The sequence below is a fragment of the Podarcis raffonei genome, chromosome 16 (genome assembly GCF_027172205.1).
Source record: "Podarcis raffonei isolate rPodRaf1 chromosome 16, rPodRaf1.pri, whole genome shotgun sequence".
Lineage (NCBI taxonomy): Eukaryota > Metazoa > Chordata > Lepidosauria > Squamata > Lacertidae > Podarcis > Podarcis raffonei.
The window spans coordinates 4,885,513-4,945,221 of NC_070617.1; the positions used below are offsets into that span (position 1 = coordinate 4,885,513).

The 59,709-nt window shown below is 44.4% G+C and overlaps 2 protein-coding genes across 3 annotated transcripts; one reads left to right on the forward strand and one right to left on the reverse strand.

Moving 5' to 3' along the window:
• Window positions 1-839: 839 nt before the first annotated feature.
• APH1A (aph-1 homolog A, gamma-secretase subunit) lies at window positions 840-15,987 on the reverse strand. Its single transcript, XM_053369413.1, has 7 exons — window positions 15,823-15,987; window positions 11,157-11,327; window positions 10,375-10,448; window positions 9,374-9,496; window positions 7,215-7,342; window positions 3,711-3,834; window positions 840-1,736 (listed from the first exon to the last, which is right to left on the reverse strand). Exons 1-7 carry the CDS (start codon window positions 15,933-15,935, stop codon window positions 1,672-1,674), a joined length of 798 nt encoding a protein of 265 aa, XP_053225388.1. The 5' UTR covers window positions 15,936-15,987; the 3' UTR covers window positions 840-1,671.
• A 23,177-nt stretch (window positions 15,988-39,164) lies between these two features.
• Window positions 39,165-49,378, forward strand: LOC128404102 (uncharacterized). Of its 2 annotated transcripts, none has more exons than XM_053369416.1 (3): window positions 39,165-39,501; window positions 47,672-47,980; window positions 48,918-49,378. In XM_053369416.1, exons 1-3 carry the CDS (start codon window positions 39,306-39,308, stop codon window positions 49,028-49,030), a joined length of 618 nt encoding a protein of 205 aa, XP_053225391.1. In that variant the 5' UTR covers window positions 39,165-39,305; the 3' UTR covers window positions 49,031-49,378. The 2 variants fall into 2 exon arrangements, with proteins under 2 accessions (XP_053225391.1, XP_053225390.1); XM_053369415.1 differs by lacking the exon at window positions 39,165-39,501 and adding an exon at window positions 46,846-47,074.
• Window positions 49,379-59,709: the final 10,331 nt, after the last annotated feature.

Consider the following 59,709-nt stretch of genomic DNA (forward strand, 5'->3'; position numbering starts at 1 on the left):
AATTATAGATTGGAATAAGAAAACTTGCGGAAGGACGGAAGTCAACGGCTCTATGGAGCATAAAGTAGGATATATGTAATAAGATTTGATGTTTTTGTTGGTTGGTGTTCTTAAATATCAATAAAAAGCATTTGAAAAGAAAGAAAAGAAAGAAAAGAAAGAAAAGAAAGAAAAGAAAGAAGAAAGAAAGAAAGAAAGAAAGAAAGAAAGAAAGAAAGAAAGAAAGAAAGTTTTTTGTAATGAAAGAAAGAAAGATCAACAACTTTATTGTCTGGATTTTTACTTTTTGAAATATGGCAACCGTACACACTCAACTGGACCTCAATCTTCTTCTTCCCTTCCTCAAATACCCCATGAAGGCCGCTCTCATTGTCTAAGGGGCCTGCTATCTTTCGTGGTCCTTGGGCTTGACCACGGCTAGCATTGAGGGAGGGAGTCCACCTGTCGCCCACCAGATATTGCTGGGAGTCCAGCTCCCTTCAGCCCCTGCCAAGATGGCCCCGGAGCAAGGGAATGCTGGGAGCTGGGAGCCCCCAACAACTTAGGAAGGGCTGCCCTCGCGCATTCGGACACACATATATTAAAAATCCAGGGCTCCAGTGTTTCAACACATCAAGGACAACAGGAAGGCGTTACAGTCCAAAAGCTTTTCATGCGCCACCTCTTCTGTCCTCTCAAAGGAAAAAAAAAGAAACTTCAGTTCAGTTTTTGTCCTTGAAAAAGTACGACAGTAAAATAAAAACAATTGCACACAGAGGAAGGATTCTTTCAGAACAAGGGATCATTCCAGTTTAGGAGTTTTAACAGCAAAAAGAGGGTGACAGACCCATGCTGCTAGATTGATCTAGAGTAACCTGGTCACTTAAGGGGATCGTGCTCTCTTTGCAGATTAGAGCAGAATCAGCGACTCACAGCAGCAGGGCCAAATCCGGGCCTTCTTGAACAGCTCCAACCAGCTTCCAGTTGATATTATGATGGTGATGGGAATTCCTTCATTCGAGGAGGGTGGATTGTGGTCGAGCAGGCCTGCTCTCCTCTCTTGGCCCTCTGGCCAAAGTTGCCAACCAGGAGAAATGGGTGGCTAGCCTAGGCACAGCTAACTTCACACCACTTTTACGTCAACATCACACATCCCAGAAAGAGAACTAGTTAGTTGTATATCCTGAGCTCCCTGACGTTGAAGAAGAGGGAAAAGGGGCTCATTTTGGCTCCAAAAAATTGTGTGTCCCAAGAAAACATCGGACAAATTACGTGGCCTTGTTAGCCTCTACCGGAAAGATGAAACTGCTTAAGAGATTAACCGACGTTCTCCCTCTTGCAGATCAGAGTCAAGAAAATATACCTCCTTACACACACTGGAGGGACGGTAGGGAAACCAACCACATGGAATATTGAATTCCCAACCACATGGAATATTGAATTCCCAACCACATGGAATATGTAATGAGCACTTCTTGGAGTAGTTAACATCCTGCCATCAGAGCTGTCAGTTCGGGCCAAAGGAATCATCCCTTGGGCTAGGAGGGTCGACTCTGGACTTGTGCCTCCCAGACAGTGGGGGAGGGAAGAGAGAGGGTGTGGATTTGATTGGCAGAGGCTGCAGCCAACAGAAGGGCACTTGGGTGGTCCTCAGGAGCATCCTCAGATCCAGGATGCTCAAAAAGGGTGGGCTCAGTCCTCCACAGGAAGCTGCAGTGCAGAGTAGACCATCACTTGGTCAGCTTCCTTCCGCCGGCCTGGAAGAAAAGGGGGCTGTGTCAGTACAGAGAAAGAGAGACGTATAGAGGCAACCACCGGCTGGATTCCATCTAAACCACGTTATCTGGGTGGTCACTGCTGCCACTTGGGCAATCTTTGGCCAGTTGTCTGCTAGTAAGACCCTGGCCCTATCTTAAGCACTTTAAACTGGATCAATTTAGGCAAACATGGCTTCCCCCCAAAGGATCCTGGGAACTGTAGATTTTTTAAAATATATTCTTGTTTCAGAATATTTATCTCTTTAAAAAAAAAAAATTAGTATTTTCCACCCAACAACACGAAAAATAACAATACACAAAACACAATATTCAAAAAACAAAAAAATCCATATCTTACAAGTTAATGATATAAACACTAAAAAGAAAAACAAACATTGACTCCCACCAATCCCACAGCACCTCCTTTATCTCTCATTGCGTCTTCCTGTTTTCCTGATCATCTCTATCCTAACATCTAGATATAAATCCCTCTTTCTTATCCTTTCACTTCACAAGGTTATTCCAGACTCAGCCAGATTTCTGTCCTCAAACCTTGGCTTTTAAGGTATTCATTTAGGCACTTTTTTCACTTCGCTTTTTGGTTTTTGTCTTATTACGTCTGTCAATTTGGCTAATTCTAAATATTCTGAAAGCTTACATAACCACTGGGAACTGTAGATTGTTAAGGGTGCTGCGAGTTGCTAGGAGGAGACCCTCTGTTCCCACCAGAGAAACAACTCCCGGCATTCCCTGGAAAGAAGGAACCGGCTGTTAAACCACTCTGGGAACCATCGCTGTCTCCTGCAGGATCGAGTTCCCAAGTTTAACTCGGCGCTGTGTGGAGAAGCACTCCTTTTATCTGTCCTGAAAACTCCAAAGTCCACGAGTTCCGGAGTGTTATGAGAGAGGGAGGAAAACATTTCTCTCTGCCCTTTCTCCATGCTATGCAGAATTTGATAAGACTCCTCTATCACGTCACCTCTCGCTTCCCTTTTTCTCTAAACCAACAAGGCTCAAACACTTGAAATCCCTGCAGCCATATGGACTAGAAACTTGGGTTTTTAATTTTTTTAAAAAACTAAAGCTACCGTAGTTTTCGCTCTATAGGATGCACCTGACCATAGGACGCACCTTGTTTTTGAAATAAATTCTCCCCCTCTCTGCTCAGCGCCCCTTCAGCGAAGCAGCAGGAGAAATGGAGCCCCTTCCATTTCTCCTCCTGCTTCGCTGAAGGGGCGCTGCGCAGCTCTCCCTCTCTGCTGAAGCCAGGAGAGTCTGGCTCTCCTGGCTTCAGCAAAAGGAACCCTAAGCCTTCGGAGCGCAGCGCAAGTTCCCACTGTGCTCCGGAGGCTTCAGGTGGCTATCCCTGAAGCCCCTCTCGCTCTCCAGGCTTCAGCGAAAGCAACGTGAAGCCAAGGAGCATGGAGGGAGCGCTCCCTCTGCGCTTCGGAGGCTATCGTTGCAGCCAAGGAGCCTGCATTCGCTCCATAGGACACACACACATTTCCCCTTAATTTTTGGAGGGGAAAAAGTGTGTCCTATAGAGCGAAAAATACGGTACAGTGGTGCCTCGCAAGACGAAATTAATCCGTTCCGCGAGTCTCTTCATCTTGCGGTTTTTTCATCTTGCGAAGCACGGCTATTAGCGGCTTAGCGGCTTTAAGAAAACAAGGAAACAAAGGAACAAAGGAAACAAACTCGCAAGAACTCGCAAGACGTTTCGTCTTGCGAAGCAAGCCCATAGGGAAAATCGTCTAGCGAAGCAAAAACTGAAAAACCCTTTCGTCTTGCGCGTTTTTCGTTTTGCGAGGCATTCGTCTTGCGGGGCACCACTGTATGTGCTTAGGTCAAGCAAGCTGTTTCTGCTCCTACCCGTGCCTGTATAAACCCAGGTGGGCTTGGGGGGTGTGTGTGTGTCTGTTTTAGCTATTGCCCTGCACTCATTCCTCTCCCACACAGAAGTGCGACCCTCACATGACAGGCAGGTGACGATGCTCCTCAGGGAACCTCCGGCCGTGAAGAAGGCCCAGACCCCCATGGAGAAAGTGATGATGAAGATGGGGATGAGGCTGGCTTCGTAGCAAGGATTTAGAAACGTCTGTGGAGACGGGAGAGAAAGAGAGGATTTCAGAACAAAGGATTTCAGACCACAATAAATCTGCTCCATATAATAATAATAATAATAATTTATTATTTATACCCTGCCCGTCTGGCTGGGTTTCCTCAGCCGCTGTGGGTGGCTTCCAACAGAATATTAAAATACAGTAATGCATCAAACATTAAAAGCTTCCCTAAAGAGGGCTGCCTTCAGATCTCTTCTAAAAGCCTGGTAGTTGTTTTTCTCTTTGACATCTGGTGGGTGGGCATTCCACAGGGTGGGCGCCACTACCAAGAAGGCCCTCTGCCTGGTTCCCTGTAACTTGGCTTATCGCAGGGAGGGAACCGCCAGAAGGCCCTCAGAGCTGGACCTCAGTGTCTGGGCAGAACGATGGGGGTGGAGACGCTCCTTCAGGTATACTGGACTGAGGCCGTTTAGGGCTTTAAACGTCAACACCAGCACTTTGAATTGTGCTTGGAAACGTACTGGGAGCCAATGTAGGTCTTTCTGGACCGGTGTTATGTGGTCTCGGCGGCCGCCCCCAGTCACCAGTCTAGCTGCCGCATTCTGGATAAGTTGTAGTTTCCTGGTCACCTTCAAAGGTAGCCCCACGTAGAGCGCATTGCGGTAGTCCAAGCAGGAGATAACTAGAGCATGCACCACTCTGGCAAGACGGTCTGTGGGCAGGTAGAGTCTCAGCCTGTGTACCAAATGGAGCTCCATATCCAGTCTTTAGATGTGGTTCCTGCATAGCCAGGGGTTGGCTGGATGACCTAGGGAGGGCCCTTCCAGTTCTATGATCTGATCCTGTATCCTCTCCTTGTGGCTGCTGCCAATCCCCTCCACATCCCATAAACCTCTTCAAAGCAGGCAGCCCAGGCTCGTCTCCACGGCAACTGCGGCTGACCGATGTGGCTTAGGGGATAATTCCCTGCTGTTCTAGAAGGCCAGATGGTTTTCATGTGACTGCAAATCTTGCATTTAACGTCCTCCCACCAGCCTCTTCTCCTCCTACACTGCTAAGGAGAAGAGCGGAGCAGGTAGGGGGTGCAAGGGAAACAAATTAAGAGTCCTGCTCTCAGGCCTCACTCTCCTTTGCGACACCAGGAAAAGCACACAGGAAAGCCTTTGGAAATCTGGGGAGAGGAGTGGTTGTAACTAAGCCTTGATCACATGTCATTTGAGACCTTTAACACCAGAATATTTTTAAAAGGGGCGCAGGAATAAAACTATTCACGTTACTGTGTGAATTCAATATTCACTATTAAATGGAGAAATCCCCACCCCACCAATAAACAACAGGATAAAGGGACAGTATAAAAACAAAGTAAGTGTCCTGCAGGATCAGGCCCATCTTGTCTAGCATCGTGCTCTCACCCAATGCCTGTGGCAAACCCACAAACAGAATTCGGGCACAAGAGAATCTCTCCCCTGCTGCAGTTTCCAGCAATTGGAATTCAGAGACATTGCCGCTTCCGGCCGTGGAGATCGAACGTAACCATTGTGCCTCGTGGCCACTGATAACTTCACTCTATGAATTTGTCCAGTCCTTCTTTAAAGCCACCCAACTTAGTGGCCATTACTGCCTCCTGTGGAAGCGAGTTCCACAGTCTATGCACTGCATGAAGAAGTACTTTATCTGTCCTGAACCTTCCAGTGTTCAACTTCATTGGATATCCCCAGGTTCTAAGGTTACAAGAGAGAGAGAGAGAGAGAAGCTATTCTCTAAACCTTTGGGCCCATCTAGCTCAGTTGGGACACCGGTGGCGCTGTGGGTTAAACCACAGAGCCTAGGACTTGCCGATCAGAAGGTCGGCGGTTTGAATCCCCGCGAAAGTGTGAGCTCCTGTTGCTCGGTCCCTGCTCCTGCCAACCTAGCAGTTCAAAAGCACGTCAAAGTGCAAGTAGTTCAATAGGTACCGCTCCGGCGGGAAGGTAAACGGTGCTTCCGTGCGCTGCTCTGGCTCACCAGGAGCGGCTTAGTCATGCTGGCCACATGACCCGGAAGCTGTACACCGGCTCCCTCGGCCAATAAAGCAAGATGAGCGCCGCAACCCCAGAGTCGGCCATGACTGGACCTAATGGTCAGGGGTCCCTTTACCTTTACCTAGCTCAGTATCATCTACACTGACTGTTTCAATTCTCCAGAGTTTCAGACAAGATGTCTTTCCCAGCCTTACCTGAACATGCCGAAGTTTGAACCTAGGACTTTCTGCATGCAAAGCAGTTGACCCACCACCAAGCTGTGGACCTTCCTTTAAAAATAATAGCTAGATTCCAACCCCCATGGTTCCAGAGAGGTCAATAGGAAGCTGCCCTATAGCAAACCAGACCATTTGACCATCTAGTATTATCTACGCCAACTGGCAGCAGCTCTCCAGAGTTTCAGGTAGGGACATTCCCAGCCTGCTTCTACACAGGAAACCAAGTATGTCCCTTCATGTAGAAAGCTATCACCTTTCACTTTCAGCCATGACATGTTAATTTTCTCTGCACCGGGATTATTGGTTTGTTTACTTTCAGTGGAGGATCACTCTTCATGCTGAAGGAGGGGGTTCATTCATCTGTTTGGATTCTCCTCTAATAAAGAATGTAGGGGAGGAAGGGAGAGGAGATTGTTAGCCGCTTTGAGACTCCTTAAGGTAAAGGGACCCCTGACCATTAGGTCCAGTCGTGACTGACTGGGGTTGCGGCGCTTATCTCACTTTACTGGCCGAGGGAGCCGGCGTATAGCTTCTGGGTCATGTGGCCAGCATGACTAAGCCGCTTCTGGCAAACCAGAGCAGCGCACGGAAACGCTGTTTACATTCCCGCCAGTGCGGTACCTATTTATCTACTTGCACTTTGACGTGCTTTTGAACTGCTAGGTTGGCAGGAGCAGGGACTGAGCAACGGGAGCTCACCCCGTCGTGGGGATTTGAACCGCCGACCTTCTGATCGGCAAGTCCTAGGTTCTGTGGTTTAACGCGACACCCATGTCCCTTGAGACTCCTTAAGGGGAGTGAAAGGCAGCATATCAAGTCCAAACTCCTCTTCTTCTTCTTCCTGCGAGAGGGAGTTCCGTAGTTTAACCCACACGCTGCGTGAAGAAATACGCAGGAGTGTTCCTGCATCCATGTCTTCTCTGCATGTTTCCCTTTTGGGCGTATGCTCGGCCACTGTGAGAATAGGATTCTGGATTAGATGAGCCACTAACCTCACCCAGCTAGAGGGCTCTTCTGACTTTCTTATGGAACCTCCAGCTCCAGTGGCAGCCTATCTCAATTCCTAGGTTCTTGGGGTCATTCAGCCACTGCGAGAACAGGACGCTGGAATAGACTGGGGCCTGATCCAACAGTGCTCTCCTGATGTTCCGATGTAACACGGGTCATTCTACTCACCAAGCCGGACGTGACCAGGTGACTGACGACCACCAACGCCAGAGTCCAGTAGCGGCCCTTCTCGCAGGCGTCGAAGAAGATCGTGCCCCAGAACGTGTGTAGGAAAACCAGTGCCATCGTGAGGAAGGCTGAAAGGAGGAGGGCAGGAGAATGGTCAAGCCATATTGCAGCAAGTACGATTTACGCTGTTTCTCAAAATCGGTGGTTTGGCAGTCTGTTCCATGTGGACAGTGCCAATTTGGAGAAGCGTTTGCCAATCTTTTTTGGACTGTCAAGTAGCCAGCACCTCAGGTAGGGCTGCAATTGCCCCGTTACTGGAGAGGCTTTATTAGTCAGTGTGGAGCAGGGCAGGGGAAAGTTTGGCCATCCAGATAATTTTGGACAACAACTCCCATTAGCCAACAATCAGAGATGATGGATGCGTGTTTTATTTTATCTGTTGTTAAACATATATCCTTCCTCCCAAAGGCAGGAGTGATCGGACTTCTTAACATCAATCCCACTACACACTGAAGACTAGGCAAGATCTCTTCTAGACAAAAAAAAAGGTTATTTATATATGCTACTACTACTGCGGCCTGTGTTTCGTTAGCCCAAAAATGGAAAACGAGCGAGGTCCCAAGCGAAGAAGAATGGGAACTTAAACTGACGGAATACAGTATGCGCAGCTTGCGGACCTAACTCATAGAATAAGAGAACAAGAAGAATGTATGTTTAAAGAAGATTGGAAAACGTTTATTGAATATGTGGGGAGAATTTGTGTACATTTGAAAACGCTGGCAGCAGTAAGATAAATTCGACAGTGTAAATAAGCTTTGATGGGTGAAATAATGGAATACTGAATGGTTTAGTTTCTTTAAAATATGCAGGGATTTATGTTATGGAAAATGAACCATGGAAAGAGGAGGGAAGTCATTGATATTTTAAGGTTGTTTAAATGAATATTTTAAATTGTAAAACAGAACATTTATAAATAAAAGGAAAGATCTGTTCCTGGACAGCTTGCAGGAAGAGGAAGGTACGCAGCATGCGCCAAAAACTCAACGGAGACAGCACCTCTCCAATATTTAGCAGGTCAGAATTCCAAATGAGAGATGCCACAACCTTGAAGCCCCTGTTTCTCTATTCCAGGCACCCCCAAACTTGGCCCTCCAGATGTTTTGGGACTACAACTCCCATCACCCCTAGCTAACAGGACCAGTGGTCAGGGGTGATGGGAATTGTAGTCCTAAAAAACATGTAGAGTGCCGAGTTTGGGGATTTCTGCTCTATTGTATGGAATGGGCCACCTGATAAGCTGGTTATACTCACCTGGGGAGTACAGGTGTCTGTCAGGTATATAAGGGCTGAGACCGTTCTACATGTTCTCCTTTAGGATTCTAGAGGGCCAAAGGTTTTCCCCACCCATAGGAAACACTGAGAACTTAGATGGACCCCAGAGGTCTGGCTCAGTATCGATGGCCTTCCTATGTCCCCGAAAGTATGTCACCTGAAGTGATTTTTTTATTTTTATTTTACCAACAACCAAAACACAAACAGTGAAAACAAACAATGAAACCGCACCCCCCGGCGACTGATACATTGGGTATACATAATCAATGATAACATATTCAAATCAACTATACGTACAATTCTATATACCTTAACACTCCTCTCTCCACAAGGTTTATCTAATTTTTAAAATTTTAATTGCCCCAATTTGTTCAGACCTGCCCAAATAATTCAGTATCTTCTCAAACCAATCCTCCTCCTCCTCACTGACCTTAAACCCTTTCATTTTACGTATCTTCACAGTTAGATATTCTAAGATTATAACATTTTTCAGTTTTTTCCTCCATTGGTTCACCTCTAGCTCTTCTGCATTTTTCCAATTACTCGCTATAACCTGTCTGGCTGCAATTACCATCAATTTTACCCATTTACATTCCTCTTTTGTTTCTAACTCGGTGCTACTCAGGCTAATAAGAACCATTAATTTAGCTATTTCCACCTTCCTACCCACAATTCCCAATATTTCTATACCAATCTGTTTCCGGAATTCATTAACTAACGGACAGTCCCACCACATATGACTGTAGGTTCCCATCACTCCACATTTCCTCCAGCAATTCTTTCTTCCAGATTTTGTAATATGATATAACCTTACAGGTGTGTAATACCTGAAGTGATGAAGTAATGGGGTGAATCCCCATGGATCCCCACGGTGCCTGGCCCAATGGAGTCCGCAAGGATGTTGATGACGGAGAAGACCCCGCTGATTATTCCAAAGGAGAGACCCGAGACTGCGGAAGAGAGTACGAAGGACAAACCCATTTCACAGCACTCTGAGAACGTTTATTGCTATGCCGTGCCTCATCTTACAGGACATCACTTTCCAAACTAGCAACCTCCATTGTGAGAGCAGTTTATAATGGAATTTGCACACACAGGGGAAGGGCAACTCAAGAGGTCTGAAAAAGTCAGCAAAGTTGTTACATTGGTACCTCGGGTTAAGTACTTACAGTGGTACCTCGGGTTAAGTACTTAATTCGTTCCGGAGGTCTGTTCTTAACCTGAAACTTTTTTTAACCTGAAGCACCACTTTAGCTAAAGGGGGCCTCCTGCTGCTGCCACGCCCCCGGAGCCCGATTTCTGTTCTTATCCTGAAGCAAAGTTCTTAACCTGAAGCACTATTTCTGGGTCAGCGGAGTGTGTAACCTGAAGCGTATGTAACCCGAGGTACCACTGTAATTTGTTCCGGAGGTCCGTTCTTAACCTGAAACTGTTCTTAACCTGAAGCACCACTTTAGCTAATGGGGCCTCCTGCTGCGCCGCCGGAGCACGATTTCTGCTCTCATCCTGAAGCAAAGTTCTTAACCTGAAGCACCATTTCTGGGTTAGCGGAGTCTGTAACCTGAAGCGTGTGTAACCTGAAGCGTATGTAACCTGAGGTACCACTGTATTTCACTTGGGAGGGGCCGCTCTGAAAACGGAGCTTTAAAGGAAACCGAATTCTGAAGTGTGAAGGGCTTCTGCTTTAGCTTTGTCGGTTACAGGTGGCTGCTTTTTAAGGCCAGAATAGGACATCTGGATTCTACAAGGAGGAACTGTTTCAGCGACAGTTGTGACGCACGTAGGGAGACAGACACGCAGGAAAGGGAACAGCCAGCAATTCGCTCACCATATGCCATCTGCTTGATCGAGATGGGAGACCGGCCGTCTTCGCTGATGGTCACCAGCCCTTCGTCAGCTTTCCTGAAGGCAGGATGCAAAAAGAAAGCAGGAAATTGGTCGGCGGTTTGTGAGGCAGAGACAGTCACGAGATTTTTATAGCATAGCGTTGGAAGAGGCATCAAAGGTTGGGTAGTCTGGCAATGCAGGAATCACAACTAAATAATCCCCGAATGCTCTTTGAAAACTTCCATGTTTACCCAAGAGCTCCTAGGTTCCGACTCTTTAATTTTGTTTTCCTTTTGAACCATACTCCATTTTATTTGCGATGCACTGCTGCATTTCCCCCCACCCCCATCTTTTATTTAGGAAATTTCAGTGAACAATTGTTTTCCATTGGTTTATTAGTTTTATCTCAAAGTATCTCCTTTTATGAACAGACTCCAGTTTTATGTTTTGATTTTTGGTATCCTTTGTATGCATATAAAGGAGATGGATGGATCAATTTACTTTTATTTATTCAACAAGGTTTATACACACCACTTGATTGCAATAAAAAAACCTTTGAGTGGTTTCTTTTTTTTAAAAAAAGGACGCCGCATTAAATTTATCAATAAAAGACCATTATAAAAATGGACCACAGAAAGAGGGAGAAGGAAGTCAAATTTCAAAATGTTAAATTGATTGTAAAACTAATGGAATGCATAAATTTGAAAAGTATAAATAAAAAACTAAAATAAAAATTGGCACAGAAGTGGGAATATTTGCCACAGCTTAGCAAGGCACTCTTACTTGAGGAGCTTGAAGTACGCGAAGCGAAAGGCTTCCTGGAGCAAGACTGAGACAGCTGCCCCGAACATCAGAAGGCCGTACTGTAGACGCCCATCTTCCCGGTCGCTCAGATGCACCGAAATAAACCAGATCAAAGAGGCCAGGAGCAGGGAGACCAGCCAGAAAAAGGCCCTGCATAGACAGCAAGAGAAATAAAAGGACATTAACCATTATCAACAGGTGTGCACACACAGTGGTACCTTGGTTCTCAAACTTAATCCGTTCCGGAAGTCCGTTCCAAAACCAAAGTGTTCCAAAACCAAGGCGGGCTTTCCCATAGAAAGCAATGCAAAACGGATTAATCCGTTCCAGACTTTTAAAAACAACCCCTAAAACAGCAATTTAACATGCATTTTACAATCTAACGAGACCATTGATCCATAAAATAAAAGCAATAATCAATGTACTGTACTATAAAATAAAGAAGACAGTATTGCAGGTGATAAAAATTAAATTTAACTTTTTTTCTTAACTGCATTCACTGATGATAGTCATTGTTTGGTTGGGGGGCTTTTATCCATTTCCACAGTCACACAATCAATCAATCAATCAATCAATCAATCGCTGAACTGGGTTCCACACAAAAACAAAAACAAATTAACTGAAAAAGCCTCTAAATAAATAAATAGCAAAAACAAAAGCGCCAAACTTAATCAGTTCCGGAAATGTCTGTTAGACTTCCAAAATGTTCAAAAACCAAGGCGCAGCTTCTGATTGGTGCAGGTGCCCTGGAAACAATAACCAACAGCTGCGTCGGACGTTCGGCTTCTGAAAAATGTTCGAAAACCGGAACACTTACTTTTGGGTTTTTGGCGTTTGAGAACCAAGGTACCACTTTACTCTGAACTTGGGGAGAAGAGATTCACACCAGGATAACCCACTTTCTGCAACCTGTTTAAATAATGAGCTACTACACAGAATTTTTTCTGCTTCGCGGGAAGAAGCTAAGGCCAACCGTCATCAAAATTAGGGCTCCTCCAGATGTTCCAGACTACCGCTGGGGCTGATGGGAGTTGTAGTTCAAAACAGCTGCAGGGACTCAGACTGACAACAGCTGAGTTGAACAGCCCCTCTCCCATGCCTTTTGGGGGGCAGGAATACTTCTGAGTACCACTTGCCAGAAACCCCCACCCTGTCAAGCCTTATCCCAGTTATTTAAATCAGGGTGGATTTGATTTAAAATCAAATCAAATTAAATCACGATTTAAATCACTAGTCAGTAAGATTTAAGATTTAAATCTTTTTTTTCTTTTCAGAAAGACTCATTCTTGCTGGTATAATCTGAACATTTACAACCAGATGAAGTTTTCATTTTTTGAATAATAAATTTTCAGAGTAGTTTTTACAGTCATATCCAAAATTACTGATTTGGTTTATACTATGATTAGAAATACATAGACAGATAATTATGAAATTATTGTGAGGTTTAATAAGTGAACTGTTTATATTTGGACAATTTTTCTGATGTACTTTATTGGAAGGAGAAAAATTCTTTAAGGCTGTCATGCGCCGATGATGTATCTAACTTCTCTCCTCTGAGCTATCTAAGGGAAGTTTGGTCAGATGCAAACCTTTGTCATGTGCTCCATTGCAGGATGGAAGGAAGGAATGCAATGCAGGCTTTGGGTTTTTTTTTTTTGTAAATAAACAGCAGAACTGGAAAATCTAGATTTGCAGAGGAGACACACAATGCCCCCTTTTGTCAACCAAAGGTGCTTTCTCACAGTTTCCAAAGGGACGTTTGGGCACCTTTGGGGCTGTGATTTTCTCAGTGGGAATAAATGCTGCAGGCGCATTTTACAAGTACAGGCTTCAAGTGCAAGGAAGAGGAAGGCATCGACCCCACCTTGCTTGCTTTCAATACATCTCCAAAACTCATCATATCAAGCTCCCGCCATCTGTAACAGAGCCTAGCATGTCATCACCAGCAAAATGTGCTCCAGACCCGGCTTCCTACACTCTGGAGGCAATAATAAACAAGGAAAGGACATGGATTGTAACTTCTGCAAAAAAAATAAATCACAGCCAACAGGACCTGGCTCAGCAGTAGGGATACTGCCTTGCACGCAGAAGGTCTGGGGTTAAATCTGCAACATCATTGACAAAGCAGTAAATCAATCCCTTTATTTGGAATCACGAGGACAAGGCTGCAGCTCAGTGATAAGAGCACATACCGTATTTTTTGCTCTATAAGACGCACCAGACCACAAGACGCACCTAGTTTTTGGAGGCAGAAAACAAGAAAAAAATTATCTGAATCTCAGAAGCCAGAACAGCAAGAGGGATCGCTGTGCAGTGAAAGCAGCAATCCCTCTTGCTGTTCTGGCTTCTGGGATAGCTGCGCATCCTGCATTCGCTCCATAAGACGCACACACATTTCCACTTACTTGTTAGGAGGGAAAAAGTGAGTCTTATAGAGCAAAAAATACGGTACTTTGCACGCAGGAGATCCCAGAGTGCAATCCTCAAAATCTTCAGGTCAGGCTGGGAATGTCCCACTGCCTGAAACCCCAAAGAGCTGCTGCCAGTCCGAGTGGATAATACTGAGCTAGATGGATCCAAGGGTCTGACTCTGTTTAAATCCCACTGGTCCTAAAATATGGGTTTTAAGGGAAGAGGACCCAGAGAAGACTGTGTGACTTCCAGGAGCTCTTAAGACCGACAAGCTCCTTAGAAAAACCACAAGAAAAATGGTTTCTGATTTTTTTTTTAAAAGATGATTATTTCCATGCTGGGGTAGCAGCACTGATGCTAAGATAGTACAGTATTTAAACAGGATGCTTTATCAGAAATTTAGTATTAAATACAGTATTTAAACAGGATGCTTTATCAAAGAAAGGAAGAGGAAGTGCCTGAAAAGTTAGTTAATGTCTTGGTGGGAAGGGGCGCAGGTGGGCAGAATTGGCCAATAAACTGCAAATGGGCCAGTTTATGCCCACCCACTTTGCACTGTGTTGTTGGTTATAATAAGAGGGAGAGAGAAATATGCTTTTCTTCTCTTTTAAAAGGGACCGTTTATTTATTTATTTGCATTTATGAGCTGCTTCCTACGATAGCATATCAAAGCAATTTTGAGAATCGCCTTGTGCTTTCTATGTAAGCCGCTTAAGCGATTTCACATCATTGCGCGGTTATGTGCAAATAAATAAATAATCATCAAGAACTAAAATGACACAGATTACAATGGGACTTCACTCCCCGGAAAGAGTATGGATATAGAGATGGTTACCTAAGCAAACATAAATGAAAAACCAAAATATAATTAAGCTGCCTTAAAATGGAAAGGTGAGATAATAATTTCGCAACCCATCAGTTATAACCTCTCGTTGCTACACTGGGACCTTTAAAGGGGGGGCTCTGTGCATGGAGCCCCCTCCTCACCCTCATAAGTGTGTTTTCATATCACCCTCATAACCTCAAGAAGCCCCTCCCCGACCCTAGAAAAAGAGGTCTCCACCCACCAGCCCTATTGCTCTTGCCCCCTCCCCCACTCCAGGCCCCACAACCCTCTACAGGTCTACTCAAACTGAGCTTACTCCATCAATGGAAGTGGGTGGAAGTTTGCACCTTATATGAACAAAACAAAACCAAGCAAAACACTGTGACCTCCGATTTAAAATGAAAGAAAGTGGGAGTAACAATTTTGCAATCTGTCATTAATTCCCTGCCCCCTGGGGCCTGCAAAGGAAGTGCTTTGCACATGCCCCAGATTCCTCTCTCCCCTCCACAAGAATCTGTGAGCAAGACTATGATCTCTGCCTTAAAAGGAAAAGGTGGGCCTAGTAATTTTGCAAAAAAAAAGCTTCCCGCTAAACATCAGGAAGAACTTTCCGACAGGAAGAAGCTGCCAGCTCTTTTCCTTGCAGGTTTTAAAGCAGAGGTTGGGTGGTCACCTTTCGTGGATGCTTTAGTTGAGATTCCTGCATGGAGGGGGTCCCTTCATTCTATGTTCTGTGATTCTGAGGAAAGTCCCCCCCCCTTCTTTTTGAGAGCCTGGGGCCAGAGCCTTCTCCCCTCCCCAAGAACAAAAAATACACGTGAACAAAACAAGGCTATGATCTCTCTGCCTGCAAACAGGAAATGTGGGGATAATCCTGTTTTTTTCTGTTTTTTGTTTTGCAATTTATCGTTCAATCATGACCTTCCTCCCTTGTTAGGCAGAGACCTACCACGGAAGGTCTTTCTGCACATGCCCCGGAGCCCCCTCTCCACGTCACCCACCCCCAACCGGGACCCACTTTCCTCCCCCCAGAAAGAAGAGGGGATTCCCCCCCAGCAGCCCCCTTCCCCCCAAACCAAGAGGCTGGGGCCAGAGCCTTCTCCCCTCCCCAAGAACAAAAAATACACGTGAACAAAACAAGGCTATGATCTCTCTGTCTGCAAACAGGAAATGTGGGAATAATCCTGTTTTTTTTCTGTTTTTTGTTTTGCAATTTACCGTTCAATCACAACCTTCCTCTCTTTGCTAGGCAGAGACCTACCACAGAAGGTCTTTCTGCACATGCCCCGGAGTCCCCTCGCCACGTCACCCTCCCCCAACCGGGACCCGCTTTCCTCCCCCCAAAAAGAAGAGGGGATTCCCCCCCCAGCAGCCCCCTCCCCCCCAAAAAAACAGCCCCCTGCTGACCCAGCCACCAGGATGATGACGCGCAGGGGGTCCCCGGCCACGGTGAGCAGGCAGAGGGCCAAGGCCGGCCCGAAGGCGATGAAGGTGCAGCCGAAGAACACCGCCGCCCCCATCGCCCCGAGAAGCAGCGCCGGAGGCAGCAGGAACCAGGCAGGGAGGGAAGCTCCGGCAGAGAGCCCGGGCGGGGCCACAGGCGGCCAATGGGAGCCGGCGGGGAGGGGAAGCCACGCCCATAGGGAGGTGCCGGTCCCGCAAGGCCTCATGGGAATTGTAGTCTCTCAGGTGAGAGGTGGGGGAAGGGCGGGTGCGCGCCACTCGCCCCGCCCTCAGCTCCATAGATGTGCGAATAGGGTAGAGGGGACCTCCTCTAAAGCTAGGTAGATATTATTTAGAGCTAGAATGATATATAATGAAATGAAAAAGATGTTGAAATATACATTTTTTTAAAAAAAACCAGAAGCATTTTTACTTGGTATTATAGGTCAGGACATTAATAGGCAAGATGTTAAATTGGTTTTATATGCAACAACTGAGGCAAGAGTATTGTTAGCCCAGAAATGGAAACAAGAAGAATTTCCGACGAAAGAAGAATGGCAGAGGAAATTAATGGACTATGCAGAATTGGACAAAATGACAGGAACATAGCTGTCAACTTACAGATTTGAAAATAAGGGACCAGCAGCCTTGAAAATAAGGGACCAGTAGCCAAAATAAGGGACCAGCAGCCAAAATAAGGGACCTGCAGCCTCACCTGTTCCAGGCACTCCAGTCTTCCTGTCCTCCTGCAGTCTGGTCAAACTCATGCTGGTAGCTCCGAGAACACTGTCCAACCAACTTTGTAACCAGAGGTTCAACTGAATAGAATCTGAATCACATGCACCACAAGGCCTATGCAGCCTCAACTTAAGATGGCTCCCAGGCCTGGCTTTGCACTGCAAAGTTTGCAGCAGCACGTGCAACAAAATGGCGTCCAGCATTCAAACCCCCCCTCAGCTTGCATTAACTAGCCACACATAAGGCATGCAAGCTCCACCACCCAGTCGTTCTTAGACTCCTTATTGGGTGAGCAACACAGCCAAGCAACACAGTTGGAGCCTCCTTCCTCCCTGGCCGGCAGGCAGGGAGGGCGAGGAGCTGCTTCCTTTGAAATTTAAGGGACATCATTTAAGGGACATCCATCAATAAGGGACTGTCCCTTCAAATAAGGGACACTTGACCGCTATGGACAGGAAGGATTCGAAACCTGCGGGACCAGAGATTTACACAAGATTGGAAGAAGTCTATGAATTATTTGAAGAGCAACTGTAATCAACAAACTACGCTAGTAGGACTACAAGAAGTTTTGTAAGGAGAAATATACGAAGTGTTACAAAGTCGAAAAAGATAGAGATATTGGTTATGAGTTTGAAATGTAATAGAGAAGATAAGAAATGCATACTGAGAATTAGTATTAGATTGGAAAATTTTCAGACAGGATTGATGGAAGTCAAAAATTTGAATAGGATGTAAAAGTATGTTTAATTACTGTTGAAAATGATATGTTAAAAAAACTAATAAAAATTATATATAAAAAAAGATATTCTTTATAGATAGAATCAATAGATATTGATATGCACACTTAATAAATGATGATGATGATTATTTGCTTTTGAGTGCTTTATTGATTGAAAACTTTATAACAGAAGTGTACAATAGATATTACAGGCGAAATGAGAAATAAAAAACTAAACGGTTATTCATTCTTTAACTAATGCTTGCTATGTACTGTACATCCATTTGTGATTTAATTTGTCAAGACCTCTGATCTTGCATTCCGAATTAAATTCCTTAAATACGTGCTTAAACTTTACTTTCTCCATATTATTTGGCTTACTATAAATTTTATTTTATACAATTATCCTGTTTACACACCGAAGCTCAATCAAAACCTGCCAACGGCACACTTAATAAATAGATATAGGTAGATATTGATAGATAGCTTCTGATAGATAAATAAATAGATATCGACAGATACTGTTAATCATAGAATCATAGCGTTGGAAGGGACCCCGAGGGTCATTTAGTCCAACCCACCCTGCCATGCAGAAATCTTTCGCCCCATGTGGGACTCGAACCCACGACGCCTGAGATTAAGAGCTTCGTGGCTCTACGAATAAATGATACATATTAACAGGATACTCTTAGTAGGTTGGTAAATACCGATAGAAAGTTGCTCTTCAGAGGTTGATAGAAATGGACAGATAAAACAATATTGATACATTTTTAATAGATTAGAAGATGCTGGTATTCTTTGCAGATGGAGATTGATAGATAGCAATGTATAAGAGAGATAGAGATGGACAGAGCCAGGGTGCTGTAGCGTCAGACCAGGGCCCGGGTTCGAATTCTCCCGCCTGGCCACCATGAAGCTTACTGGTTGCAATAATAATAATTTTATTATGGTTAGAGAAGTACCGTATTTTTTGCTCGATAACACGCACCAGACCATAACACGCACGTAGTTTTTAGAGGAGGAAAACAAGAAAAAAAATATTCTAAACGAAATAGTGGATATATGATTTTTGTGGTTCATGCTGTGGCCACAGACATGTGATCTGACAGTGAGTTTGGAGTAGCCCAATGCAAAAATCCTGAGGATCCATGTGGATCCATGCTTTGTAACCACGGAGGAGGGAAGGAAGGGGAACCATGGATCCTCTGCTCACGACTGCAGCAGATCCCCCCCGCCACCCGCAGACATTCGCTCCATAACACGCACAGACATTTCCCCTTACTTTCTAGGAGGAAAAAAGTGAGTGTTATGGTGCAAAAAATACGGTATCTGCTCCCTTGTAGGCAGATAAATGTTTATAGGTAACCTCTTTGGGTGGCGCCCTGTGCCAGTCCTACTCAGAGTAGACCCATTTAAGTCGATTAGGCCTGGATAACTTGGCTTCGTTCGTTCTGAACGGAAATTGGCGGCAAAGAAAATCAGGGTGAAAATAACCTAAGGGCAAATCCGATAAGAGCAGAACCGCTTTTTAAAATGGATTTACGTCTCGTTCTTCCTCCAAGGAGCTCATATTTGTCACGTTTTACCAGTGACAAAGGCAGAAAGAAACACACAAATAAACAATGTCGTGAAAGGCAGAAATCTAGGAACAGCCCAGCAATAAATGCAAAATTATTCACATACCAAAAGACTTTTTTTTTAAAAAAAATAAAAGGTAGTAAGTGCATAAACAGGGATTTATTTATTTTTTAATGTCAAGTTTTAATGTATTGACTAGCTATTTTGTTATGTCCTGCTGTGTTCTCTGGACAAGGTCAAGCAAGTTAAACTCAAAATCGTATATAAATATTACTGATAAATAAATATATGAAACCGTAAATAAATGTCAAAAGTTGGTGAGGGAAATAAATAAACAACCTCCCATGTCAAAATTCTTTGGTTTACATTTAAATATATAGCTAATGTCTCATTTTAAAAGACACCGTTGATTGTCCTTTTTTCTTTCTTTCTTTCTTTCTTTCTTTCTTTCTTTCTTTCTTTCTTTCTTTCTTTTTTTTTGCTGTGGTTGCTTTGAAAACTCCGTAGCCCAAATTAAACTGAAACTGAAAAGATTATTATGTTTTGGCCTATTATGAATTTATAATTTTAAGTACTTGTTTGTCTGGTATGGCCAGAGAGAAAACCAAATAAGATGTTTTGTGCGACAGACTGAGGTAACTGAGGGAGCTAAGATGGCCGACACAAAGCCAAAAAAGGCGGGAAAATGAAAAATAGTGGGGTTTTTTTTGCAAATAACAGAGTCAGACTCAAACAGAAGACACACTTTGAAGCAAATCAAGTTTATTAAAAAAGCAATACCCCAAAGCTGAAAATATGCATGTAAACCAAACAAAAATTAAATGTTTTTTTTTAACAAAGACACACTCGCAAAACTCAGAGGCATCGCTGGGTTTAGCAATATTTTGGGCAAAGGTTGTTTCTTGCCAGCTCATGGATTTGTTGATGAAACACTGTTGGCACTTACAAATTTCTTAAAACAGTTAAATTGAAAATTAAAGCAGATTCTGTCTGCAGTCCAATAATTTAAATTCAAGACAAAACGCCTTAAGGAAGAAAGGGGAGGAGGGTCTATTGCGTGCATTGCTGGATTTGACACAATTAATTTGCTTATTTTAACAGCATCTTTATTCTTATTCTTATTAATAATAATAATAATAATAGTGTAGCTTTGGGTGCTCTGAGCTCAGTATGGAGGGCTCTGAGTAAAGTTTCTTTTTATTCAGAGATTTGGGGAAGGGCTCCTTTCCGAGAAATGTCAATACCCCACGTGAACAAGCCTCCCTCTTCGCTTGTGTGATTTGTGCAGTGCAAAACTTTCTCAGAAAGGTAGAAACTTCTTGAACAACTTCCTCCCCGTGTAGAATTTCGCTATCTGGTGTCAAGAAGCCACAAATGCACAGCAAATGTGGCTCAGAGTTAGGCACAGCAAATGCTTTTTGACACAATTGCCCCCATGGCATCGTCACACCTCAAATTCCTGCACTTGCAAAAAGCCACAGTCTCCCCCAGCCCGCGAAATGCAAAATTGCCCCGTTGTGGTCCTTGAGAGTGATAAGATCTCCATGTCTCAAAAGCTCCTGCGTTGGTCACAGCAGGTTTGCCACAGAGAGCAGCAAAAGGCAAAAGACGTTACATCTTAACTTTCGCCGCTTTTTATTTTTATTTGTGGCCACCTGCAGAGTGCCTGCATTTTGCAAGAGGGATTCAGCTGCGTGATGGAAATGAAGTTTTGCACGACTGAGAGAGATTAAGGTGTTCTGGGGCAACAAATCTATTACAATACACCCCCCCCCCGTATTTTTCGCTCCATAAGACGCACCTAGTTTTTAGAGGAGGAAAGGGGGAAAGCCCCGTTTTTGGGAGATCGTCTCACAGTTGTGCAGCTTCTTTTGCAAAGGGGGAAAGCCCCTTTTTTGAGGATCAGCTCAAAGTTGTTGAGCTTGCTTTGCAAAGGGAAAAAATCCTGTTTTTATGGGGTTCAACTCAGAGTTCTGCAGCTTCTTTAGGAAAGGAAAGGGAGCCGTTTCTACAGTTTCCAGACAGATAATCAGCCAGTCAGCCTCCGTCTGCAGAACATTCAACAATGGAGGGCTGGGCAAGGGGCAGAAAGGGAGCCAGCGATCGACCACACATTCGCTCCATAAGACGCCCAGACATTCCCCCTTACTTTTTAGGAGGAAAAAAGTGCATCTTATGGAGCGAAAAATATGGTGCAGTGATACCTCAGGTTACATATGCTTCAGGTTACATCTGCTTCAGGTTACAGACTCCGCTAACCCAGAAATAGTGCTTCAGGTTAAGAACTTTGCTTCAGAATGAGAACAGGAATTGTGCTCCAGCGGCGCAGCAGCAGCAGGAGGCCCCACTAGCTAAAGTGGTGCTTCAGGTTAAGAACAGTTTCAGGTTAAGTACGGACCTCCAGAACGAATTAAGTACTTAACCTGAGGTACCACGGTATATCCTCCCAAATCAGAGTCTAGCAACTGATGCTTCTCAGACGTCCTTCAAAATTTTGGATTTCTTCCCTTGCACTGTTGGTCTTCTCTTCCTCTCACCTTAGGTCTTGCCTGAAAGTCCAGCTGGCCATAGCAAATTCCATCCTGTTATAAAATTTGGAGGAGAGGACTGTTAGTTGCTTGATGGCTTAAATTCAACACCTTTTTGGGCATGTGAGAAGCATCCAGACCTTTCTGTCTCCGTTTCCCGTTTTTCCAGTTTTATATACAGTTCTCCACATCTAGGGAAGCTTTTAATGTCTGGTGTTTTATCACTTTATTAATATTATTATCATTAATTCTTTTGGGAGCTGCCCAGAGCGACTGGGGAAACCCAGCCAGCTGGCTGGGGTATAAATAATAAATTATCATCATCATCATCATCATTTCTGCAGTGATTTGTGATTTTTTATTTAAAAAAGCTTCATGAAAACCATACAACATTTTAGTGCAGATTTCATTTTGTATGCACTTCTGTCTCATGAACAGATTTTCTCAGGTAATTGTCCCTAATGGGATGCATTTTTGTACATTATTTTCACAAATATATTCATTTTTGTGAACATTGTTTGGATGGAGAACCACATCGCAAAATTTGGGCAAGTGCAAACTTCAAAGGTTGGCTGTGTTTCGGTTCTCCTAGTGTTTCAGAAAGTGCAAATTTGATAGTTCTGAATTTAATGCAAACGGAATCAAACGTATTCCCCATTCCTATCACCCATCTATATTTTAAAAAGAGCCCTTACCTGTATTTCCTCTGAAGGAGGAGGTTCAGAGATCTTGGTGTGACACCCTTCGGGAGCAAAACAGTTTTATTATATTTGATTATTAAACAAATTTAACACACAAACAGACGTATGTGCTATCATTAACAACACATGACACACTTTTAAAAAAGGCTTTAAGATGTTTTCCCCCCTTGAATGTTGTCGAGGGCTGCCAAAAAGTGATTGGACCACCCTGATACACACACACACACACAAATTTAATATTTGATTTTTACAGTATTTTCTTATGCACATTTTGCACTGTTTTATATAACTGATTTTTGTTGATTAAGTGATATATATCTTGCTAATTAAAACATAAAACAAATAGTGGGAAGCCCCGGCTGCCTTGTGCACTACCGGCAGCAAAATTTCCTTTTGCCCTCTCACTGACATAGGGCATATTGTCATGGTTCTTTCCCAGGGTGTACCTCCTCATATTACCTGGGCCAATTCGGATCCAAATTAAACTCAGGAAGATGAGCAGTGATGCCAACACACCAACGACAGCAAACGACACTCTGTAGACTTGGCAGTTCCCGTTATCGTCTATGGAAGAAGCTTTCAAAAAAGGAGAGAGAGAAAGAATATTTTAAAAACAACCCAGCATTGCTTACTCAGGAGTTTCTGCCTTCGACAGAAGAAAACAACGCATCACTCACATGCATTTAACATGACGGTCCTTTTTACGCTGGTGCTGGAGGAGTTGAACTTGACTTTGCAGGTGATATTTCCCCCACTGCTGTGTAATTCCATGGGGAAGCGAAGGAGACTGACGAAGGTTAAGGATCCACTGTTGTTTTTTGCTAAAAGGGTCCAGGCCTCATGAGGGAGATCTCCTGGGACGTCCCAGGAAACCTGGACGAAGTTGCGCACTCCATGGACCACGCAAGCGAGCTGGTTTTCCAGCTGGGAAGATGGCCCTTGCTCAGAGGGTTTTAAAAGCATCACCCAGGTGCTTGGGGTATAACTGTCTGATGAGGAAAAAATAGGGAGAGGAGAGATTCATCATTGCATAATTTCATCCACCTCTATCCTGCCCCCTCTTATTCACTCTTTCTAAAAACTAAAAAAGCACCAAACTCTCCTCCCCATCATCTTCTGAACCTTTACTGGCTCTACAATATCCCTTTTCAGGTGAGGCAACCGGAACTGTACACAGTATCTCAATTGTGGCTTGCATGAGATATTTGTGTCATGCAATTATGATGCGGGCGGTTTTAATTTTGATCCATTCCTAAGGATCCCTAGGATGGACCTGCCTTTCTCAATTGTATCTTCGCCAGGAGGTTTGGGGTGAGGCCCCCTTAAATGCTATGTGGAAGGGCTGGGTTAATGTTTTGCTCCTGCAAAGGCCAGAGCAGTTTCTTAGAATTGTAGGAAACAGCTGAGCAGTTGAGGGATGTGGCAGACCCTCCGTGAGATTCTTGGTGCCAATGGAGGCCAAACTATGCTGGTTTCTGGTATTTTGGTACAGGATGAAATATGTAAGAGCAGGGCTAGAATTCAACAACAGCCTTGCCTGCAACGTATGAGATGATCTTGAGAACGGATGCTAATTTAACTGCCCCACTCAGTGGTTCTAGTGCAAATCTCAGACCTAATCTCTTACCTCCAACAACCAGTAGGCATAATCCTTTGCTGACATTATAATTTGTTGTGACACAGAAATATATGCCAGAATCCGACCTCTGGACATTTAAGATCTCCAGCACTGAGTTTTGACTGTAAGCTTTAGCTCTGCAGACAAATCTGTCCCTGGTTTCTCCATCGTTACAACGTTTGACTAAAACTGGAAATCTGCTTTCTCTTCTTTTATACCAACTGAATGATAATCCGCCGTCCTCAATTTTTTCGGCAGAAGTGCATGCAATCTGTGCCGACTCTCCAATACCCACAAACTGGAACCTCTGCGTTGGATACAGGAATGAAAGGTAGACTGGAAACGCTGGGGAGGGAAAACGCCACAAGGACCGTTAACGGCTGCAGTTTTGCACCCCAGTCTTTTCCCGCAAAAAGATAAAACACCGCTCAAGGATCTCTACATTGCCCTGTGACTGAAACATTAGAAATCAGATGCACATTTAAGGAAAAAGTGGGAAATGTTTTACCAAAACTACAGAAAGTTTCAGAGTCTATAAAAAATATTCAACTCAATCGCTTTCTCAGGTTTTAAGAGTTGGGCAAAAATAGCAGAATAAATCTTACCTGCGGAGGACAAAACAAGGTATGTGGTCAACAACATTGCTGAAAGTAGCGGCAGCAGCCAGAAGTCCAGAGCCCACATCAAATGTGCAGCAGCTTCAGTGGAAAAGGTTTAATGTGACACCAGCTTCTTGCTAGGGAACCACCTCGATGTGGGCGTTGCAATGGGGTGATGGGGACCTTTGAGAAAGGTCAGCAGGGCTTGTGATAAAGTAAAAGCATTCTGGGAATTGATCTATAACGAGCTAAAAAAGATGTTTAGATATACCTTCCCCAAAAAGCCAGAAGCATTTTTGCTGGGTTTGATGGGAGAGGAAATTGCTAAGACTATTTCTGTACGCCACGACGGCAGCAAGAACTTTATTAGCTCAAAAGTGGAAAGTGCAGGAATTGCCAATGATTGAGGAACGGCAGACGAAGATGATGGACTATGCGGAATTAGCCAAGCTGACTGGTAGAATCTGGAACCAAGACGACCAAAAGTTTCAAAGAGGCTGGAGTAAATTTATTGGGTATATGAATAATTGTTGCAAAAATGTGAAGACGCTAGTGGGATTGAAATAAATCCTGCAACGAAACCTAAAACATTTTATAACTTTCTAGACCAAAGAGACAGAGTTGACTTTAAGGATATAATGGTCAGAAGTGGAGGTTTTAAAGTGCGACATAAAGACTTGAAAACAAAAAACCAGTTGAAGGGGTGGAGGGAAGTTATGAGCTCGGCAGAGCAAAGAGTATTTTTATTTGCTGTTGTAATGTTGGAAATAATTGTGTTAAAAAAGAAATTAATAAAAATTATATGTAAAAAAATAAATGAGAAAGATCAACAAGGAGGAATCACTCCCAGAAAGCCCCCAAACAGCACTCCCTGCTTTATTCAATGCCCTGTTATTGCCTAAATGTATAGTTAAAGGTAAAGGGACCCCTGACCATTAGGTCCAGTCGTGACCGACTCTGGGGTTGCGGCGCTCATCTCGCTTTAGTAGCCGAGGGAGCCGGCGTACAGCTTCCGGGTCATGCGGCCAGCATGACTAAGCCGCTTATGGCGAACCAGAGCAGCGCACGGAAACGCCGTTTACCTTCCCGCCGGAGTGGTACCTATTTATCTACTTGCACTTTTGATGTGCTTTCGAACTGCTAGGTTGAGAGGAGCTGGGACCGAGCAACGGGAGCTCACCCCGTCGCGGGGATTCGAACCACCGACCTTCTGATCGGCAAGTCACTGGTTTAACCCACAGCGCCACCCGCGTCCCTGCCTAAATGTATATGCAATGGCAAAATGTCTGCATAAATGAATGAATGACAAATCTTACCCTTTAAAAAAATGGACACGCTGCCTTCAGGTCCGGGCTAAAACTCTAGCAGCGGATTTCCATCCTGATCTATAGGAAGCACAGGAGCTTGCTTTCTGCTAAGCCAGACCTATCTAGCGCAGTGCTGTATACACTGACTGGCAGCATCTCTCCAGGGTTTCGGGCACAGGACATTACCAGGCCTGCCTGGAGGATGCCAAAGATTGAACCCGACACACCTTTTCTCTTGCAAAACATGTGTATGGCATTTATTTCCCTTTTGGCAGAAGTGAATGAAATCTGCTGGCAGAGTAGCCCATTCCTGAGTTGACAAAACTTTTCACGTTACAGTCAGATAGATCCAGGAGTTTTTATGCTTGGTACCTGTAAAAGTAACGTTATTTTTGTTATTGTTATTTTTTCTTTGGTGCCAGAAGCTGCAAGTTTAACCAGCTCAGTTAAATCCTAGTCTGGGCTCTACAAAAGGCCAAGAGCTTTAACTTTTGGTTAGGCTTCCCTGGAGATACCCAAGGGCACATTTATCCTCAGTACCCCTCTCCATAGATCAAGAAAGACAGGAGGAAATCAAACTAAAAGCTTGCTCTTTGAGAACTATATTTAGGCAGTAGCTGGCTGGCCACCTCTGCAGCTTCAACAGACCACAGACACACAAAACCCCTGGGTGTGGATCTCAGAGGTAACTCTGGTTAAGAAAAAAGCACCCAGCACCTTCCTGACTCAATCTTTCTGCTCTTGTTGGTTTTGACACCCCTGAGCCTATTTTCTTCATTTGCAAAATCGATAAAAACAGGAAATTTTTGCAGAAGTTTGTGTGGCTTTGGCTTCAATGCTGTTTGTAACGGTAATGAAATGTTGGTAGTCTGACTGGGCAGGAAGGACCCCTCGTAGCGCACAATGGCCTGCTAAGTCAACTTGAATTGTTGCATTGTTTTCCCTGCTCCTCCAGGGGGGAAAACATTCTGCCTCTCTCATAAACAATACCTAGGAGAGAGAAACGGGGGATAAACTTGATCCAGTTTGCATTTAAAGTGGAACCGAACTGATTTGCGCTTCCCAAAGCAATCTGCAAACTGCACCTAGCCATCGTTTGAAATTTGCATTTGCACCCCAATTTTGCAATGCGGTTCTCCTCTCATGTAACGTGTGCAAAATAAAAACAAACAAACATACATGTATTAGGGTAACCTGTGCAGGAAAATAATTCTGAAATAGTGTTCCAGGGTAGAGGGGGAGTTAATTTATATTTATACTTAGTATTAATTTTGCAATGCAGTTTCTTATGGAGATAAAATAATATTCATTTGGTCTGAAAATTAAAAAGATAAAAAATACGCATAAAAATGAAGCTATTACTGAAAGGTTTGTTTTATTTATTGATTTCATAAAACTTCTGTGCCTGTTTGTAAAGAACCTCAAAGCAGTTTACAAAAAGAATAAAACAATAAAATAAAACAAAAAAGTGTGAATAAAAACAGGAAAAACATTACTTGAAACATTCAAAAAGATTAAAATCCAATTGAAACACACATTCCCTGTTTAGGGAAGTTTTTAATGTTTAATGCTGTCCAGTATTGTGTTTTTAATATTTGGTTGGGAGCTGCCCAGAGTGGCTGGGGAAACCCAGCCAGATGGGTGGGCTATAAATAATAAATCATCATCATTCTACAAATTCAGAATGAGTATTCTGTAGCAAACATATTCCAATATATTGCTTTGTAAAAAAAAAAAAAAAGTGCATATTAGGCAAAATTGCATTCTAACCTATGTATATTAGGAGAAATTTGCACCAAAATGCTGATTTATTTTCAAGACTCGCAATCTGATGTGGAAATTTAGAGAAGTGGGAACTGAAGAATGAGAAAGGGATAAACTGAGAGAAACACAAATTAAAGGAGTCTCCCTTCCGCAATGGCATGTAAAACTGGGCCATAGGAATATGCTGCAGCCCTTAAAAAAATTCCCCTGGGTGTCCATCATTCAGAATGATTCCTTTTTTTTACAATCAATTTTATTAAAGGTTTTCCAACATATTATACAATTAAAAACAAACTGATCAAGAAAGAAATAATAGAGAACAATGCATAAAAAAGGAAAGGAAAAAGAGAAAAATAATAAAATAAAATAGTAAAAACCACCATAATAGTAAGGATCCTAATAAAACACATTTTATATTTTTTACAATCAATTTTATTAAAGGTTTTCCAACATGTTATACAATAAGAAGCAAACTAATCTAGAAAGAAATAATAGAGAACAGGTTAGCAAAGGGTGTTAAATTCAGGAGTCTCCTTTTCTACTTCTCCACATTCCTCCTGTAGACTCCATGTTTCTTCTTAGCTGCTGTGACCTATTCAGCTTGGAACAGAAAACAGAAAGGTCAAAAGCCAGATTCCAGAGATGCTTTGTTAGGAACGAAGGATGAGAAATCACCTGGAGAGGTTTAGAGTGGTTCTTGAGATCCCATGTTGGGTGACCTGGACCGCTTTGGACCTACAGCGGTACCTTGGTTGTTGAACTTAATCCATTCTGGGAGTCCGTTTGACTCCCGAAACCGTTCGAAAACCAAGGCGCAGCTTCCAATTGGCTGCAGGAGCTTCCTGCACTCAACCGGAAGCTGCGTCGGACATTCCAAAAAACGTTCGCAAACCGGAACACTCACTTCCGGGTTTGTGGCGTTCGGGAACCGATTTGTTCGACAACTACCGTATCTTTCGCTCTATAAGATGCACCTGACCACAAGATGCACCTAGTTTTCAGAGGGGGAATGCAAGAAAAAAATATTCTTTAAATATAGCACTGAGCAGAGCCTGTATGCATCCCAGGCTCTGCTCAGCGCTCCCTTTCACGAGCCGCGTGGAGTGTGTGTGCGGCACTTGCACACACTTGTTCTAGCTTCTGGCTCTGTCCCTTCCCCCATCTCCCGCAAAAGCCCCCAAGAGCCGCACTCCCTCCTCAGGGAAAAGCCCCCAAGACCCGCACACACGCTCCGCGCAGCTCTTGCGGGCTTTTGCAGGAGGCGGGGGAAGGGACAGAGCGCGGCTAAGCCAGAAGCTAGAACAGTGAGAGGGAGCGCAGTGCTCCCTCTTGCTGTTCTGGCTTCTGGGATAGCTGCAGAGCCTGCATGCGCTCCATAAGACGCACAAACATTTCCCCTTACTTTTTAGGAGGGGAAAAGTGTGTCTTATAGAGTGAAAAATACGGTAAGCCATTCAGGAACCAAGGTACCGCGTACTTCAGATCCAAGTTGTTTCTTTGTTTGCAACCCCCCCTTCTGCAAAACCCCCCCCCCAAACTCCGTTTTAGCCTGACTGACATCAAATCTCTGACCGGGACAGAGAGTTGGAAGTTCCTGCAACAGTAGGAAGGGGGGCGGGTCAGATCTGGGACCCTCTTTGCTAATGCTGCACATTTGGGACCAGAGTATTGCAACCTTAGTTGATTTCCCCCCTCCTTTCCCACGTCAGCCAGTGAAGAGAAAAGAACCCATTGAATTCTATGGGGTTCACCTGCCCTTCTCCCCACCAGCAGTTTCCTATAGGGTCTCCCTCTTTGATCCTTGTTTGCTGGTGGTTCTGGGTTCCCAAGGAGGCATAAAAGGCTTTGATTGGCTGGGTTCAATGCAGTCCCGCTTTTTCTTTTTTAAATTAAATTTTTTTTTACCAACAACCAAAACACAAACAGTGAAACCGCACCAGGCGGCTGATACATTGGGTATACATAATCAATAATAACATATTCAAATCAACCATATGTACAATTCTATATACATTAACACTCCTCCCGCCACAAGGTTTATTTAACTTTTAACATTTTAATTGCCCCGAATTGTTCAAACCTGCCCAAATAATTCATTATCTTCTCAGACCAATCCTCCTCCTTCTCACTGACCTCATACCCTTTTGTTTTGTGTATCTTCACAGTTAGATATTCTAAAATTATAATATTTTTCGGGGGTTTTTCTCCATTGGTTCACCCCAGCTCTTCTGCATTTTTCCAATTACTCGCTATTCCGCTTGCAAACACATAATTACCTCTGCCCAAACGCTTTCTGAAGCAGAGGACCAACGGCGGAATCCACAGGATGATGGCCAAGCAGGGGACTCTATAATAGAATGTAAGGAAGCAGGTTCCTGCTAAAAGAAGAACACAGAGAAACAGCAGTGCTAAGCTGACTAACCCATGGACCCAGGTTCTCACTGAGACTGGTAGGGCAGAAGGCAGGGAGGCCACCAGCAGGTGGCGCCAGAGCCAGTGACAATCAGAGCCAACTAATCCCAGTATTGCCTCCACCTTCCTCTTCCCTACTGAGTTCCATAATGGCAACCCCAAGTCCACTTGTAGTCCCTGCCACAATTTGCGGCGAGGGAACACCTAGAAGGGCTCTCTTTGTGGCCCTGACTCTGGTACAGTCTCCCCGTAGACTTTCGCCTTTCTCGCACCTTGCTGGTCTTCAGATGTCAGCATAAACAACATTTTTAACACGTCCAAACACAGTTTGAGATTATGAGATGTGTAGCAATGTGGATCAGGGACGCGGGTGGCGCTGTGGGTTAAAGCCTCAGCGCCTAGGACTTGCCGATTGAAAGGTCGGCGGTTCGAATCCCCGTGGCGGGGTGCGCTCCTGTCGCTCGGTCCCAGCGCCTGCCAACCTAGCAGTTCGAAAGCACCTTCAGGTGCAAGTAGATAAATAGGGACCGCTTACTAGCGGGAAGGTAAACGGCGTTCCGTGTGCTGCGCTGGCTCACCAGATGCAGCTTGTCACGCTGGCCACGTGACTCGGAAGTGTCTGCGGACAGCGCTGGCTCCCGGCCTATAGAGTGAGATGAGCGCACAACCCTAGAGTCTGGCAAGACTGACCCGTACGGGCAGGGGTACCTTTACCTTTACCTTTAGCAATGTGGATCGGTGGTTTCCTTTTTTAAAGACATTAGTCTGAATACGTGTTTTTTAAAAAAATAAATATTGTAAAGTATTTTGTTTTTCATATCTTGTTGTACAACACCCCAAGCTATTCTGGAGGAAGGGTGATTTGTAAGGAACATAAATATAATAAAGATATGGGTTGGTGCCTCTTAGCAGCTTGAGATGGAGGGTAGCGCTTGGGTCTTAGGGGGATTGTGGATTACTTAATTTCCTTTAAAATGGTGTGTGTGTGTAAGCCATCTGTCTTGTATTTGGGGACCCCCGCATAGACTGCTGAGGCGCCTAGACTTATGCCTCAGATTCTTGCCCTGACGGCACTGCTAGAAGCTCTATGCTTTCTTCAAATTCAAACCATAAAAGGGTGTGCTTGTGTAGCACAAAATGCCCTGGAAAATTGGTCTGGAAGAGCGATATTACATCGTAACACACCTGCATCCACAGATGATGGTGTGCTTCCAGGTACTGCAACGCTTGCACTTTCCTACTCTTGCAGTAATATTTATTTCTGTTTGAATAGTATTTTTGTGCTCTGTATGACGGATAGATTGAATTACCCCTTATATCATACTGTTGCATGCCACCCCAATCTCTGAGAGGTGAAAGGGCACTTAACCAGAGTTCGGTTTCCTTGGGATGAAGGTCAGTGGAGACTGTGGTGTCGTCAGGATATCTGGTTATATTTGCACATATATACAATACAATACAATCTTTATTACGGTCCAGAGACCCAACAAATCATTACAAAGCAATACACAATTCATACACCTACCTCCAGGTTAAACAAGCATTTTGTTCAGAATATAGGAATCATTTGTTCTTGCAACCACCGATAAAAACTTTGCCACTGCTAATGTTCTAGCATTTGTCCGGTCTTCCAGTAGGAACATTTGCACATATATGCAAACTGAGCATGGCAACATTAACACCCCAAAATATATTGCTGCTCCGTTATTCACCACTCTGGATCCAGCGCAGAGCAGGCAGGTCGCTGTATCTCCAGCTTCCAGCCTGATTTCTGCTCAGCTTTACAAACCACTCTCTTTCTTGCAATGGAAACAAACAAAAAAATTTCCTTCCAGTAGCACCTTAGAGACCAACTAAGTTTGTTATTGGTATGAGCTTTCATGTGCATGCACACTTCTTCAGATACCAACATTTCTTGCAATGGTTCACCTACCTAGGAGCCAGGTGAGGGGATGGGAAGGCACATTCACTCATTCTATGGCACAGATCAAATTATTTGGTTACGCTAATCGTGGTGTGAGCCACAACCACTGCCCAGGCAAAGGGACTGGTTTGACAAACTTGCTCTCATCACTTCTATGCCCCAAAGTGCAGGAACCTAAGAACTGGAAGGGACTCAGGGCATCATACGGCCTCGGTCCTGTATACCTGAAGGAGCGTCTCCACCCCCATCGTTCAGCCCGGACACTGAGGTCCAACTCCGAGGGCCTTCTGGCAGTTCCCTCGCTGTGAGAAGTGAGGTTGCAGGGAACCAGGCAGAGGGCCTTCTCGGTAGTGGCTCCCGCCCTGTGGAACACCCTCCCAACAGATATCAAGGCAATAAGCAACTATCTTACTTTTAAAAGACATCTGAAGGCAGCCCTGTTTCGGGAAGTTTTTAATATTTAATGCTGTATTGTGTTTTTAATGTTCAGTTGGGAGCTGCCCAGAGTGGCTGAGGAAACCCAGCCAGATGGGCGGGGCATAAATAACAAACAAACAACAACAATTATCATCATCATCATCATACAGTCTGACCCCACAAACTCATATCACTCTACCTGCCGACACTGTGTTCGAAGGGACCACTGCACTGATGTTTCTTTTCTCCTGGTCTGAACAGGAATAAGCCATCCCTTGGCTCCATCTCTCTGGAGGAATCAGTTTCAGACTCCAAACGGTGAAGGCTCCTTCCCCATTGATCACCTCACCATCCTTCCGGTCCTGAGAGGTTTCCCCACCAATATCCCAGGAGAAAGTATCCTCATCAGGGTTTGCGTCGATCAGGAGGCAGAGGAGGGGAAGGTGGTGGAAGAGCTCCGTGTCTTTTGCAGCGGAAGGAGCAAGGAGGGAAAGTCTTGGCCCAGAAGAACCTAGGAGAGAAGGAGAATCGCATGAGAATAGCTCATCAGATCATTATCTTAATCCCTTTTACAGGTTTCATGGGGGTGACATGGCTCCTCAAAGAACTAGACCCAATAAACAGCCATCCCAATGACCGTTGCAGGAGTTAGAGTGTTGGACTAGGGCCTGGAAGAGACCTGGGTTCAAATCCCCATTCAGGAAGCTCGCTTTGGGCCGGTCTCAGCCTAGCCTCCCTCACAGGTTGCTGTGGGGATCAGTGAGGAGCAGCTGAACCAAGTGCAATACCTGGAGCTCCTTGGAGAAAAAAGTGTGAATGCAATAATAAATAAATAAAACAAATGCTACAGACCCTAAATTAAATCTAAGCCATAGTTGCTTAAGACTTGCCCTACCAATATCTACTAGTAGTATAGTTGTACCTTGGATTTCAAACTGCTTAGTTCTCAAATGTTTTGGCTCCAGAATGCCGCAAGCCCGGAAGTGACTGTTCCGGTTTTCAAACATTCTTCGGAACCCGAATGTCCGACCGGTGTTCCACGGCTTCCGATTGGCTGCAGGAGCCAATTAAAGCATTTAAACTGGGGGGTGGAACAGACACAGTGAGGGGTGTTGACCTGAAGGAGGGAGGGCATGGTCGATGTGGGAACATGTCCTGTGGAGGTCTGCCCAGGCCCTGAGAGTGAGGAGCCTAGAGGCCACATTCACACACCTTGGGCCTGACATTTCCCATCCCTGCCACTGAAGATGCCAGTGTGGTTAAACAGCAGCGTCACAAAAGCTAAAAACAAAAAAGGCAAGAGAGCTTGTTTAAAGAAGTGGAAGCTTCGTCCAGACATGGACTGGAGCAGGGTGGAGAGAGACCCACAAAGCAAATTAACAGAAGATAATGTTTGGGGAGCAGATTGCTTAAGCCAGTGTAGTGTAGTGGTTAAGAGCTGTGGACTTGTAATCTGGTGAACCGGGTTCGCGTCTCCGCTCCTCCACATGCAGCTACTGGGTGACCTTGGGCCAGTCACACTTCTGTGAAGTCTCTCAGCCCCACTCACCTCACAGAGTGTTTGTTGTGGGGCAGGAAGGGAAAGGAGAATGTTAGCCGCTTTGAGACCCCTTAAAGGGAGTGAAAGGCAGGATATCAAATCCAAACTCTTCTTCTTCTTCTTCTAACAGATTAGGACAAACAAATAAAAATGTCTTTAAATATATATGTGGCAGGAAACCAGGCAGGCAGGCAGGTGCTGCAGATAACAAAGCTGTGAAAGGATTAACTAAAAGGTGTTGGGGAGATTGCAGAGAAACTCAATTCTTTCGTGGGTCTTCACTTGAGGAGATATTGGGCAGTTATTTGTGTGCTGTTGTTTGAAACTTGCTAGGGGCCTATGGCAGGGACGCGGGTGGCGCTGTGGGTTAAACAACAGAGCCTAGGACTTGCCGATCAGAAGGTCGGCGGTTCGAATCCCCGCAACGGGGTGAGCTCCCGTTGCTTGGTCCCTGCTCCTGCCCACCTAGCAGTTCGAAAGCACGTCAAAGTGCAAGTAGATAAATAGGTACCGCTTTGGCGGGAAGGTAAATGGCATTTCTGTGCACTGCTCTGGTTCGCCAGAAGCGGCTTAGTCCTGCTGGCCACATGACCCGGAAGTTGTACACCGGCTCCCTCGGCCAATAAAGCAAGATGAGCGCTGCAACCCCAGAGTCAGACACAACTGGACCTAATGGTCAGGGGTCCCTTTACCTTTAGGGGCCTATGGCAGGTTTGCAAGTGGACTGGGTGTATATTAAATGAACAAGAGCATTTTACATCTGCTGAGCCACTCACCTAAGACGATCAGCCTCATCCCACTCAGGAAGGTGAATTTCTGAGCCATAGCTCCAGCACAGTAATACACCCCAGAATCTCTTCCCTGGACGTTGTGTCGGGTCAGATTCACTTGGCTTGGGGGTTTTGGTCCTGGTTTTTGAGTGGTATAAATGTCTGCAATCTTATGCAGTCCCCCTTCCTGTTCCTCTTTGTACCAGCTCACTACCGACACAAAAGTCCCTTCTGAAATGTTGCAGCTGATGTTGACAGTGGTGCCAGGAGATGCCAGCGTCTGTGGGATTTTGGTGATCCCCTGTGATCCAGCAGCTGCAACAGGGAAGCAAAGGGATGTGTGGTTGGTCCTATTTGGTTGGTCCCACTAAATAGAAAACCAAGATGACCACCCCATGACTATAAAACATTTATTTTAAAATAGGGTGCATATGACAGACCTTTGCTGCTTCCCCCTTTACCTGCCCCTGTCTGGATTGTCACTTGATGGGGTAAGATACAGGATTACTAAACCTCAATAAAAGGATGCACACAAAAAAAATGATTTATCAGATGTGTTGAATTTTTCAATTTCCAAAAGTGAGGGGTGCTGAAAAGTTGTAACATAACTTGAGAATGCAAAAGATATTTAGGCGAAATTAATATAATTTAGCTTTGCTTGATAAGTAAAATAATTGCCAAGCTCTTGCAGTTATATTTATTATTATTAATTATTTCCTGCTGCTGCAGCAGCTAATTCAGCATTACTTGAGATTTTCAGAAGGAAAAATTAATATTATCTGGTTTTCCGTAAGCAGTTTATGTGCTTCTTCATCAGATGTAGCCTTACCAAGCTAAATGTTGTCCGGTCACAAAAATAATGGCAGATTTGAATTCCCCACACACCAAAACATAGTTTGCAAAATTAAAATTCTACCCCGTAAAATGAGATGCACTGCGAGTGTTCCCAAGCATCACAAATTTTGTGTTAAGCAATTAGCAACTAATTCCAAGCAGATTTCTTGTGGGGAGCAATTGCCCTGCCAAAGAAATGTGCTTAAGAAACTTTATAAACTGAGAGCAGCAAAAAGAAAACCAACCTCCTTTTTGCTCCTTAGGGAAGGAGACATGTCAGTCAAGTTCCTAAACCAGGTTCCAAATAAGAAACTTCAAATGTTTATTCAATGTGTGCAGAGATAAATATGCTTTACTGATTACTGAAACTGAATCAGTAGATTGTACTATATAGAATTAAATATATGTTTCTTTTTGCCAAGTTAAAAGAAATGGCATCATGAAAATAAGAAACACTCATCGTTTAATTGAAGTGCATCTTGCTATTTGTCAAGACTGCTGAAGGTTTCGGATGGGAGAGAAGTTTGTTCAGCTTTCATTTCAATGGGAACCAACCTAATTTGTGCTTCCTGAAAACATAAGCAGATTGAAACACAGCATTCCTACAAAATTCACATTACTCTGAATATTTCAGGGTAGCTGTCCAACCCAAAAGTGTGCAGCTATTAGTGAAAACAATGTGAAAACAAAGCTACGTTATATTATGGGAAATTGCTTGCAAAAATGCACTTTTTTTTGCAAAATTGTTCACAAATACGCATGTGTTATACAACCGGCATTGGTATTATTAATTCACATCACAAATTTTGGACCGTGGTTCTTTGGCGACTGTCAATTTCATGCATTTTAACGGCAGGCACGCCTATTCTTTAACCATTACTTGAGGCATCCAAGCAAAGCTTTACTTAATGCCCTAGGTAAGGTGGAATGTTTGTAGCACACTTTTCTTTTTTTCCTTTAAAAATGGGAATGTAAGAACACAAATATTCTGATTTTAATAAGCTATAAAAATTAAGCTATAATGATTTGGACTGCAGGTATTCAAGGGTTTTGCAAACTGTCCTTATTGAAAAAAAATTCAGAAAGTGAAAATATCTAAACCAGCAGAGTTCGAATGATCTATCTATCATCTATCTATCTATCTATCTATCTATCTATCTATCTATCTATCATCTATCTCTTGGGCTTTATTTTAATTATTACACAAATACTGAGGCACATGGTCGCTCGGTACTGTATATGTAAATATCTGGCTCATGTAAGCCTATGCAGAACATTTATTCTTAAACAATGAAAGAATGCACAGGTGGATAATACTTTTATTTTTATATATCTTTATTATTTGCAAAGGGAATCTTTGCATTGTACTTTTGTCCTCCCAGGCTTTGTGGTTTACATTTTTTATTATTTGTTTTCTCTTTTTTTGTTATCTTTGCACTTTTTTGTTAATCAATAACATATCATGATAGACAGATCGATAGATGATAGATAGATAGATAGATAGATAGATAGATAGATGATAGAAAGATATAACATGTTCAAAAAATATACATTTACTGAAGCTGTATTAGATATAACAAACTATGAATATTTAAATGATTTTTCTGAAAACTATTGAAGACATTTTTGTTTTTACAAGTTTTCCTGCCTGGGCGAAAGCCTCTCCCTGCCTTAGGGGTTATTCTGTATTGTTTTTAAACCTAACTTTATTGTGTGTACTGTTTTAAAAACTAATTCAACTTGGTTTTATGTAAATCACATAAAACGCCTGCTGTTTCTTGAGGTTTTCCTGAACATAAGCAACTGATGTGAGAAGAAACCTTTAAAGAGATCCTATTTAAAAAGCAAAAATTGTACATACTATGCAGAAGGGACAGAATCATCGCTGCAAAATGCAAGAGCATCTCAGAGGCTCCTTCAGCTTCTGAACTGTGAAGCAGATCTGGTCATTATCGGGGTGGGTTCCTGGTTCCTGGTGCTTCTGATGCCTTTTTCATTTCCTGCTGACAGAGGCTCTGCAGAAGCTTCTTTTCAAAAACACACACAAGCAGAGGTTGCTTATAAAGGCACAAAGAACTCCCACCAGCTGCTTTCCTTTAAGAATAATAATAAATTTTTATTTATACACCACCCTCCCCGGTTCAAAAACTGGGCTCAAGGCGGCTAACAACAAATTTAAAACACTTATTTATAAAAGCAGCATAAAATACGATATAAAAACATAACAATAAAATTCAAAAATCAAAAATCAATTAGATAATCCCCAGGGCTAGCTGGCTGAATTGGTCCTACTTGGGCCAGTGAGGAGACCAGGGGAGAATTAGCTGTGGGGTCTCAGAGCAGGTGATCTTCATAAAAGGGGAGGGGGAAGGAAGAGAAGGGAAATGAAAGATCAGGCTGAATTCAAATTAAAGGCCAGGCGAAATAGCTCTGACTTACAGGCCCGATGGAAGGAGGTTAAATCCTGCAGGGCCCTAGTCTCATGGGACAGAGCATTCCACCAGGTTGGGGCCATCACTGAAAAGGCCCTGGCCCTGGTGGAAGATAGTCTGACTTCCTTAGGGCCCGGGACCTCTAAACTATGGTTATTCATGGACTTTAAGGTCCTCTGAGAGGCATACCAGGAGAGGCGGTCCCGTAGGTATGAGGGCTCTAAGCCACAAAGGGCTTTAAAGATCAAGACCAGCACCTTGAACCTGACCCTATACTCCACCAGGAACTTTGCAAGTTCTGGGACTCAGAGACACAGCGAATGCCATGCAGGATGTGCATTTGCCCAGGAATCAATAGGTGGGAAACCAGATCCCTTGCCAACTCATTGTGAAAATATGGCAATCAATCGCTAATGAACTGGCATCCCCAAACAGCTGACAGGCAATCTTCCCTCCAGACTAGGCACCCAAATTCTGAAACCAGCAGGGTGACTTGACTTGACTGCTGAACAAACTTGGAGCAGAACACACACATGCACACACAAATATCTAGAAAGCAGCAGAGAAGCAAGAGATTTGGAAAACCTAAAACTGTCCTGGAATAAGGCCAGTGATCTGTTGACCAGCAAAGGATTCAAAGGTGAATTAGTGAGACAGCCCCCACCACTGACTTTTCTCTGTGCTGCCCATCAAGATATTTCAACGCCCACATGGAAGTGGTTTCTCTACAAGAAGCCAGCGCCACATTAGATTTTATTCCACTAAAGCTGCTGCACATTCGATGTGGGCTTTGGGCTTCCGGCTGCTGCAATGCCGCTGACCACGTACCTCTTTTTATTCTCCGCAGGTAAAATTTCTTCTGGTGCTTTTATCTGACTCTTAACTCTTGGGGTGCTTCCAGAGAAACCCTGTTTGTTGAGCATTCATCCCGATTTGTTTGCACAAAAGGGAGGTTAGACTACGTTGTCTATTTCTTGCGTTTCAGTTCTGATTTGTCTGCAACATCACTCCAGGCAATAGTTTCCCTACGCTTCTCATCACTTTCCTTACTGTAATATGTTTTATGGGTCTGGGGGGGGGGCAGTGTTGTTGTGCAATAATGCAAAATCTGCTCTAATTGTAACCTAGATTTGCCAGGATGGGACTGAATCCCACCCACAAATCAAGGAGATTCTGGAAGCGGTCTGAGCACCTGAGAAACTTGGTGGGTTGAATATTTAGGCGCTCTGAAGCTTTCTGCAGATTAGGTAAAATATTTTCCACCTTCTCCTTTAGCAAGTGTCTTGTTCCAGGGCTTCAGTTGCAGGACAGTGTAGGGATCCTCAAACAGCGTGATGTCTCCTTCAATGTCTTCTTGCAGGAAAGGCCAGTGAGAAACAGCAACTGTTAATGGCCCTTGTGGTCTGTCTCCTCCACAGTTTTTCCAGCACACTTACAGATCCTGTATCCGACCCGGCGGTTCCTGTTCGTGGATATTGGTGAGACGGCACAGATCTCGTGTACTTCTACAGAAAATATTGAAGACAATGCATTATCATTCAGCTGGTACAAAAGAAGAGAACACGGAATGCCAATTTTAATCAAGAGCTGCGATGTTAGAAAACCCGGAGACAGATTTGCTTGCAAAGTTAATCCTAACCGTCGAAATGCCATACTGGAGATCCTTGATGTGCAGAGGTCTGATTCTGGCCGTTATTTCTGTACCCAAGCAATTTCTAGTGGCTTGCATTTCAGCAATGCAACATCTTCACTGATTGTTGGAGGTAAGAGATCAGGGCAGACTGAGGTTTGCAGTGGCACTACTCATGTCAATGGCAGATTTCAGTTTGTTAATTTTAAAGCCAGTGGGGCAAACAATAAGCCCTTTGTTCGTTCCCTGGATAGGCAGAGCCCAATTTCCTACCAAGAGATGGAGTCAGGAAGAACGAGAATGGTGCAATTGCATTTTATTATGCCGCAAACCCGGAAGTGAGTGTTCTGGTTTTCAAACATTCTTTGGAACCTGAACGTCTGACAGGGCTTCCGTGTCTTCTGATTAGCTGCAGGAGCTTCCTGCAGCCAATCGGAAGCCGCGCCTTGGTTTCCGAATGTTTTAGAAGTTGAACAGACTTCCGGAACAGATTCCATTCAGCTTCCAAGGTATACTAACCCCAAGATCAGAGGCAGCCTGTATGTAAATCAGCTCCTCTTCCCAGACTTCTCCCTCTGGCCACCCATCACTGTCCCACCACCAGTCCCTGAGCTCTGAGCTTTTTTCCCACTTGGGGGTTCCCCAGTTGCGCCCCCCCATTCATCTGCCTCCAACCAGTCTATGACATCCAGAAACATTACTGACCATGGAGGCAGATCATCGCCATTCATGCTGAACTAGACCTTTCGGTTGATCTTTGTAATTTTCAAAAGCGCAGTGCCAGGGCAGAAATCTGAAACGCGCCTCTTCCTCCGAGATTGTTCTTACTGTGCCCCTTGCTTTGTTTTCTTCATCAGACAGTTATACTCCAAGCACCCGGGTGATGCTTTTGCAGCCCTCTAACCAAGACCCAGATTCTCAGCTCAAGAACCAACTTGTTTGTGTGGTCCATGGTGTGTCCAACTTAGTCCAGGTGTCCTGGGACATCCCGGGATATTGGGCAGATATTGAGCAGGTTTTTGTGTGCTGTTGTTTGAAACTTGCTAGGGGCCTATGGAAGGTTTGCAAGTGGACTGGGTGTATATTAAATAAGCAAGAAGCGCATTTGACATCTGCTGAGCCACTCACCTAAGTCGTCAAAGTGCAAGTAGATAAATAGGTACCGCTCCGGCAGGAAGGTAAACGGCGTTTCCGTGCGCTGCTCTGGTTCACCAGAAGCGGCTCAGTCCTGCTGGCCACATGACCCAGAAGCTGTACGCCGGCTCCCTCGGCCAATAAAGCGAGATGAGCGCTGCAACCCCAGAGTCAGACACAACTGGACCTAATGGTCAGGGGTCCCTTTACCTTTAGGGGCCTATGGCAGGTTTGCAAGTGGACTGGGTGTATATTAAATGAACAAGAGCATTTGACATCTGCTGAGCCACTCACCTAAGACGATCAGCCTCATCCCACTCAGGAAGGTGAATTTCTGAGCCTTAGCTCCAACACAGTAATACACCCCAGAATCTCTTCCCTGGATGTTGTGTCGGGTCAGATTCACTTGGCTTGAGGTTTTTGTTCCTGGTTTTTGAGTGGTATAAATGTCTGCAATCTTATGCAGTCTCCCTTCCTGTTCCTCTTTGTACCAGCTCACTACCGACACAAAAGTCCCTTCTGGAATGTTGCAGCTGATGTTGACAGTGGCTCCAGGAGGTGCTGAGATCCTTGCCAGGTGATCCTCTGTGATTTCAGTGATCCTCCGTGATCCAGCAGCTGCAACAGGGAAGCAAAGGGATGTGTGGTTGGTCCTATTTGGTTGGTCCCACTAAACTGAAAACCAAGATGACCACCCCATGACTATAAAATGTTTCTTTTAAAATAGGGTGCATATGACAGACCTGTTTGCTGCTTCTCCCTTTACCTGCCCCTGTCTAGGTTGTCACTTGAGGGAGGGTAAGTTACAGAAGGATTACTAAATCTTAAGAAAAATATGCACACACACAAAAAATGACATGTTGAATTTTTCAACTTTCAACTTCAAAAAGAGTGGTGCTGAAAAGTTGTAACATAACTTGAGAATACAAAAGATATTTAGGTTAAATTAATATAATTTAGTTTTGCTTGATAAGTAAAATAATCGCCAAGCACTTGCAGTTATATTTATTATTATGAATTATTTTCTGCTGCTGCTGCTAATTCAGCATTACTTGACATTTTCAGAAGGAAAAATTAATATTATCTGGTTTTCCGAAAGCAGTTTATATGCTTCTTCATCAGATGTAGCCTTACCAAGATAAATGTTGTCCGGTCACAAAAATAATGGCAGATTTGAATTCCCCACACACCAAAACATAGTTTGCAAAATTTAAGTTTTACCCCCTAAAATGAGATGCACTGCTAAAACGTAAAATTTTTACGTTAAATAATTAGCAACTACTGTAATTCCAAGCAGATTTCTTGTGGGGAGCAATTGCCCTGCCAAAGAAATGTGCTTAAGAAACTTTATAAACTGAAAGCTGCAAAAAGAAAACCAACCTCCTTTTTGCTCCTCTGGGAAGGAGACATGTCAATCAAGTTCCTAAACCAGGTTCCAAATAAGAAACTTCAAATATTTATTCAATGTGCGCAGAGATAAATATGCTTTACTGATTACTGAAACTGAATCAGTAGATTGTACTATATAGAATTAAAGATGTGGTTCTTTTTGCCAAATTAAAAAAAATGGCATCATGAAAATAAGAAACACTCATCGTTTAATTGAAGCGCATCTTGCTATTTGTCAAGACTGCTGAAGGTTTCGGATGGGAGAGAAGTTTGTTCAGCTTTCATTTCAATGGGAACCAACCTAATTTGCGCTTCCTGAAAACATAAGCAGATTGAAACACAGCATTCCTACAAAATTCACATTACTCTGAATATTTCAGGGTAGCTGTCCAACCCAAAAGTGTGCAGCTATTAGTGAAAACAATGTGAAAACAAAGCTACGTTATGTTATGGGAAATTGCTTGCAAAAAGGCACTTTTTTTTGCAAAATTGTTCACAAATACGCATGTGTTATACAACTGGCATTGGTATTATTAATTCACATCACAAATTTTGGACCGTGGTTCTTTGGCGACTGTCAATTTCATGCATTTTAACGGCAGGCACGCCTATTCTTTAACCATTACTTGAGGCATCCAAGCAAAGCTTTACTTAATGCCCTAGGTAAGGTGGAATGTTTGTAGCACACTTTTCTTTTTTTCCTTTAAAAATGGGAATGTAAGAACACAAATATTCTGATTTTAATAAGCTATAAAAATTAAGCTATAATGATTTGGACTGCAGGTATTCAAGGGTTTTGCAAACTGTCCTTATTGAAAAAAAATTCAGAAAGTGAAAATATCTAAACCAGCAGAGTTCGAATGATCTATCTATCATCTATCTATCTATCTATCTATCATCTATCTATATCTATCTATCTATCTATCTATCATCTATCTCTTGGGCTTTATTTTAATTATTACACAAATACTGAGGCACATGGTCGCTCGGTACTGTATATGTAAATATCTGGCTCATGTAAGCCTATGCAGAACATTTATTCTTAAACAATGAAAGAATGCACAGGTGGATAATACTTTTATTTTTATATATCTTTATTATTTGCAAAGGGAATCTTTGCATTGTACTTTTGTCCTCCCAGGCTTTGTGGTTTACATTTTTTATTCTTTGTTTTCGCTTTTTTTGTTATCTTTGCACTTTTTTGTTAATCAATAACATATCATGATAGATAGATAGATAGATAGAAAGAAAGATAGATGATAGAAAGATATAACATGTTCAAAAAATATACATTTACTGAAGCTGTATTAGATATAACAAACTATGAATATTTAAATGATTTTTCTGAAAACTATTGAAGACATTTTTGTTTTTACAAGTTTTCCTGCCTGGGCGAAAGCCTCTCCCTGCCTTAGGGGTTATTCTGTATTGTTTTTAAACCTAACTTTATTGTGTGTACTGTTTTAAAAACTAATTCAACTTGGTTTTATGTAAATCACATAAAACGCCTGCTGTTTCTTGAGGTTTTCCTGAACATAAGCAACTGATGTGAGAAGAAACCTTTAAAGAGATCCTATTTAAAAAGCAAAAATTGTACATACTATGCAGAAGGGACAGAATCATCGCTGCAAAATGCAAGAGCATCTCAGAGGCTCCTTCAGCTTCTGAACTGTGAAGCAGATCTGGTCATTATCGGGGTGGGTTCCTGGTTCCTGGTGCTTCTGATGCCTTTTTCATTTCCTGCTGACAGAGGCTCTGCAGAAGCTTCTTTTCAAAAACACACACAAGCAGAGGTTGCTTATAAAGGCACAAAGAACTCCCACCAGCTGCTTTCCTTTAAGAATAATAATAAATTTTTATTTATACCTCACCCTCCCCGGTTCAAAAACTGGGCTCAAGGCGGCTAACAACAAATTTAAAACACTTATTTATAAAAGCAGCATAAAATACGATATAAAAACATAACAATAAAATTCAAAAATCAAAAATCAATTAGATAATCCCCAGGGCTAGCTGGCTGAATTGGTCCTACTTGGGCCAGCGAGGAGACCAGGGGAGAATTAGCTGTGGGGTCTCAGAGCAGGTGATCTTCATAAAAGGGGAGGGGGAAGGAAGAGAAGGGAAATGAAAGATCAGGCTGAATTCAAATTAAAGGCCAGGCGAAATAGCTCTGACTTACAGGCCCGATGGAAGGAGGTTAAATCCTGCAGGGCCCTAGTCTCATGGGACAGAGCATTCCACCAGGTTGGGGCCATCACTGAAAAGGCCCTGGCCCTGGTGGAAGATAGTCTGACTTCCTTAGGGCCCGGGACCTCTAAACTATGGTTATTCATGGACTTTAAGGTCCTCTGAGAGGCATACCAGGAGAGGCGGTCCCGTAGGTACGAGGGCTCTAAGCCACAAAGGGCTTTAAAGATCAAGACCAGCACCTTGAACCTGACCCTATACTCCACCAGGAACTTTGCAAGTTCTGGGACTCAGAGACACAGCGAATGCCATGCAGGATGTGCATTTGCCCAGGAATCAATAGGTGGGAAACCAGATCCCTTGCCAACTCATTGTGAAAATATGGCGATCAGTCGCTAACAAACTGGCGTCCCCAAATAGCTGACAGGCAATCTTCTCTCCAGACTAGGCACCCAAATTCTGAAACCAGCAGGGTGACTTGACTTGACTGCTGAACAAACTTGGAGCAGAACACACACATGCACACACAAATATCTGGAAAGCAGCAGAGAAGCAAGAGATTTGGAAAACCTAAAACTGTCCTGGAATAAGGCCAGTGATCTGTTGACCAGCAAAGGATTCAAAGGTGAATTAGTGAGACAGCCCCCACCACTGACTTTTCTCTGTGCTGCCCATCAAGATATTTCAACGCCCACATGGAAGTGGTTTCTCTGCAAGAAGCCAGCGCCACATTAGATTTTATTCCACTAAAGCTGCTGCACATTCGATGTGGGCTTTGGGCTTCCGGCTGCTGCAATGCCGCTGACCGCGTACCTCTTTTTATTCTCCGCAGGTAAAATTTCTTCTGATGCTTTTATCTGATTCTTAACTCTTGGGGTGTTTCCAGACAAACCCTGTTTGTTGAGCATTCATCCCGATTTGTTTGCACAAAAGGGAGGTTAGACTACGTTGTCTATTTCTTGCGTTTCAGTTCTGATTTGTCTGCAACATCACTCCAAGCAATAGTTTCCCTACGCTTCTCATCACTTTCCTTACTGTAATATGTTTTATGGGTCTTGGGGGGGCAGTGTTGTTGTGCAATAATGCAAAATCTGCTCTAATTGTAACCTAGATTTGCCAGGATAGGACTGAATCCCACCCACAAATCAAGGAGATCCTGGAAGCGGTCTGAGCATCTGAGAAACTTGGTGGGTTGAATATTTATGCGCTCTGAAACTTTCTACAGATTACCGTATTTTTCGCTCTATAGGGCGCACCGGCCCATAGGGCGCACCTAGTTTTTTTGGGGGGAAATAAAGAAAAAAAATTATTTCCCCCCCCCCAGGCGCAGGGCTGGGGCGGGGGAAGCCCGAGCTTCCCCAGACCACAGCCCCCAGAACAGGCTGCTATCCACAAGTCTTGGGAGCCCGGCGGGAACTCCCGCCGTGCTCCGAAGGCTTGCGGATAGCTTCCTGAAGCCTGGAGAGCGGGAGGGGTCGGTGCGCACTGACCCCTCTCGCTCTCCAGGCTACAGCGAAAGCCTGCATTCGCTCCATAGGACGCACACACATTTCCCCTTCATTTTTGGAGGGGGAAAAGTGCGTCATATAGAGCGAAAAATACGGTAGTTAAAATATTTTCCACCTTCTCCTTTAGCATGTATCTTGTTTCCAGGGCTTCAATTGCAGGACAGTGTAGGGATCCCATTCCTTATTTGTATTCGTCCTTTAAAAAAGGGGTTCTATGCTCTGTGCATCTAAATGATAAAATAATAATTTAAAAACTTTCATAGCCTTGCTAGTGCTTAGAAGTCTCCAATACTGAGAGGGACATGTAGGGGCTGCCCAGGACTGATTCTGCCCCAGTCCGCTCCCTCGATGGCACGCCCACAAGGAGGTGGGTCCTCTGCAAGAAGCTGGCATCAAGTTAGACCTTCTCACTGTAGCTGCTGCACATCCGATGTGGGTTTTGAGCTTCTGGCAGCTGCGTCTTTCAACAATGCTGTGGGCTGCGTACATCGTTCTGGCCTCCACAGGTAACCTTTATTCTGCTCCTTCTACCAGACTCTTAACACTTAAAGCATGAGAAAGTCAGTGGGTTGTATATTTATGTGCTCTGAGAGTTCCTCCACACTCAGTTCAGGCAAAATACTTTCTCCTTCAGCATGTGTCTTATTTCTAGGGCTTCAGTTGCAGGACAGTGTTGTTGTTGTTTAGTTGTTTAGTCGTGTCCAACTCTTCGTGACCCCATGGACCAGAGCACGCCAGGCACTCCTGTCTTCTACTGCCTCCCGCAGTTTGGTCAGACTCATGTTGGTAGCTTCGAGAACACTGTCCCACCATCTCGTCCTCCGTCGTCCCCTTCTCCTTGTGCCCTCCATCTTTCCCAACATCAGGGTCTTTTCCAGGGAGTCTTCTCTTCTCATGAGGTGGCCAAAGTCTTGGAGCCTCAGCTTCAGGATCTGTCCTTCCAGTGAGCACTCAGGGCTGATTTCCTTCAGAATGGAGAGGTTTGATCTTCTTGCAGTCCATGGGACTCTCAAGAGTCTCCTCCAGCAGGACAGTGTAGGGATCCTCAAACAGCGTGATGTCTCCTTCAACGTCTTCTTGCAAGAAAAGCCAGAGCGAGAAACGGCAACCGTAAACGGTCCTTGTGGTCTTTCTCCTCCACAGTGTTTCCAGCACAATTGCAGATCCTGCATCCGACCCGGCGGTTCCTGTTCGTGGATATTGGGGTGACGGCACAGATCTCGTGTACTTCTACAGAAAATATTGACGACAATGCATTATCATTCAGCTGGTACAAAAGAAGAGAACATGGAATGCCGATTTTAATCAAGAGCTGCGATGTTAGAAAACCCGGAGACAGATTTGCTTGCAAAGATAATCCTAACCGTCGAAATGCCATACTGGAGATCCTTCATGTGCAGAGGTCTGATTCTGGCCAATATTTCTGTGCCCAAGCATCTTCTCGTGGCTTGCATTTCAGCAACGCAACATCTTCACTGATTGTTGGAGGTAAGAGATCAGGGCTGAGTGAGCTTTGCAGTGGCACTACTCATGTCAATGGCAGATTTCAGTTTGTTAATTTTAAAGCCACTGGGGCAAAAACTAAGCCCTTTGTTCGTTCCCCGGATAGGCAGAGCCCAATTTCCGACCAAGAGATGGAGTCCGGAAGAACGAGAAAGGTGCAATTGCATTTTATTATGCCGCAAACCTGGAAGTGAGTGTTCCGGTTTTCAAACGTTCTTTGGAACCTGAATGTATACTACCCCCAAGATCAGAGGCAGCCTGTATGTAAATCAGCTCCTCTTCCCAGACTTCTCCCTCTGGCCACCCATCCCTGTCCCACCACCAGTCCCTGAGCTCTGAGCTTTTTCCCCCCTTGGGGGGGTTCCCCAGCTGCCCCCCCCACCATTCCTCTGCCTCCAACCAGTCCATGACATCCAGAAACATTACTGACCATGGAGGCAGATCATAGCCACTGATGCTGAGCTAGACCTTTCCGTTGATCTTTGTAATTTTCAAAAGCGCAGTGCCAGGGCAGAAATCTGAAATGCGCCTCTTCCTCCGAGATTGTTCTTACTGTGCCCCTTGCTTTGTTTTCCTCACCAGACAGTTATACTCCGAGCACCCGGGTGATGCTTTTGCAGCCCTCTAACCAAGACCCAGCTCCCCGGTTCAAGAACCAACTTGTCTGTGTGGTCCTTGGCGTGTCCAACTTAGTCCAGGTGTCCTGGGACGTGCCGGGAGGTCTCCAGCAAGAGGGCCAGACCTTTTTGGCGAAAAACAGCAGTGGGTTGTTAACCTTCGTCAGTGTCCTTCACCTCCCCATGGAGTCACAATACATTGGGAGAACCATCACCTGCGAAGTCATGTTCTCATCCAGAACCATTGTGAAGAAGAGTTCCGTGTTCAATGCATGTGAGTGATTCTGCAAGCCACTGACTTTGCTACCATAAGACATAGGAACAGAGGATCTTGCCTTGTTCTGAATCAGACCCTTGGTCCATCTAGTTCAGCTAAGGAGTGGGAGAAAGACATCTGAAGGGGAAAACGTGATTTCATAGGCTTGGCCCCGATCTGGTGGAACGCTCTGTCCCAAGAGACCAGGGCCCTGCGGGACTTGACATCTTTCTGCAGGGCCTGCAAGATGGAGCTGTTCCGCCAGGCCTTTGGCCAAGGCACAATCTGACCCCTTCCTTTGGTAATCCTCACAGAACTCTAGGCCAATGGTTGCCATTACGGTAATTTGATTCTGAATTGATTTTAGAATGAATTGATTTTAGAATACTGTGTTACTCTTATTGTTGTTAGCTGCTCTGAGCCCAGCTTCGGCTGGGGAGGGCGGGATATAATTTTTTTAAAAAAATTATTATTATTATTATTATTATTATTACTATGGTAGAGTTGGAAGGGACCCTGTGGATCATCTATCCCAACCCTCTGCAATGTAGGAATATTCTGCTGTCTCATACAGGGATTGAACCCGAAACCTTGGCATTATCAACACCGTGCTCTAGCCAGCTGAGCTATGAGCTTAGTGGCAGAATGGGGTGAGACGGGGAAGCTCTAGGGAGTTAATATGGGGGAATGGTGGGGGACTGGCAAGCAGGGTGGACAAGGGTGCAGCGCCTATTAGTACAATATAAATAAATATAGAGAACGGCATCGTGCCACAGCTGTGTCAAACACCACCGGTGCCAGAGCTGCAGAAAAATGTTTGTGTATCAGTCACTGTCTCCGAGGCTGGTGGTATAAACAAGGAGCTAGAGAAACTGTTAAGACTTCTCTGTCCAGAGAAGGAAGTCCTAAGACAACTGATATGATGTTTCTTATCTTTGTAAAATTTCCCCTGTAGATGCAGAGATTCCTCAGTGCCTCTTCAGATATACGTGGGTCCTGGATACACTGGCGTTGCTGCTGCTTCCCCTAAACTTCCTTTGGATTCGATTCTACCCTTCCAACTCCTAAACGGCATCAGGAATCACATCCGAGGAAAAACTTAAAGGAGGACAACATGGCGCTTTATGCAGAAGGAAATCCACAGAATGATTAGGAGGGTTTATATAATATCCTAGGAGGTGGGCAGAAGTTAGACCGCCGTATAACTGAATATATTTACATGTTGTCTGTATCTTGATTGCCCAGGCTGCAAGGTGCAATGCTGGAAGTTGAAGCAAACAAATAAGCGTCATTTTCACATGTTGCAGGACGGGTATGGAATCGTTCCCCCTGTCAGGAATTTTAGCCGTGTGTGTCCAGGGTTGCAGCAAGAGAGGCTTGGCATTACAAGGATTCCTCAGGTGGTGTTATAGGAATTCTAAGGTTATATATATATATATATATATATATATATATATATATATATACACACACACACATTTATAAATGTACAAGGCAAACACATATGTAAATATATAAACCACATGTCTGAAATAGTACAGGAGAGCAACCCTGAAGCCATTTTGACTCTTCTCTGCAGTTGAGGAAGGAAATGGGAAAACCTCCCCATTGTCTCTTTGCTCACAAATCCTGTCTTAAAGGGTGCATTGGTGTATGAATAGGGTGAGCCTGTGACCTGGATTCACGAACTGAGTATTTGCTCTTTGCATTTAAGTTCCTCAGGAAAGCTGCGTTTTCACAATAAAATAAAGAATTTTATCATTCATTGTTTTTACTTTATTATATTTTTTATCCCACCTTTTCCTCCAACGAGCCCAAGGTGGTGTGCCTGTCAGGGATGATTTTGCTGTGTTTCCTACTTTGGAGGGGTCCTTTTCGAACCCTACGGCTCTGTGATTCTATCAACATCCCAATTTGTGCTTCATCGTGCAGTTCACCTGCTGCGCCTTTAAACCTTGCCCCGCTCATTTATCGCTCGGATTTTGGCATTCAAAAGTCTGGCGGAAACGGAGACCCGAGTTCGAGTCCTCCCTCCGGAAGTTTAGGCCAAGGCAGCCTCCTTCTTGGGGCCTGCCTCCTCAACCCAGGGGCCCTGCTGGGTTGTGGGCTCTCGGCAAATACCCAACCCTGGTCACCCTTGGCGCTGGAACTACTCCCAGATTTGGCCATACAAATCGTCAGGGCAGAGCAGTTCCCAGGCAGAGAGGACCAGAAGGAGGCAAAAGCAAACTGACAAAGCGTGTTCTCCTTCATGGAGAGCACGTGTTGCAGTGGGGGCCGCCAGGACACTCCAAAGTTGGGGGCGGGCTAATTGATCGTTGGCCACTGATGCGATTGGGGCTTCCCTTCTTGTTGGGATGAAGTTAATGTTGCCATTTGTTGCTTGACAGCCAGAAACTTCTTGCCCGAGGCTAGGGCTTCCTCTTTTCACCCGTGCATCGGATTGCCCATCCACCCCCCCTATAGAATTAGAGTTATTTGCTTTGACCTTGCTATGCCTGTCATGGGGTCGTCTGCTCTTGGGGCAGGGGCCCGGGAGGATTTTCGTCCATCTGGCTGATTGGCTGGGGCCATTTGGTTTTTGCCTACTGCGTGGCAAATCGTCACAACTTGTAAGGTTGCAGTTAGGCATTGGTTTATGGTTTGGTTGGTTGAGGGGCATGGATTGGCTGTGCCTGCCCCTCTAATGCTGCTGCTGCGAGGGATTCCGTTAAAGGAATCGGGGGCTAACTATTGCTTGTCCACTCTGTCAAGGGGGCTCGGGCCATAGCAATGAGCTCCTGGTTGCATTTGGGGAGGGCTGAGGACAGCTTCCCTGCTCCGTTGCTAGCCCCAAGTGTATTCCCCTATTCTGACTTTTGCATCGTGCGGAATGTCAGTCTGTCCCCCATGGTGGGGGCAGATAGTTGGAACCAATGCCTAAGCAACCACTCACATTTTTGTATTTTAATAAAGCTGTGGCCAAAATTATGCCAAAAACCTTAAACAAAAATTCTGTGCGATGTGTGAGTTATTGGGGTGGCCCTGGGGACTTCAACACGCAACAGTTTTCTACCTCTCAGCAGCCTGTGACCAAGATGAGTAAACAAGAGATGCTATCACTTACACAGCGGGTATCAGAAGAAGCCACAAGAATTGCCTTAACGCATGTCAGAGGGTGAAGGGGCCCGAGGCTGTTTGACCACATTTGTTACGGTCAGGGTCCAAGCACCGTTTGTGGTCTTTGGGTCTGAACCAGTCTTGCTGCACTTGGGGATTTTTTGCTCACAGGAAAGGGTGTGGAGTCGCTGTCTGTGCTGCTAAATTCTGGCTTAGGCTCACAAGAAGCGGCCTTAAACTATGGCTACCAGATTTTTTCCAGTGAATCCAGGGACACTTGTTTATTTTTTTAAGCTGAGTAGCAACAGGGAGTCAGTAGTGGGGATGGTGAGGCAAAAGACCCTGGGCCCAAGCACACATGCATATGGTATAAAGGTGCAAAGCCCTTCTTTCGAACCCTGTGAAACATAAATGCGCGGAGTTTTTTAAAAAAAACTAAGCAATGGCCGCCTGCCAGAAACTCCCGAGCCTCCCCCAATCAGTCAAAACAAAGGGAGACAGTGGCAGGAGATTGGGGGAGGCTTGGGAGTCATAGGCGCACTGTGCGCCGTTGCCCAGTTTTTAAAAAACTCTGCGCATTTACCGTATGTTTCACAGGGTGCTTTGCACCTTGCCTGGCAGAGAAACCGCGTGCCTTGCACCCCTCCTGGACAATGGCGTGCCACCCGCCCGCGACTCACGAGCCTTCCCCGATCTCCTGTCCCCTTCCCCCTTTGATCTGTACCGCCGGACGTCCCCGGTTCCCTTTTGGCAGTGGCGGTGGCAGCAGCAGTCAGCAGCCCGGAGCCAGGCTGGTTGCGCAGTTGGCTCTGGCTGGCATCAGGAGCTGCTCGCTGCTCGCTGCTGTGGCGCCCGCCATTTTTCCTCGCAGGAACTTCCCACATGATTTATCTTGTGCGCAACACATCATATGGGGACTGTGGGTGCCATGGCAGTGAGCAGCTGCTGAAGCCAGCCAGAGACAACTGCGCTACCAGCCTGGCTCCGGGCTGCTGAGACTGCCGCTGCCACGTTTCCCGGGACAGATTTGCAAATCTTGGGACTGTCCCCGGGAACCGGGGACATCTGGTAACTCTACCTTAGACAACTATTTTACTTTTAAAAGATGACTGAAGGCGGCCCTGTTTAGGGAAGTTTTTAATGTCTGATGCTGTATTGTTTTTAATATTCAGTTGGAAGCCGCCCAGAGTAGGGCGGGGTATAAATAATAAATTATTATTATTATTATTATTATTATTATTATTATTATTATTATTATTATTGAGATGCTTAAAATGAGGGTCTGGACATAAGCAATATAGCTAATATTGTACTGCCAACTTTACTGTATGCTTGTGAAACATGGACCACTTATAAACGCCATCTCCATCTCCTCAAAAGATTCCATCAACGGTCTCTCTGGAAAATTTTACACATCACTTGGGAAGACAGGTGAACTAATACCAGTGTACTGGAAGAAGCAAAGACCACCAGTGTTGAAGCAATGATTCTTCAACATCAACTTCCTTGGACTGGTCATGTTGTGTGGGTGCCTGATGATCGTCTTCCAAAGCAACTACTTCTATTCTGAACTTAAAAATGGAAAGCGTAATGCTGGTGGTCAACAAAAGAGGTTTAAAGACTGTCTCAAGGCAGATCTTAAAAAAATGTAAGATAAACACTGACAAATGGGAAACACTGGCTTGCGAGTGCTCCAGTTGGAGTATAGCCTTTACCAAAGGTGTCATGGGCTTTGAAGACACTCAAACTCAGGACGCAAGGGAGAAATGTGCTCAGAGGAAGGCACGCTTGACAAATCCACACCGAGATCGACTCCCGCCTGGAAACCAATGTCCTCACTGTGGAAGGACGTGTGGATCCAGAATTGGCCTCCACAGTCACTTACGGACTCATTGTTAAAACCGTGTTTATGGAAGGCAATCTTACTCAGCTATGAGTGATCGCCAGAGAAGGGGCAAAATATTTAATACAAGCATCTATGTTCAGCAAGTTGAAAGATATCAAAGTTGGGTTGGACTAGGCGGCCCTTTGGGATTGCAACACTACAACTCTACGAAAGTCTCAGTTTTGCTTTTCTTTCTTCATCGCTCCAGTTTGATCCGGATTTCATTTGTTGCAACGTAGCTCTGCGTACTCTGTCTGGAAGGGGAAGGAAGCAGAGCAGTTATAGGCTGCTCACACGTTGTAAAAGTTGATTTCCCACATCTGTAAAATCAAACAAACTTTTGTTGTTTTTACTAGAATGTTTATCTCTTTTGCATGAATGGGTGTTGGGGAAAAATGGTAATTTTTTTTTGGGGGGGGACAAAAAACTTCTTAGTTACCTTGGGTAGTTTCTACCAGAAAGTTACTTACAGAGAAGGATATATTCAAAGTAGAGTATTAGAGCCTAGTAAAAGTGTTTATGGTCACTGGAGGACTATAAGCATTTTTGCCAGCTTACCTGTCCTGTTCCTCACTTTAGCATTTGTTGAATATCAAAGGCCTAATAATAATGATGATTATGTTAATTAATAATAATTTGTATCCAAGAGAATTCTACTCCAAGTAGTCTCAAACACCACCACCCTTAATCACTACCCATCATCAATAAACATTTCCTGGGCAGCTTGCAAACCACATTTAAACTCTCTTTCAGTTCAGGAAAGCTTCAATGCCTGGTCACCTGGATACCATTTTCCCTCACCATAGGTGATCATTCACAAGCCTTTTCACATCAAAAAATCATCATTCAAATGCAACCCACACTTCTGTACTACCTTGTTGTTGTTGTTTAGTCGTTTAGTCGTGTCCGACTCTTCGTGACCCCATGGACCAGAGCACGCCAGGCACCTCTGTCCTCCACTACCTCCCGCATTTTGGTCAAAATCATGCTGGTAACCTCGAAAACACTATCCAACCATCTCGTCCTCTGTCGTCGCCTTCTCCTTGTGCCCTCCATCTTTCCCATCATCAGTGTCTTCTCCAGGGAGTCTTCTCTTCTCATGAGGTGGCCAAAGTACTGGAGCCTCAGCTTCACGATCTGTCCTTCCAGTGAGCACTCAGGGCTGATTTCATTAAGAATGGATGCGTTTGATCTTCTTGCAGTCCATGGGACTCTCAAGAGTCTTCTCCAGCACCATAATTCAAAAGCATCAATTCTTCTTTAGGGTCCAGCTCTCACTTCCATACATCACTACTGGGAAAACCATGGCTTTAACTATACGGACCTTTGTTGGCAAAGTGACGTCTCTACTTCTCAAGATGCTGTCTAGGCCTGTCATTGCCCTTCTCAAAAAGAAGCAGGCGTCTTTTAATTTCGTGGCTGCTGTCACCATCTGCAGTGATCATGGAGCCCAAGAAAGTAAAATCTCTCACTGCCTCCATTTCTTCCCCTTCTATTTGCCAGGAGGTGATGGGACCAGTGGCCATGATCTTCGTTTTTTTGATGTTGAGCCTCAGACCATATTTTGCGCTCTCCTCTTTCACCCTCATTAAAAGGTTCTTTAATTCGGGTTGCCATATTTCAGAAAATCTGGACAGAAGAGTTCACTTTTTTTTTGCAAAATAATAAAAGAGGTTTTAGAGCTATTTTTTCCAGAAATCCCCAGAGTTGCCACTACCGGTATGCTCTCTCTGTGTGTGTGTCTGCCTATCTGCCTCCTGGGTTCCTGGGTTGTCCAAAATTAGGACTGGTTACTTCCAAACCCTCCTGCAGAATACAGGAACACACATCTTTCTGAAATTTCAGTATGCAAAGCCAGAGTTTACCTGTGGGATCTCCCTCATGGGTATTTGATTTCCTGGTTTCTCTGCAGTCCCTGTGAGGAAGGAAAAAAGAAGGGACATTTTATTGGTCTACTCAGAAGCTGCTCCCAGCTCCCAGTGTGCCTCACGCACTTCACGGCCCCTTGAATAACGACCACAGTTTATCTTCCAAAAGGATTACCTGTGTGAAGACGTTTTCTGAAGAATAGGGCCGAGAGTGGGATCAGGAGGACGACGGCGACAACGCAGGGTACCCCAAAATATAGTATGGAGACACAGTTCTCTGTCAATGAGAAGGAGAGGGAAACAGGGGTCAGCAACTAGACTGGCCACTGGCAGAGAACAGTGGGACGTCGATGGTGGTCAAAGGGAGAAGAGGGAGAAGACTGGCAGAGAGCAGTCCAGAATCAGAACCTGGGAGGCCAAGAGATGAGGCAGGCTGGTGAAGAAATCTCCCTCTCCTGCTGCAACAAGCTCCCCTCCCCGCTAGTCTCCCAGGACCAGGAGAGGTATGAAGCGGGAAGAGCAAAGGCAGGCACACCGGCATAGTCTCAGATTGCTTGGGGAGGACTTGGAGGAGGAGGAAGCTTAGGCAACCGTGGGAAGGCAGGGACCTTCAGTCTCGGCAACTGCCTCATAGGGGCAAGACCTGCAGAGAAGCGTTGCTGTGCTCATTAGGATTGGCGCTCCTGAGGAGACCTTGTCTCTTCTACTAAAGAGTTAACTTCACTTAACGCCGTGTGATTTATTGCTGGCCCACTTCTACTAAAGAGTTAACTTCACTCAACGCCGTGTGATTTATTGCTGGCCCACTTCTACTAAAGAGTTAACTTCACTTAACGCCGTGTGATTTATTGCTGGCCCACTTCTACTAAAGAGTTAACTTCACTCAACGCCGTGTGATTTATTGCTGGCCCACTTCTACTAAAGAGTTAACTTCACTCAACGCCGTGTGATTTATTGCTGGCCCACTTCTACTAAAGAGTTAACTTCACTCAACGCCGTGTGATTTATTGCTGGCCCACTTCTACTAAAGAGTTAACTTCACTCAGCGCCGTGTGATTTATTGCTGGCCCACTTCTACTAAAGAGTTCACTCAACGCTGTGTGATTTATTGCTGGCCCACTTCTACTAAAGAGTTAACTTCACTCAATGTCGTGTGATTTATTGCTGGCCCACTTCTACTAAAGAGTTAACTTCACTCAACGCCGTGTGATTTATTGCTGGCCCACTTCTACTAAAGAGTTAACTTCACTCAACGCCGTGTGATTTATTGCTGGCCCACTTCTACTAAAGAGTTCACTCAACGCTGTGTGATTTATTGCTGGCCCACTTCTACTAAAGAGTTAACTTCACTCAATGTCGTGTGATTTATTGCTGGCCCACTTCTACTAAAGAGTTAACTTCACTCAACGCCGTGTGATTTATTGCTGGCCCACTTCTACTAAAGAGTTAACTTCACTCAACGCCGTGTGATTTATTGCTGGCCCACTCCTGGCGGATAGACACATCTACATCAGCTGGAATGGATATGGGACCAGTGGCATTGCCTCCTCCTGCTTGCCTGGATCAAGGATGGAGAGGGGTGTGCCTGCATCTGTGTCAAGGATCAGGGATCTTTGGCCCTCCAAATGCTTCTCAACCAGAATCCCCAATCTCCCTGGCCCTTCACATGCTTGCCAGGGGTGATGAGAGCTCAGCAACATCTAGAGAGGCAAAGGTTTCTCACACCTGGATGAAAGAGAAACCTCTGCCGGGTGGGATGTAGATTCCTGTACAAAAGTCGGGGTCATATCTGTTCCCTGCTTCTCCCCCTCTTTGCTTTCGCCTGACACTCTCTCCTGACCCATTGAAGAGCTTATTCAGTGCAAATCTACCTGGGCTGGTTGACACTGTGTTTATACCTGCTGGAGAACCAACATTTCTCTTCTCTGAACAGGTATCAGGCACCTGCGTTGGAGGAACCAGCTTCACACTCCAGATACTGAAGTCTCCATTTCCGTTTGCCATGGTAATGTAATTCTGGTCCTGAGATGTTTCCCCCCTCGTATTCCAGGCGTTGAAATCCCCCGTGGGGTCAGCATCAAAGAAGACACAGGGAAGGGGGGGCGGCGTGGTTCCACTGAGCCTGCTCTGAGGAGGATGGCATGGCGACAAAAAGACTCCGCCTCAAAGCACCTGAAAGAACGTTGAGAAAGATAGTCTTATGTGCCACTCCAATCTCTGAGTGGCCAGAGATTTCAGGCATTCCAGGCTGAAATATACTCAGAGACGAGAGTGGATTCATGCTCTTTATTCAGCTCATAGTGGTGAGGAGGAATGAAAGTTCCCCCAGAATGTCTGCTTTATATACATTATTTACACAATGGGCCCCACGTGATTGGCTAATTCCGGAATTCACCTGCAGGCCAATCAGGTGGCTGATTCACTTCCACCTGGAGCTGGATTGGGTGGCTCCTGTGGACCAATCAGACTGCTGCATTCTGGACCCTATTGTTCTAGGACCAATCAGACTGCTGCATTTTGGATCCTATTCAACTCAGTACATAACACAGGCACTTGGCTGGATGAAGAGAGACAGGACGTTAGGGCGAGAGGAACAGGAAATACAATTTGCTCCACCCCAAGGTGTGACGATTTGCTACGCGGGAGGCGAAACCCAAATGGCAACAGCCAATCAGCCAAGTGGGGAAAATTCCTGCCATGCCCCTGTCCCAACGACAGACGACACACGACGGCATAGCAAGGTCAAGCGCAAAGCCCTAAAAGTAGGGAGAGGTGGGCAGGTATTCCAAATGCATGCGCCGAACGAGGAAGCTCTGGGTCACGTGCATGGGCATAAACAGGTCCCTTGAACCGTTTGGACTGCGTCCCACTGGCCAGATTGCACCCAGCTTTGAGGGACCTACCAATCGGGTGTTGTGGCTGACCAATTGTACCCACCCACAACACAGGGTGTCGGTTTTCCAGGTCTCACTGCAATACGTGCCCTCTTTAAGGGAGGACCCGATTTTCCAAAGTTTGCTGGAGGTGCCTTGAGGGATGGAACCTGAGGCCTTCTGCTTAAAGGTGATCCCTAGGCAGAACATACTTTCAATAAATGCTGATATTTCCCCCCAAAATCTTCAAAGGCACTCACCTGAGATGACCAGCCTAGTCCCTCTCATGAGCCTGGTTGTGGCGCAGTAATAAACCCCAGTCGTTCCTTTGCACATCGCTGATCCTCAGACTGTGCCCTTGGCTTGAGTACCTGCCCTGTACCTGTTTTACATATGGAAAACTCTCATAAATCCTGCGCAGATTTTTGCCTTCGTCCTCCTTGTACCAGGACAGCATCCACGAGAAGGTTTCATTTACAACGGGGCAGCGGATGTCAGCCATGTGTCCAGGAGATGCCCAGATCAGGGCCAGATCCTGCGTCGTTTCAGAATTTCCCTCTGACTGAGCAGCTATAAAATGGAAGCAAAGGAATGTGTGGTGAGCTGGTAGTAAAATGAGTGAAGGGGGAAGATTCAGACATGTCGGACTGTGAATTTATCCACAGTACTTCCGGGAACCGGCATTGATATTATTAATTAATTATTATTAATTGAAATATACATTCTTAAAAAATCCAGAAGCATTTTTACTTGGTATTATAGGTCAGGACATTAATAGGCAAGATGTTAAATTGTTTTTATATGCAACAACTGCGGCAAGAGTATTGTTAGCCCAGAAATGGAAACAAGAAGAAATTCCGACGAAAGAAGAATGGCAGAGGAAATTAATGGACTATGCAGAATTGGACAAAATGACAGGAAGGATTCGAAACCTGCGGGACCAGAGATTTACAGAAGATTGTAAGAAGTATATGAATTATTTGAAGAGCAACTGTAATCAACAAATTACGCTAGTAGGACTACAAGAAGTTTTGTAAGGAGGAATATACGAAGTGTTACAAAGTAGAAAAAGATAGAGATATTGGTTATGAGTTTGAAATGTAATAAGGAAAATAAGAAACGCATACTAAGAGATTAGATTGGAAAATTTTCAGACAGGATTGATGGAAGTCAAAAATTTGAATAAGATGTAAAAGTATGTTTAATTACTGTTGAAAATGATACGTTTTAAAAAAACTAATAAAAAGTATATATATATATAAAAAGATATTATTAATTTACACCACAAATTTTGGACCGTGGTTCTTTGGCGACGGTCAGTTTCATGCATTTTAACGGCAGGCGTTCTTATTCTATAACCATCACTTGAGGCATCTAAACAAAGCTTTACTTAATGCCCTAGCTAAGATGGAATATTTGTAGCACACTTTTCTTTTTTTGCTTCAAAAATGGGAATGTAAGAACACAAATATTCTGATTTGAATAAGCTATAAAAAATTAAGCTATAAATGCAGTGGCATTTTACAAGACAGACTTATACTCTTTATTTTTTAAAAAACCTCCTACGTTTTATCGTCCCATCTCATTGGGTGCATTTTCTTGCACCCGTGTAAATGAAGAAAACGAGAAAGAGAGCAGCCAGTGCTGTTTTGTTTTATTTTCATTCGTTTTAACTTAATTTTTACTGGAGACCTTTTTGCTCCAACCTTATGCGAGATAGAATGATGAAAGACCATCTCCGTGGGGCTGCTCTGAGGTGGGGGGAGGTTTAAGGCGTTGCCACTGAAGCTTACGAAACGTTTTCACCGTATAGCTTTACCAAACAAAAGCAGTAATTCATATTCCCCTCACAAGTACACGTACATGTATATTAGTTGCCTAAAGTCTAGCTGAATTTCCTCAGAACAGAGTTCTAAAAGTGAGTGCTCTTCGAACATGGCATATTAGACACTATTCATCAGTCAGCTTTTCTTGCTTCAACTGCAAAATCTCAGACCAAAATGATCCAATGTCAGCGACGGC

Bases quoted from the DNA above. Each gene is read 5' to 3' on its own strand.
- APH1A (XM_053369413.1), bottom strand. From the start codon at position 15,935: ATGGGGGCGGCGGTGTTCTTCGGCTGCACCTTCATCGCCTTCGGGCCG. The intron at 3,835-7,214 runs GTGAGTAGAATG...CCGTCTCCACAG, and splicing joins ACCTGGTCACGTCCGGCTTG to ACGTTTCTAAATCCTTGCTA. The intron at 1,737-3,710 runs GTGAGGGTCGCA...CTTTTCTTCCAG, and splicing joins CATCGTCACCTGCCTGTCAT to GCCGGCGGAAGGAAGCTGAC.
- LOC128404102 (XM_053369416.1), top strand. From the start codon at position 39,306: ATGCCAATTTTAATCAAGAGCTGCGATGTTAGAAAACCCGGAGACAGA. The intron at 39,502-47,671 runs GTAAGAGATCAG...TTTCCTCACCAG, and splicing joins ATCTTCACTGATTGTTGGAG to ACAGTTATACTCCGAGCACC. The intron at 47,981-48,917 runs GTGAGTGATTCT...TTTCCCCTGTAG, and splicing joins GAGTTCCGTGTTCAATGCAT to ATGCAGAGATTCCTCAGTGC.